This window comes from Netta rufina (assembly GCF_964035555.1).
Source record: "Netta rufina genome assembly, chromosome: 18".
NCBI lineage: Eukaryota > Metazoa > Chordata > Aves > Anseriformes > Anatidae > Netta > Netta rufina.
Genome location: NC_140142.1, coordinates 1,948,316 through 2,018,522, shown reverse-complemented (window position 1 = coordinate 2,018,522; position 70,207 = coordinate 1,948,316). Strand labels below are relative to the sequence as shown.

General features: G+C 50.7%; 6 protein-coding genes across 6 annotated transcripts; 3 read left to right on the top strand and 3 right to left on the bottom strand.

The window, feature by feature from the left end:
* Window positions 1–841: 841 nt before the first annotated feature.
* LOC311216126 (olfactory receptor 14J1-like) lies at window positions 842–1,777 on the top strand (the record flags this gene model as incomplete). The annotated part of the gene is made up of 1 exon (XM_084297671.1): window positions 842–1,777. The coding sequence occupies one exon, from the start codon at window positions 842–844 to the stop codon at window positions 1,775–1,777; it is 936 nt and encodes a 311-aa protein (XP_084153797.1).
* A 4,145-nt stretch (window positions 1,778–5,922) lies between these two features.
* LOC311216125 (olfactory receptor 14C36-like) lies at window positions 5,923–6,927 on the bottom strand (the record flags this gene model as incomplete). The annotated part of the gene is made up of 1 exon (XM_084297670.1): window positions 5,923–6,927. One exon carries the CDS (start codon window positions 6,925–6,927, stop codon window positions 5,923–5,925), a length of 1,005 nt encoding a protein of 334 aa, XP_084153796.1.
* A 9,439-nt stretch (window positions 6,928–16,366) lies between these two features.
* On the top strand, window positions 16,367–66,441 carry LOC311216124 (olfactory receptor 14C36-like; the record flags this gene model as incomplete). Its single annotated transcript, XM_084297669.1, has 2 exons — window positions 16,367–16,432; window positions 65,593–66,441. 2 exons carry the CDS (start codon window positions 16,367–16,369, stop codon window positions 66,439–66,441), a joined length of 915 nt encoding a protein of 304 aa, XP_084153795.1.
* Window positions 32,163–33,098, top strand: LOC311216591 (olfactory receptor 14C36-like; the record flags this gene model as incomplete). The annotated part of the gene is made up of 1 exon (XM_084298124.1): window positions 32,163–33,098. The coding sequence occupies one exon, from the start codon at window positions 32,163–32,165 to the stop codon at window positions 33,096–33,098; it is 936 nt and encodes a 311-aa protein (XP_084154250.1).
* On the bottom strand, window positions 46,608–47,567 carry LOC311216590 (olfactory receptor 14C36-like; the record flags this gene model as incomplete). Its single annotated transcript, XM_084298123.1, has 1 exon — window positions 46,608–47,567. The coding sequence occupies one exon, from the start codon at window positions 47,565–47,567 to the stop codon at window positions 46,608–46,610; it is 960 nt and encodes a 319-aa protein (XP_084154249.1).
* LOC311216589 (olfactory receptor 14C36-like) lies at window positions 57,174–58,109 on the bottom strand (the record flags this gene model as incomplete). Its single annotated transcript, XM_084298122.1, has 1 exon — window positions 57,174–58,109. The coding sequence occupies one exon, from the start codon at window positions 58,107–58,109 to the stop codon at window positions 57,174–57,176; it is 936 nt and encodes a 311-aa protein (XP_084154248.1).
* Window positions 66,442–70,207: the final 3,766 nt, after the last annotated feature.

Genomic DNA, 70,207 nt, shown 5'->3' with positions numbered 1-70,207 from the left:
TTTGAGAGTCCTGCTGGGCTGCAGTGCAAGGTGAGAAAGTCTGGCAGAAGCCCCTTGGAGTGTCATAACCCAGCTGCTCTTTTTAGCCAAGAGTTGGGTGTCCAAGTCTCCTCCAGACACTGCAGGGGATGCAGATTGGGTATTGGGACACCCCAGATTGCGAATATCCAGCTCTGTCCGTGGGGCATCATCCTGGGCTACACTCTTCTCTCCCGCAGGATGCAGCTCTCTCCTGGCATCCTTGTGTTATCCAGATACTTCAAAGAAAAGACACCTCCGTACTAACATGTCTGTGCTGCTGGATGGCTGTCTGTGGGCAGCTGGAGTGAGGCCTCTGCAGCCTTTGCGAAGAGGGAAAAGCTGAGATCCTGCTCATGCACTTGGGGAGAAGGTGAGGATTCTGTCCATCTGCACTGGGGTTGGAGCTTCTTTGCTTTAAGCTGTCTCCACTTCTTTGGAAACGCAAGAGTGTGATTGTTCTACTAAGCATAATAAAATCTGACTCGCTCTACAGTGTGGTTGGAGGTGTTTTTTGCAACAACCCTGCAAAGTTCATGGATCCCATAAGTGGACTGAACTTGAGTTTCCCCCTTGTTCCTGCTTTCTGACTGCTTCACAGAAGGAAGGACACCTCTAAAGGCCCCAGCAATCCATGCTTGCAGTGCCAGTCTCACCCAGCATCAGCTGGGACTCAAGCGATGGAGCTGCAGAAAGCTCCTTTTGCAAAGAGAGGCTTCAGATGAGAGTGCTCTAAGGCTTGTAGTAGGTTTTCCTCAGAGAATTGTCTTCTAAACTTTTTCTGCCTTCTCCTTCTCTACAGACAATTCTTCAATGTCAGAAAATGCCCAACATCAGCTCTATGAACGAGTTCCTCCTGCTGGCATTTGCAGACACGCGCGAGCTGCAGCTCCTGCACTTCACACTCTTCCTGGGCATCTACCTGGCTGCCCTCCTGGGCAACGGCCTCATCCTCACTGCCGTAGCCTGCGACCACCGCCTCCACACCCCCATGTACTTCTTCCTGCTCAACCTCGCCCTCCTCGACCTGGGCTGCATCTCCACCACTCTGCCCAAAGCCATGGCCAATGCCCTCTGGGACACCAGGGCCATCTCTTACCAAGGCTGTGCTGCCCAACTCTTTCTCTTTGCTTTCTTGGTTGTAGCAGAATATTACCTTCTCACCGTCATGGCCTACGACCGCTACGTTGCCATCTGCAAGCCCCTGCACTACGGGAGCCTCCTGGGCAGCAGAGCTTGTGCCCAGATGGCAGCAGCTGCCTGGGGCAGTGGCTTTCTCAATGCTGTCCTGCACACGGCCAACACATTTTCCCTGCCCCTCTGCCAAGGCAATGCTGTGGACCAGTTCTTCTGTGAAATCCCACAGATCCTCAAGCTCTCCTGTTCAGATGCCTCTCTCAGGGAAGTTTGGGCACTTGTGTTTAGTGTTTCTTTAGCCTTTCTTTGCTTTGTTTTCATCATGTTATCCTACGTGCAGATCTTCAGGGTAGTGCTGAGGATTCCCTCTGAGCAGGGCCGACACAAAGCCTTTTCCATGTGCCTCCCTCACCTGGCCGTGGTCTCCCTCTTTATCAGTACTGGCATGTTTGCCTACCTGAAACCCCCCTCCATCTCTTCCCCATCCATGGATCTTATTGTGTCAGTTCTCTACTCAGTTGTTCCTTCATCAGTGAACCCCCTCATCTACAGCATGAGGAACCAGGAGTTCAAGGATGCAGTAAGGAAACTCTTTGGATACATGCTTCTTTGCAATCAATAATGTTTGTGAGTTCCCTGATTATTTCAGGAACTGTGAGGAAAATTTTTGTTACTATATTTCTCTATAAATATTTTCTACAATTTTTTTCTTTTTATTTAAATTATGTTATCCTTAACCTGCTACCTGATTTTCTTATTTCTATTTTTTCATTTACAGTGACCCAGTCATCTAATTATTGAAAGAAGCAGGTTATGTAGAGAAACATAATAAATAAAAAAAACAAAAACAAAACAAAAACAAAACAAAAACAGAACTACATTGTTATCTGCTGCAATCTCTTCCCATCCCCTCTGGAGCTGGGGGATCAGCCCCAGCACACAGGAGGGTCTCTGGGCCAAGAGCCCAGCTGCTACATGGATTTTGGGTAGGGGCTGCTGCTTCTCTGGAGCCATGGCCATGGCCAGCAGCAGGACGTGGCCTTTTCACTGCTTCTCTCTTTTGGCTTTCAGTGTGTTCTCTTGTGCTCTTTTATTCGGATAAACCATCATATCTCATATGCCTTGGTGACAGTCCTGTTCTCTCTGCAGTGGCATCCCTGTGACTGCAGGCAGCAGCAGGCACTGTGCAACCCTGGGTCACAGCTGCCTCTCTGAAAACACAACAGTAACAGGAGGGTCTTGCTCTGGGCAAACCCAGAAGCCTGGACGCCTCTCCAAAGCTGCTGCCAGGAACATAGCCAAGAGGTTGCTCCCTGCTCTTCGGTTTTCTGGGGTTCTAGTGCCGGGTTCTTCACCTGGGGCTCAACAACCTCAAGCAGAGCTACAGGCTGGGAGATGAGTGGTTGGAGAGCTGCCTGGCAGAGAAGGACTTGGGAGTGATGGTTGATAGTTGACTGAATATGGGCCAGCAGTGTGCTCAGGTGGCCAAGAAGGCCAACAGCATCCTGGCTTGTATAAGAAGCAGTGTGACCAGCAGGGCTAAGAAAGTGATTGTCCCCCTGTACTCAGCTCAGGTACTGAGAGGAGAGTGATGTAACCACTTGAGAAGCTAAAGTCAGAAAGAAAACTTGAAGTGACTTGGAGTATTAATGGGCCCCACTGAGGGCTGTTACTAACAAAGCCTCCCCAGGGCCTTGTTAGGGCAGAAAATTGGAGGCCATGGTTACAGACAGGCAAAGCACTGTGCTGAGAAAAATCTTGGTTGGTTTTAATGAAGCTGAAGGGCCAAGGCCTGACCACAGCCACTGGGAGAGGAGACCCTGCACACCCATGTCTGGCTCAGGGCTAGTCATGGGGTCTGTGGGATGTGGTGGGTACTGTGATGCTACTAGAAGAACTTCATTTTGACACCTCCGCAGCCCTGCACAGTGTTGCAAGGAAGCAATGCCAACAGTCAGCATGCCAAGCAGGTGCCTTCTGCTGGCCTAGCAGGGCCACTGCCAGATGTCAGCCCAAAAGTGCAGCTCCCAGGGAGGAGTCAAGGCTGACCTGCCACCTCCAGACACAAGTGACCTCACAGTCCCTTTCTGTGACACGTTCCTGCTGCTGCCCTATCAAGTACAGAGACAGAAGTGACCTCCCAGTCACTGCCACAGTTATGATCCTCCTCCTGGGGCAGGAGATGCTGAGGCAGAGCTGAGCTCCTCAGAGCATTCCCACCCTTCTCCTTCTTTTGGCCCACAAGCTGATCAGATCAGGGTAAGCAAGAGAGTAAAGGTAAGGGAAAGGGGCTATGGGCTGAGTTTTGGCTTGAAGGGATAGTTTGAGGTCAGGCATAAGAACAGTGGATTCCTGTCAGGGTGTGGACTAGCATTTAGGTTTGGGGATTAATGTCAGTGATTAAAATAGTGCAAGGGCTTTACATGACTGTTTTAAGCCAGCATTACAGCAGAATCGACATTGCCTGAATGTTCTAAACTCACAGAAATCATTCATTTCTGCTGGCCAATATTCTCTTTCCTCCCTCAAATCTCATATCTCTCCTGGCCAGGCTTTTCCTGACTTCCCCATATCAGTCATCTTCGTATGGGCAGCTTTCTGGTGGCTTTCATGATCTCAGAGTATCTGTCTCATATCCATTGGCTACTCCTTTCTATAGACTGACGTGGCACCTAAGTCAGGATGGAAAAGAACACAAAGGCTGTAGGTGAACCCTGCACAATGTGCCCAGCAGTTCTTGTACCACCCCAAAATTTTGTTTCCTGCCTCCAACTTTTGGATATGGAATGGTTTCTGTGCACCCAGGCTATCTTTTTCCAAACCCTCATGCATGGTTCAGTTTGCCGCAAGCGTCTTGGAGGCAGTGGCCCCCTCTGTGTCGAAAAATGAAAGCAGTCCTAAAGGATGACTTCAGGCAAAAGCTGACACCTCTGACATGACAACCCCTATCCAAGACCTCTTCCTCTATGGGGCCTACCAAGTACTTAGAAAGAGCCGATCTCAGAAACTACATGCACAGCAAGTGCCTTCTGCTGCCCTACCATGGACACTGGCAGATGTGAGCCTAAAGGCACAGATCCCAGCCAGGAGTCAAGGGTGACCTGTCAGCTACTTGAGAATGCAGTCACCTCACAGGCCATTTAATAGCCAGTCGCTTCCCGCTGGACTTAGTGCTTCTGATGCACCACTGAGCTTATAATACCACACCTACAAAACACCCCCTTTTTGGGCCAGGACCTGCCCAGGTAGAAGTGAGCTGGTTGTGATCCTCCAAGCTCATGGCACACCTGCTGGGCTCCCAGCCTCTCTGACATTCAGGAGCCAGTTCCGTGCCAGTCGTGGGAGGTGCTAGGGCAGGAGGGACCTTGCAGGCAATGTTCCAGCCTCATGCCTGTTGGCAGTCTCTCAGCTCCTTGGGCACAGTGAAGATCATGTTTTTATCCAGAAGCCATGAGACTGAAGCTGACATTCAGGGGAAGCACCCTCCAAGCCCCAGCCCCAGTCCCAGCTGGCAGTGGTGCTCTGCTGAGCGAGGGGGCTGTGGTGCCTGGGGCATGGGGACACTCTGCAGGGCCGTGCTGGGCAGGCTGGGAGGCAGACCCAGCTCATGAGGTCACTGCCATTGCCCCAGGGCTGCAAGGAATCACTTGCCAGGCTTCTTTGCTGGGGCTTTTGTGTGCCCTGGGGCTGCAGAGCTCTCCTCTGCCTGTTCACACCAGATTGAGCACTTGAGCTCTGCTCAGTCCACCTCAGACAGGCTCACGCTCCGTGGGCTCCATTCACTGCTGTCTCCTGGGCTCACACGGCCCCAGAAAAGAAGTCTGGTGAGTGATTTTTTGCAGGCCTGGGGCAATGGCAGTGATATTTCCTTGTTTCTCATGGTCTTCTCACATGTCTTTCTCATAGCCTTTCCCACTGCCCAGCACTGCCTCCCAGGTGGGAATAAGCCAACCTTCAGATGGGCCTTGGTCTTCTTCAGTCTTCCTGCTGCTTCTTAGGACCTTCCAGACTCCCCACAGAGCTCAGAGGGAGCCTTCTTGTCCAGTGTGTGGCCCTGCACTGGCTCTGACTGTGACGAAGTAATTCTCTGCAGAGCAGCCCCTGTGGTGCTGTGTTTTCAATATGTGACCGTTATGGGTCTGGCTGGGATGGAGTTAACTTTTCCTGTAGAAGCTCACCCAGTGCTGTGCTCTGCTTGAGTAGCTAGAACAGCACTGGTATCACGGTTGTGTTTTGTCTACTGCTGAGCAGTACTGTCATAGCATCAGGAATCCCTCTAATCCTCCCTCCCCAAAGAGCCAGCAGGCTGCGGGTGCACAAGAGACAGGGAGGGGACATCACCAGGGCAGCTAACCTAAACCAACCACGGAGATATTCCATACCATATGATGTCACACTCAGCAATAGAAGGTGGAAAATGGAAGGAGAGGGGAGAGGTGGGCTCCCGTTGTGAAAACGTCTGTCCTCCTAAAAATCTGCTGCATCTATTGAGGCCCCGTTTCAAGGAAGTGGTCAAGCATCACTGTCACAAACAGTTTTGCTATGCTTTTGTTTTTAAATAGCTTCTTTGCTAGTTCACAGGAGATGGGAATGCACTGCAGCTGAGACCTATGAATTTCTGCTTGCTTCTTTATTGTCTATAGCTACACAGAAAGCCTGGCTTTAGATATACATGAGATAATTATGAAAAGTAAAGAGATAAATGAACAGGTAGGAGGCTAACATGACATTAATTAAATCGACACCACAACTTGGAGAACATATTTATCAAGAAAAATAAAACCAAATTGCTATCCTAACTGTTTCTGAGATAAACTCAGAACGTAAAGGCACATAATTTTTTTTTTTAACAAATATGTATTCAAACAATTTCCTCAGTGCATCCTTGAGTTCCTGGTTCCTCATGCTGTAGATGAGGGGGTTCAGTGCTGGAGGTAACATGGAGTACAGAAAAGATACTGCAAGGTCCAGGGATGGGGAGGAGAATGAGGGGGGCTTCAGGTAGGCAAACATGATAGTGCTGACAAACAGGGAGACCACGGCCAGGTGAGGGAGGCATGTGGAAAAGGCTTTGTGCCGGCCCTGCTCAGAGGGTATCCTCAGCACTGCCCTGAGGATCTGCACATAGGATAACATGATGAAAACAAAGCAACAAAAGGCTAAAGAAACACTAAAAACTAGTGCCTCAACTTCCCTGAGGTAGGCATCTGAGCAGGAGAGCTTGAGGATCTGGGGGATTTCACAGAAGAACTGGTCCACAGCATTGCCTTGGCAGAGGGGCAGGGAAAATGTGTTGGCCGTGTGCAGGACAGCATTGAGAAAGCCACTGCCCCAGGCAGCTGCTGCCATGGTGGCACAAGCTCTGCTGCCCACGAGGCTCCCGTAGTGCAGGGGCTTGCAGATGGCAACGTAGCGGTCATAGGCCATGACAGTGAGAAGGGAATACTCTGCTGTGATAAAGAAGACAAAGAGAAAGACCTGTGCAGCACATCCTTGATAGGAGATGACCCTGGTGTCCAACAGAGAATTGGCCATGGCTTTGGGCAGAGTGGTGGAGATGCAGCCCAGGTCGAGAAGGGCAAGGTTGAGGAGGAAGAAGTACATGGGGGTGTGGAGGCGGTGGTGGCAGGCTACGGCGCTGAGGATGAGGCTGTTGCCCAGGAGGGCAGCCAGGTAGATGCCCAGGAAGAGCGCGAAGTGCAGGAGCTGCAGCTCGCGTGTGTCTGCGAATGCCAGCAGGAGGAACTCAGTCACAGAGCTGATGTTGGGCATTTTCTGACATTGAACACTGTTGTCCGTAGAGAAGGAGAAGGCAGAAAAAGTTTAGAAGACAATTCTCTGAGGAAAGCCTACTGCAAGCCTTAGAGCACTCTCATCTGAAGCCTCTCTTTGCAAAAGGAGCTTTCTGCAGCTCTATCGCTTGAGTCCCAGCTGATGCTGGGTGAGACTGGCACTGCAAGCATGCAGTACTGGGGACTTTAGAGGTGTCCTTCCTTCTGTGAAGCAGTCAGAAAGCAGGAACAAGGGGGAAACTCAAGTTCAGTCCACTTATGGGATCCATGAACTTTGCAGGGTTGTTGCAAAAAACACCTCCAACCACACTGTAGAGCGAGTCAGATTTTATTATGCTTAGTAGAACAATCACACTCTTGCGTTTCCAAAGAAGTGGAGACAGCTTAAAGCAAAGAAGCTCCAACCCCAGTGCAGATGGACAGAATCCTCACCTTATCTCCAGGTACATGAGCAGGATCTCAGCTTTTCCCTCTTCTCCAAGAGTGCAGAAGCCTCATTCCAGCTGCCCACAGACAGCCATCCAGCAGCACAGACATGGGTTTAGTACAGAGGTGTCTTCTCCTTGAGGTACCTGGATAACACAAGGATGCCAGGAGAGAGCTGCATCCTGCGGGAGAGAAGAATGCAGCCTAGGACAATGCCCCACGGACAGAGCTGGATATTCGCAATCTGGGGTGTCCCAATATCCAATCTGCATCCCCTGCAGTGTCTGGAGGAGACTTGGACACCCAACTCTTGGCTAAAAAGAGCAGCTGGGTTATGACACTCCAAGGGGCTTCTGCCAGACTTTCTCACCTTGCACTGCAACCCAGCAGGACTCTCAAAGCCTACTGCATTACTCACTGCCCTCCCAGAAACAAGACCCAGCAGGAGGAGACCCTTCCAGGACCTGCAGCTGCATGGCCCTCCAGCCAGACCCTTACCTTGTCAAGGGCTGTGCAGGTTTCTCCTGCAGGCAGCTCTCAGCATCCTCCCACTGCCAAGTGCCTTCAGACCCTCTCTCCTTCTCTCCTCTGTGTGTGCCAGCTGCGGTCAGAGCCCCCAGCCCTGCTGCGCTGTGCAGTGGAGCTGCTCCTGGACACAGCTGTCTCTCTGCAACAGGATCACTTTTGAAATGAGTTTTCTCTGTCCCATGAGCCCGGCCCAGCTCAGCAGCACAGCACCAGCCCAAGGCACTGCAATCACCCCTCTGGGGGCTTTGCTGATGAGCCCACGAACCTCAGGCACTCAGAGACAATTGAAGACATCTCTCCAGAAGTCCAAGTCCCAGGCAAGTTTCCTGCAGTGTCCCATTGAGGGCCAGCACTGACACAGCCTCCCTTGGAGCTTGTTAGAGCAGAACCCTGGAGGCAGTGAGGACAAGGAGTCAAAGGCAATGTGAAGGTGACACTGATGTGTAGGAAACCTGGATGTGTGTCACCAAGCACAAGGCCCAGGACTTGACATCCAACCCATTTTAAGGGGGATCCTTTCCCTTCACACCTTGCTCAGGGCTCTTTGTGGGGCAGTAGGAGATGGGGATGTGCATGGCCAAGTGCAGGAGAATGGTATGATGCCTGTCTGGTTCATGGGTGGGGGTGAGGAGGCAATGAGGCCCTGGTGCTTTAACAATCAGCTGTCTCCTTATAGGCGTCAGTAGCAGAGACAACAGCCATAGCCATGGACACAAAGACCTGAGTCCTGTTGAGACTTTCAGCCTTGCCATAGCCCTTGATCCTCTCCACACCAGGCTGTCTGAGGGACTCCTAGACCTGTATGTCTTTTCCTGCTGGCTGCAGACCCTCTTCTGTGTAGTACCACACTAGATCTCTGAGGAGTCTCATAACTCAGATCTTCTTGTTGGCCATGCTCCTCGTAAGGGAGCTCTGTGGGAAGCTGGCCTAGCTGCTGCTGAGCAGGCACCACTGCTCATATGGCATCCCTTGTGGTGCCCAGGCCCTCCTCCTCCTGGCCACTGTTCACTCAGCAAGGTTCCATTCTGCCCTGATGTGTGGGTTTCTCTTCCTGTGGTGCAGTATGGGGTTCTTCTCCTTGTAAATGCCAAGAGGTTTCTGTAGGCAAAATCCTGCAGTTTCTCAAGGTTGCCCCACACTGATGCTCCATTCTGTCAGCTCTTCATATCTACAGGCAGACAGTTCAAACTTTGCGTGTGATTGTGCTATCTTTGAGAAGACAGCAGCATCAGGAAAGTTTGGATAATACAGGAGTAACCAGTTGAATGGCATTGCAGCACAGAGCCACAGAAGAGAATGGAAAGCTGCCAGGTTCCACCTCTTCTGTGCTTCCTTCTCATGCATGCTGTCAGTTTGTCTGGAGCTGTGTCCTGAATGTTATGGGAATGTGCAGGTGAAAATTAGAAGGGCCAAAGCCAAGCTGGAGCTCAATCTGTCTGTGACTCTTAAAGACAATGAAAAACTCTTTATAAAAATACCATAAATAAAGGAGGATTAAGGAGAACCATCATCCTTTATTGGATGTAGTGGAAATATGGTGAAGATCTTGAGATAACGTAAAGGATGAGGTACTTAATGCCTTCTTTGCCTCCGACTAGGTCAGCGAGACCAGTTGTTCCACTGGACATTTCTTCTTCCTCACGGCCAGTGCCATCCTTCCAATGCACACTTTGTGGCATTTTTTTTCTCTACTGCTCTTTCCTACAGCCAAAAAAAGCTCCATCAGGGTGGAAATCACTCCTGAAGTAGGCATCCCAACCCAGCAGGCTCCTTGTGGCCTCTCAGCCAACCAGACACAAGTCACCTCAGCAGCAGCTTCCAAGCCAGGGGTCTGCTGCTGGCCTTGCAGCTTCTTGGCTACACACAGCCAAGCCTTGTGCCTGCTGCTGCCCAGCCATGGACTCAAGCAGAAGGGACAGGACAACCCATGTTGGGGCCTTCTTTCTGCCTGGGTCCTGCTGGGTCTGGAGGCAGAGGGGATCCCCCAGTCAGCATGCCAAGCAGGTGCCTTCTGCTGGCCTAGCAGCACCACTGCCAGATGTCAGCCCAAAAGTGCAGCTCCCTGGGAGAAGTCAAGGCTGACCTGCCACCTCCAGACACAAGTGACCTCCCAGTCCCTTTCCGTGACACGTTCCTGCTGCTGCTCTATCAAGGGTAGAGACAGAAGTTACCTCACAATCACTGCCACAGTCATATTGCTCCTGCTGGGGCAGGAGATCCTGAGGTAGAGCTCACCTCTCTGTTGTCCCCTACAGACTGGGACTTACCTTTCTGGTTTAGAGAGTAAACAAAATTTTAGTTGGAAGGTTTACCGTTCTGTTTGTGGTGTCAGGTCTCTGGTTAGGGTATGGGAAAGCATTATGGATTAGGGTTTTGTTTAGGTCTGGCAAGAAGTCTTGGGATAAATAGAGCATTTAATGTTAGTGTTAAGGGCAGGGATTAGGGTGAGCAAGAGAGGAAATGTAAGAAACAGGCGCTACGGGCTGAGTTTACTTGAGGTGATATTTTGAGTTCTGCTTTACAATAGTGGATTCCTGTCAGCATGTTAGACTAACGTTTAGGTTGAGGGATTATTGTTATTGTTTAAAGGCGTTACAAGACTGAAGTCAGTGTTACAGCAGCATCAACATTACATGAACCCTCTTACCTCTACAAAGGTAAGCTTCCGAGCTCCTCTTCCCTTCTTCTTCCCTCCCCCAAATCTCACATTTCTCCTGGCCAGGCTACTCCTGACCTCCCCATATCAGTCATCTAACTCGGATCAGCTTTCTGATGGCTGTCATTATATCAGAGTACCTGTGTCACCTCTGTTGGCTACACTATTCTGTAGTATTAGAATACTCAATACTCTGTTGGCTATTTTATTCGGTTACTCACAAAGCCTCCCATGGGAATTGTTAGGGCAGATAACTGGAAGCCATGATTACAGGTTGGCAAAGGCACTGTGCTGAGAAAATCACTGTTTATTTTGGTGAATCAGAAGGGCCAAGGCCTGACCCCAGCCACTGGGAGGGGAGATCCTGCACCTCCAGCATCCGCATGTCTCACTCTTCCTGGGGTCTGTGGGGCAGGGGGTGATGCCCACAATATCATGTGAAGGGCAGTGATATGACACCTCCAGGTGTTTGCACAAGGTTGAAAGGAGAATACATGGTCCCAATGCCATGAGTATAACACATCTCCTCCTAAGCTAAGGCCAAGGGGAAAAAGTTGTCAGTACAGCTGCAGCCTTCCATTCTTGTCAGAGCCCTCTGCCTTCTCCTCTGCAGGCTTTCCTATGCTGTCCCACACTTTTCTGAAGGCTGCAGACAGACACTTCTCTTCCCCACCTTGCTCTCACTCTGGTGTTCCCATGATTTCACTGCTGCCTCTGCACTCTCACCAGCTGTTCCTTCAAACACAAGGGCATGGGCTGATCCAAACTCCTTCTGGGTGACCTCTCGACCCACTGCACAAGTGCCAGTGCCTCACCTTCAAGTCAAGAATTTCATCTGACTATCAAATCTAAATCTACCCTCTTGAAGTTTAAAACCATTCCCCTTGTCCTATGATAGAGTCATAGACATCATAAAAGCACAAATTTGGAAAGGACCTACAAGACCATTTGGTCCAACCTTCCTATCACTAATACTGCCTACTAAGCTACTGAGCCATAGCTCCTAGCATCTTGTCCTGCTGGTTCTTGAATACTGAGGGTCAGTGAGTCCACCACGTCCCTGAGCAGACCATTCTAGTTCCCGACTACTCTTTGAGAGAAAAAGTTTTTTGTGATATCTAATCTAAACATCCCCAGGCACAACTTGTGGCCATTTGCTAGAGTCCTATCATTAGTTATCTGAGAGAAGAGGCTGACCCCCACATCATCACAACCTCTCTTCAGGAAGTTGTAGAGTGCAATGAGGTCTCCCCTGAGCCTCCTCTTCGCCAAAGTAAATAGTCTCAGTTCCCTCAGCCACTCCTCGTAAGACCTGTGCTCCAGTCCCCTCAACAGTTTGGTTGCCCTTCTCTGGATATGTTCCAGGACCTCAGTGTCCTTCTTGTAATGAGTGGCCCAAAACTGAACACAGTGCTCAAGGTGTGGCTTCACCAGAGCCGAGTACAGGAGGACAATCACCTCCCTGCTCCTGCTGGCTGCACTATTTCTAATACAGGCCAGGATGCCCTTGGCCTATTTGGCCACCTGGGCACACAGCTGGCTCATGTTCAGCTGAGCATCCATCAACACTCCCAGGTCCTTTTCCTCTTCATAGTCTAGCCACTCTGCCCCAAGCCTATAGCGTTGCATGGAGTTATTGTGACCAAATTACAGGACCCTGCACTTGGCCTTGTTGAACCTCATCCCGTTCACCTCAACCCAGCAATCCAGCCTATCCTGATCCCTCTGAAAGGCCACCCTACCCTCATGTGGATCGTCACTACCTCCCAACTTGGTGTCATCTGCAGATTTAGTGAGGGTACACTCACTCCCCTCATCTAGGTCATCAATAAAGACATTAAAGAAGATAGGTCGCAGTACCAACCCCTGGGGGACACCACTTGTAACAGGATGCCAACTGGACTAACCAAAAATCTTGGTTAAAATCTCTGAGGAGAGACATTATGGGCTTCACAAGAACAATGGTAGCAGTGTCACAGATAATCATAGAAACATGGGATCATAGAGTCATAGAATGGTTTGGGTTGGAAGGGACCTTAAAGATCCTCTTATTCCAACCATCCTCCTACTAGACCTGGCTGCTCAAAACTCATTTCAATCTGTTCTTGAACACTTCCAGGGATGGGACATTCCCAGCTTTTCCAGGAAACCTGTTCCAATGCCTCACCATCCTAAGAGGAAATAATTTCTTCCATATATCTAATTTAAACCTGCCCTCTTCTAGTTTAAAGTCATTACTCCTTGTCCTATCACTATACCCCCAGACAAAGACTGTCTCTGCAGCTTTCCTGTAGGTCCTCTCTAAGCACTGGAAGGTTGCTCTAAGGTTTCTCCAGTGATGAGTAGTACCAGTTCTCTCAGCGTGCCTTCATAGCAGAAGTGCTCCAGCCCCTTGGTCATCTTTGTAGCCCTCCTCTGGACCTCTTCAAATAATTCCATGTACTCTAACTGCTGCGTTAAACCACAGAAGTCTTTTTGGCACACGGTGTGGGGCACAAAGTGTTGAGATAATGACAGATCTTACCACAGAGTGCTAAAGTTAAATTGTTATAAGCATTAGACCAGTTTAATAGTTGCTGATCACAATGTCAATCTTTTGGATCTCAGGTCTGTTGGGCTTGTTTTCAGAAATGTGTTGTATAGCACATTACTTACTGCCTGTGTGCTCATTGTGCTCTTTATCATTTCTGGAGCTGGTTTAAAGTTATTTTGCTATGTTGTGTAACACTGGCTTATGAGTCTAGAAAATTACTGGTCATGTGACAAATCTGTTCTTTGTACTGAGCATTGCCATCACCTCCATACCTCAGGAACCATCACTCAGAAACTATTAAGAACTATACTCTTGACCATTTTGCTTTAAGGAGCTAATCTAGGGGAGGAAAAGGGATGTACACTTCTCCACTTCTCCACCTCCCCCTTCTCCTCCAGGGTAATTACACTACCTCTACAAAGCTCAGAATATCCATGGGATGGTCCTATTGTGATGTCTCCTGAATGTGTTTCAACTTTTGTTTAAGGATAAACAGCTCTTGAAGAATGCCCTCCAGAGACCTTCCCCAAGGCAGGAGACTTAGGAGTGGCAGGGAGCATGGGAGGATCTGGGCAGGCACCTAGAGCAGTGGGCACCTCCAGTGCTTTGGAACTTCCCCCCTGAGCACATGCAGAATCCTTAAAAACTGCAGAAGTACTTGAAAAGGAGGGGTTATCACCTTGGCAATTCCAAAGGGAATTCCAAAGGGAGCCTCAGTCAGTGTCACTCCAACCCCTGGGACAGGCCCTGCAGCTACTCCAACACCTCTGACATGTCCCGCAGCCACTCCAGCCACTGTGACAGGCCCCAGACTAGACCAGACCCCTCAGGTCTGCTCTTGCTAGGCCAGAGCACCAACCTGTGCCAGGATCAATTGCCTCTACATGCAGGAGAAAACAGAGGGTGTGAAAATCAGGCTCCTGAGAATGGAAGAGAACTACTGCCCGGAAAAGAAAGGAGGGAGAGGAATGTTGATCTATGAAACCTTGACATAGACTTCCCCACGAGAGGGTACTTCCAAGATCCAAAAGGGTACAGGTGGAGTTTTGGGATACCTGCCTTCAAGAGAGAGGATGTTAAAGAGCTGTCTACCTTGCCCAGTCCCTGGGAGGACACTTCCATTTGTGGACTTGTTGAAGGTCAAAGAAGAGCAGGTGCAGATGGTTACCACACTGTTCTACCAGTTGGGGACAGGCTGGACATCAGTCAGCAATGAGCAATTGCACTGTGTATAGCTTGCTTTGTACATAACAATAATAGTACTAAAAATAATTGCTATTATAATTCTTTCTCTACCATTTCAGTCCTTTCAACTGCCCTGACCTCAACCGATAAGCATGTGGGGGGGTTGGTGTGAGCTAACAGCTGTGTGGTGCTGAGCTGCCTGGCAGGTTAAAGCACATCATGTTTGACAACCACAGTCCAACAGCGCAAATCACAATTCTAAAAATCTTGTGTTCAGAGAGGAGCAGTAGATGATCAGTTCAGTCTGCCTCAGTGAGCACACCCCAGCAGAGACCCTGCTGCCTTGGGGAGCTGTCAGCCCTGAGGCCTTGGGGACACCTCAAGGGAGCCCAAGGGCACAGAGCAAGCGATGCCATGGTCGGGTGCTGTGCTGCTGAGCTGGGCCGGGCTCCTGGGCCCAAGGGCAGCTCCTGGCAAGCGCTGCAGAGAGACAGCTGTGCCCAGGAGCAGCTCCTCTGCACAGCACAGCAGGGCTGGGGGCTCTGACCGCAGCTGGCACACAGAGAGGAGAGAAGGAGAGAGGGCTTGGAGGCACTGAGGAGTGCAACAACAGAGGGCAGCGTGTGGCAGGACACATCTGCAGGCTCTTGACACCTTGAGGCTCTGGCAGCAGGGCCATGCAGGTGGGGTTTCCAGAGGGGTCTTCTACAGCTGGCACATCCAATGGCTGATAGCATCTGTCAGGGTCGTTGTCTCTATTTCTACAAAAATGAGTAGAAAATGCTGTATAGAATAACATTTATGATTGCATATTTCAAGAGGAAGACCAAGAGAGGGGGTACCTGAAAGGGAAGAATTTTTCTGTAGCCTGTGCTTGCAGATTCCTGCAGTGGAGGGGAGACATGGTTTCATGGTAATGGATTGACATTATTGTAGTGGAGACTGAGACTCCAAGAGAATTTCAGTGAGAGTGCTGGTTGTCTGCAATGAAGTTTATAAAGTTCCTTTCCACACCTCAGCCCAGAAACTGCATCAACATCATTTTGTGTTCCTCTCAGGTTTTATCCTAGATGATCTTTAAGAGCTGCAAGCTCCCCGATTCCTAGTGCTGGGAGACATCCCTGTCTTTGGGAGGTCTCTGCCGGCTTGAAGTGAGCACAGATCATTTGCAATGAGCAGGAGCTGCATTGTCTGCAGGCAGAGCTGCAGCACAGGACGGTCTGCTGAGTTTCCGTCTGTCCCTCCCTGGCCTTGCCTCCCCTGGCAGGAGCACGCTGGCATTCCTCCTGGCTTCTCCAGCTGGCCGTGCTGCTGCTGGTCTTGTTCCCAGGCTGGCTGGGGATGGGGGTTTCACATGCCCAGGTAGTGAGCCCTCGGTGTGCTTGAGTGAAGGGGAGTACGGGGACAGGGTGAGGGGTGTGGAGATGTGCACTTTGAGCCTGGATTCCTCTGCTCTCAGCAGTGTCTTTGTTCTTTTCAATCAAACATGTGAGTAGAACTTTCCTGCAGCTCTCACAGGGCAGCTGAGACCATACTTGATGGACAGACTGGCTGTCCTCCCTGAAGAACACTGTGCACTAAAGTGACAGTCCCTTTTTCTCTGATAATGATCTACAAGGATTCCCTTTGAGTCCAGTAGAAATAACCAGGGTTTGTGACTTGGAAACACTCTTCAGGAGTGGTGGGACAGCTGAAACAAAAAACTCAAAAAACAAAAATTTAAAATAAAATTAAAAAAAAGCCTCCACAACTCTGCTTTGCAGTTTGGTGACATGGGAGCAACACCGGGGAAAACCTCTTTGAGATCAGGATGGAAGAGAAACTGACATTTCCCCATGTTCCTCTTCACCTCTTGCTGTAGGACAGGACTGATTCCTGCACTGCCCACAGTAGAGCCCCCTGTTCCAACAGACACCGTCAGGCAGAATGAATCAGGATGCATGAAAGGGATCTGCCAAATGTCTGCCAGAAAGTGCACAATAAAAGTGATGATTTTAAATGAGAAATGGAATTAATTTTCCTCTGATGCATTTCTTGTACTTTATTATTCTCATCCTCTTCATTGTTCAGGACCACATCCCGAAAAATAAGATGTCCAACAGAAGCACCATCACAGAGTTCCTCCTGCTGGCATTCGCAGACACGCACGAGCTGCAGCTCCTGCACTTCGCGCTCTTCCTGGGCATCTACCTGGCTGCCCTCCTGGGCAACGGCCTCATCCTCAGCGCCGTAGCCTGCCACCACCGCCTCCACACCCCCATGTACTTCTTCCTCCTCAACCTCGCCCTACTCGACGTGGGCTGCATCTCCACCACTCTACCCAAAACCATGTCCAATGCCCTCTGGGACACCAGAGCAATCTCCTATCAAGGATGTGCTGCACAGGTCTTTTTCTTTCTCTTCTTCATATCAGCAGAGTATTATAACCTTACTGTCATGGCCTACGACCGCTACGTTGCCATCTGCAAGCCCCTGCATTACGGGAGCCTCGTGGGCAGCAGAGCTTGTGCCCAGATGGCAGCAGCTGCCTGGGGCAGTGGCTTTCTCAATGCTGTCCTGCACACGGCCACTACATTTTCCCTGCCCCTCTGCCAAGGCAATGCTGTGGACCAGTTCTTTTGCAAAATCCCCCACATCCTCAAGCTCTCCTGCTCACATGCCTACCTCAGGGAAGTTGGGGCACTTGTGTTTAGTGTTTCTTTAGTCTTTGGTTGTTTTGCTTTCATAGTGCTGTCCTATGTGCAGATCTTCAGGGCAGTGCTGAGGATGCCCTCTGAGCAGGGCCGGCACAAAGCCTTTTCCACGTGCCTCCCTCATCTGGCTGTGGTCTCCCTCTTCATTAGCACTGGCATATTTTCCTACCTGAAGCCCCCCTCCATTTCCTCTCCATCCCTGGACCTGGTCGTTGCACTTCTGTACTCGGTGGTGCCTCCAGCAGTGAACCCCCTCATCTACAGCATGAGGAACCAGGAGCTCAAGAAAGCAGTGAGGAAACTGTTTCCATACATGCTTCTTAAGCATCCATGATGTGTTCAGAAGATGTATTCTTAATAATGTGCAAATATTTTGTTTCACATTATATCGTATCTTTTTTATCATTACTAGTGTTTTCATAACATTATCATTAATAAGAATCCCAAGAGAAATCAAAGAGTATTTGGGAAAATGACACAATTTTTTACATTATTTTTCTCTGTTAGTATTTGAACAATATTTCATTTTGTTTTTTATAATCTCATTCTTACCATTCAGAATGTTACATCTTTTGTAAGGTTGACCACATCATCTAACATACATACAGAACCAGGCTTCCTTGGCAGATAAAGACAAATAAAGATACCATCAGAAATTCATTGGTCTCAGTATCCCTCTCTTCCCAAATCCTCTGGAGCTGGGGGAGCAGCCCCAGCATACAGGATGGGCTCAGGACCAAGAGCCCAGCTTCCACATGTAGAAGCAGTGCATTTGGATTCGACCTTGTGGATCTAGGTGACAGTCCTGTCGTCTCTATAGCAGGGCCGGCACAAAGCCTTTTCCACGTGCCTCCCTCACCTGGCCATGGTGTCCGTCTCCCTCAGGCCTGTCATGGTTGCCTGCCTGAAGCCCTCCTCCATCCCCTCCCCATCCCTGGACCTGGTGGTGGCAGTTCTGTACTCAGTGGTCCCTCCAGCAGAGCATGTCCTCATCTGTAGCATGAGGACCCAGGAGCTCAAGCATGCCTTGTGGATATAGATGACTAGATGTGTCTTGGATACAAGAATTTTTTGATCTGCTTCTGCACATGTCTTATAATGCAAATAATTGGCTTAATACCAGTATACCTGTTTTGTTTTGTTTTGTTTGTGGTTGTGTTTGTGCATATTCTTATTACATTAATTCAGCTAATGAACACCCATTAAGATGATATGGATGTACCTGTTGAATATAGCTCATAGACTCTGTGCATGTGAAGCCATGCTCTCCATGAATTTAACCTTAAGGAAGTTAAGATTTAACTACCTTTTTTGTCTGACGTCCTTCCTCTGAGACCAGGCTCTGCAGGGGCAATGCCCGTGTGCAGGGGTGCAGAGGAAAAGAGTCCCATCCCAGCGGCATAGCCAGGGAGCACCAGCGCTTGGGGCATGCAGAGCTGCTCTCTTGCCACTACTGCCCTCTCCTGCTGAGCTCTGCTGGTGGGGTCAGGCCCGGCTGCTCCTGGAGCTTGGTGCCAACGCTGCTGTGGGGCTGTGCTGGGACTGCAGGCAGGGACAGGCAGTGGGCACGACAGTGGCACAGCTGGCCTCCACTGCAGCACTTCCCTCCTAAGGGGGGATCTCCTCCAAGGTGGACTGAGCAGAGCTCAAGTGCTCAATCTGGTGTGAGCAGGCAGAGGAGAGCTCTGCAGCCCCATGGCACACATAAACCCCAGCAAAGGAGACTGGTGAGTGATTCCTTGCAGCCCTGGGGCAATGGCAGTGACCCCATGAGCTGGATCTGCCTCCCAGCCTGCCCAGCACAGCCCTGCAGAGTGCCCCCGTGCCCCAGGCACTACAGCCCCCTCGCTCTGCAGAGCAGCACTGCCAGCTGGGGCTGGGGCTGCAAGGATGCTTCCCGTGAGGGTCTTGTAGGCTGGCTTCAGGCACATAACTTCTGGATGTGAGCGTGATCTTCACTGTGCACAAGGAGCTGAAAGACCACCAACAGGCACGGGGCTGGAACATTGCCTGAAAGGTCCCTCCTGCCGTAGCACCTCACAGGACTGGCACAGAACTGGCCCCTGTGTCTCAGAGAGGCTGGGAGCCCAGCAGGTGTGTCATGAGCTTGGTGGATCACAACCAGATCACTTCCACCTGGGCAGGTCCTGGCCCAAAAAGGGGGTGTTTTGTAGGTGTGGTATTCTTTGCTCACTGGTGCATCAGAAACACTAAGTCCAGCGAATGGCTGTTAAATGGCCTGTGATGTGACTGCATTCTCAAGTAGCTGACAGGTCACCCTTGACTCCTGGCTGGGATCTGTGCCTTTAGGCTCACATCTGCCAGCGTCCATGGTAGGGCAGCAGAAGGCACTTGCTGTGCATGTAGTTTCTGAGATCGGCTCCTTCTAAGTACCTGGTAGGCCCCATAGTGGAAGAGGTCTGGGGTAGGGGTTGTCATGTCAGAGGTGTCAGCTTTTGCCTGAAGTCATTCTTTAGGACTGCTTTCAGTTTTCTACACAGAGAGGGCCACTGCCTCCAAGATGCTTGGAGCAAACTGAACCATGCATGAGGGTTTGGAAAAGATAGCCTGGGTGCACAGAAACCATTCCATACCTAAAAGTTGGAGGCAGGAAAAAAAATTTTGGGGTGGTATAAGAGCTGCTGGACACATTCTGTAGGGTTCACCTACAGCTTTGGGTTATTTTCCATCCTGACTTGTGTGCCATGTCAGTCTCAAAAAAGGAGCAGCCAACAGATGTGAGGCAGATACTTTGAGATCATGAAAGCCATCAGAAAGCTGCCCCTAGGAAGATGACTGATATGGGGAAGTCAGGAAAAGCCTGGCCAGGAGAGATGTGAGATTTGAGGGAGGAAAGAGAATATTGGCCAGAAAAAATTAATGATTTTTGTGAGTTTAGAACATTCAGGCAATGTTGATTCTGCTGTAACACTGACTTAAAATAGTCATGTATAGCACTTGCACTATTTTAATCACTGACATTAATCGTCAAACCTAAATGCTACTCCACACCCTGACAGGAATCCACTACTCTTATGCCTGACCTCAAAGTATCCCTTCAAGCCAAAACACAGCCTATTGCTGCTTCCCTTTATCTTTAGTCTTTTGCTCACCCTGAACTGATCAGCCTGTGGGCCACAAGGAGGAGACGGGTGGGAATGCTGTGATGAGCTCAGCTCTGCCTGAGGATCTCTTGCCCCAGCAGGAGGAATGTGACTGTGGCAGTGACTGTGAGGTCACTTCTGTCTCTGCAGTTGGTAGGAGAGCAGCAGGAACGTGTCACGGAAAGGGACTGGGAGGTCACTTGTGTCTGTAGCTGGCAGGTCACCCTTGGCTTCTCCCTGGGAGCTGCACTTTTGTGGTGATATCTGGCAGTGGCCCTGCTAGGCCAACAGAAGGCACCTGTTTGACGTGCTGACTGGGGCATCCCCTCTTCCTCCGGATCCAGGAAGACCCAGGCAGAAAGAAGGCCCCCAGATGGGTTGTCCTGTCCCTTCTGCTTGAGTCCATGGCTGGGCAGCAGCAGGCACAAGGCTTGGCTGTGTGTAGCCAAGAAGCTGCAAGGCCAGCAGCAGGGCCCTGGCTTGGAAGCTGCTGCTGAGGTGACTTGTGTCTGCTTGGCTGAGAGGCCGCAGGGAACCTGCTGGGTTGGGATGCCTACTTCAGGAGGGGTTTCCACCCTCATGGAACTTTCCTTTGGCAGTAGGAAAGAGCAGGAGAGAAAAAAGTGCCACAAAGTGTTCCATGGAAGGCTGGCACTTATCACAAAGAGGGAGAAATGTCCCTCAAAGGGTCATGCTGTGGTGCCAGAGGTTACCCTCTGATAAGACCCTGGCTTTGTGTTTCAAGGAACAGCTGGTGAGGGCTGACCAGACATCAGTGAAAGCAAGGCATGAGAGCAAGATGGTGAACTGAGATGGGTGTCTGCAGACTTCAAGAAAATAGGGCAATGTGTGGGACAGCAATGGAAAGCCTGCAAAGGAGAAGGCAGAGGTTGCTGGTAAAAAGGGAAGGCTCTAACAGCCGTGAAGTTTTTGTCCCCTTGGCTAGAGTTTAGGAGGAGATATGTTATATTCATTGTGATGGGGATTTATGGATTCCTTACAACTGTGTGCAGCAGCTCAAAGGTTTCACACCACTGTTGTCCTCACCGCATCACACCGCCCACCACATCCCACGGATCCCTAGGAAAAGCCTTGAGCCAGATGTGGGGGTGCAGAATCTCCGCTTCCAGAGGCTGGGGCCAGACCTTGGCTCTTCTGCATCACCAAAACCAACCAAGACTTTTCTCAGCACAGTGCTTTGCCTGTCTGCAATCATGGCCTCCAATTATCTGCCCTAACAATTCCCTGGGGAGTCTTTGTTAGTAACAGCCCTCAGTGGGGCCCATTAATACTCCAAGTCACTTCAGCTTTTCCTTCTGACTTTACTTTCTCTAGCAGTTGCATCATTGTCTTCTCAGTACCTGAGCTTCATAGACTCAGCACCACAATACACCATGGAACTCATTCAAATGCAGAAATTCCTAACATCTCCTCCATAGTTTTCTTCAAGCTTTCACGCCTTGTGCAGCTAATTGCAGTTTGCATGACGTAGTTAAGGGAAAAGATTTCACAAAGCACATAATAAAAATATTTTTTTGTTTCAAAAGCTGAATTTTGTTGCATTTCAGTTTGGAGCATCATTCTCCTATTGCTATTCATCCAGGGTGACTTCTTTGGAGAACTCCATCGGGAGGAAAAGCAGAGTCTGGAGGTCTGACATCTCCACTGCCAACAGTGGTCTTTGTCCATGTAACTGCAGCCCAGCCCAGCACATGAAACCCTTTCTAAGACAAGTCAGGGGTTCCTTGGGAAACAATTAAAGTAATAAATAACATAAAATAAAATAAAATAAAATAAAATAAAATAAAATAAAATAAAATAAAATAAAATAAAATAAAATAAAATAAAATAAAATAAAATAAAATAAAATAAAATAAAATAAAATTTGAAATGACCATTGGGATCTGAGAAACTGTAAATAAATCTTAGTAGACAACTGGACATCCATAGTCTCTACTGGGTCTTCCATGGAAAGCTCAGGAAGAAAAGTAAAGGAAATATATGTTCATTGGCTGTAGCTGTACCCATGAGCTTGGCCGCTTTTGGGAAATTGTCCCCTTCCAGACATGGAAACCTAAATTGAGTAGAGTGAAAAGAGCTGCCTAGTCAATAGAGTAGGGCAGAGTCCTACTTCCTGTGCTATAGATGCAGAAGGCAAAAAGAATTGCATTGTGCCTGACACTACTCTGGGACGTGTCACCCAGGTAGGTAACTTTGCCTTAGTGCTGACAAGGCCATCACTACACCACACTCCCAAGCTCTACATCTACTCCTTTGCTCTCCAGTCGATGACCCAGCTCATGGATGGCAACTGGTTCATGTCCTTTGTCTCCAGGGCAGCTCTGCCAAAGCCCCACTGGTGGTGCCCTCTTGAAACTTTGAAGTTCCCTCTCCTGATGCAGTCTAAGCCGAGGATGCACATAGCCTCTGGGCCAGTCCCAATGGGGTGCTTGTGCCATTTCTTCCCAGTTAGACTCACTTCAACCTCCAGTACAGTTTTCTCTTGGGCTGCCCCTGTCACTCCAGAAATACAGGTGGGTTCTACCTCTTTCTAGCTTGATGGCATTAGGGTACACTGTGCACCGGTGTCCAGTAGAGCCCAATACATTTGTGGATCTGATGTGCCAGGCCATTAAATATACACAGTCCAGTAAACCTGATTGTCGCTTTTCTTCCTGCCCGCCCCTGTCTGGAAGTAGGACTCCTCTACACCTGCTTGTCGTATTTATAACTGTGTCTGGTAAACAGCCCACTGGAAACACATCCCATCATGGCAAGGGAGAGGGTGCTGACAGTGAGTGAAGGAATTTCGGTGAAGGAATTGGGGCCCAGCAGAGACAAGGAGTCAAGGCAGTGGGGTGGGGGAGGCCAGCAGAAGCAGCCCAAGGGGTGGTGTTGCTTGTGAGGACACGTTTGAGGCAGCAGCCTGAGTGGGCAGCAGCTGTGCTCAGGCAAGGGGAGGCCAGGAAGCGCATGCCAAGAGCGCTCCTGCCAGCAGAGCCAAGGCCGGGGCCGAGCCCAAGGGCAGAGGCAGGCCCAGGGCAGGGGGCTGCAAGGGCCATGCTGAGCTCCCTGCCCCTGCAGCAGCTGTCCTGGCCCTTGGCCTCCTCTCCCCTGCCCCTGCAGCTCTGGGCTCCCTTTGCACAGCCCTGGCTCTGCAGCACCAAGCCCTGCTGGGAGCCCTCCCCTGCATGCTGCCACCTCTCCCTGACGCTGCTGTTGCCCTCTGCCAGGTACTGCCCAGCCCAGCCCAGCCCCTGCCCACCTCTCCCCACCTCCCTGCCCTCTCCCCAGCCCAGTAGCCCAGGCTGTGCTGGTCCCAGGGCAGTGCCCAGTGCAGGCTACTGCAGGGCTCTGGGCACAGCCACCACAGCCCCAGCCCCTCGCAAGGCACCGCAGCTGCTGGCACAAAGGTGGCTCTGGGCCTCTCTAGTGTCTCCTGTTCTGGGGCCAACTATGGTGATGCTGGTGCATTATGCTACGGGTCCATTAAGCTTTTCCTGTGAGACCCATTGGCAGCAGCAATGGAAGAGGCTTCCAGTTTTCAGGGTTTGCCGTGAGCAGCCCCTTGTATTTTTGTGGTGCTAGGAGGGGAGCCAGCAGTGACCCAGGGCTGCACAGTGCCTGCTGCTGCCTGCAGGGACAGGGATGCCACTGCAGAGACAACAGGACTGTCACTAAGGTAGACGATCTCAGGGCTAACCCAAACATAAGAGCACAAGAGAACAAACTGGAAGCCAAGAGAGCAGCAGGGAAAAGGCCACGTCCTGCTGCTGCCCATGGCCATGGCTCCAGGGAAGCAGCAGCCCCAACCCAAAGGCAGCAGAGAGGCAGAGCCCAACAGGCAGTGAGGGGCAGCCCCAAGTGACACTGAGGCTGCTCCTGTATGTCGCAACTGGGCTCTTGGCCCTGAGCCCCTCCTGCATGCTGGGGCTGCTCCCATGAGGACACGGGACCTCTGACCAGTGACATTCTGAATGTATTTCGGATGCCTTCCTTATTGTCTTTATTCACGGAGGAAACCTAGGTCTACAGGTACATGAGATGACTGGGATAAGGTAAATAAATTAGCATGATGATGGTTAAAAAATCCATTATTCAAATAAAAATAATATTTTAAAAAATTAAAGATTTTAAATAAAAAAATTTAAACAATAAAAATTGTTCCCTCAGTTTCCCAAATAACTTCTCATTCCAATTAATATTTTTATTTTACATTATTGATTATGACAATAATAATAGTGAACACAGCACATCTCTGATGCTTAAAAAGCATGTATAGAAACAGTTTTAATCAAAGCATTCCTGAGCTCCTGGTTCCTCATGCTATAGATGAGAGGGTTCATTGCTGGTGGCACCACCGAGTACAGAACTGCCATCACCAGGTCCAGGGATGGAGAGGAGATGGAGGGGGGCTTCAGGTAGGCAAACATGGCAGTGCTGACCATCAGGGAGACCACGGCCAGGTGAGGGAGGCACGTGGAAAAGGCTTTGTGCCGGCCCTGCTCAGAGGGCATCCTCAGCACTGCCCTGAGGATCTGCACATAGGATAACATGATGAAAACAAAGCAACAAAAAGCTAAAGAAACACTAAACACAAGTGCCCCGACTTCCCTGAGGTAGGCATCTGAGCAGGAGAGCTTGAGGATGTGGGGGATTTCACAGAAGAACTGGTCCACAACAATGCCTTGGCAGAAGGGTAGGGAAAATGTGTTGGCTGTGTGCAGGACAGCATTGAGAAAGCCACTGCCCCAGGCAGCTGCTGCCATCTGGGCACAAGCTCTGCTGCCCACGAGGCTCCCGTAGTGCAGGGGCTTGCAGATGGCAATGTAGCGGTCGTAGGCCATGATAGTGAGAATAGAATATTCTGCTGCTATAAAGAAGAGAAAGAATAAGACCTGTGCAGCACATCCTTGATAGGAGATGGCCCTGGTGTCCCAGAGGGCATTGGCCATGGCTTTGGGCAGAGTGGTGGAGATGCAGCCCACGTCGAGGAGGGTGAGGTTGAGGAGGAAGAAGTACATGGGGGTGTGGAGGCGGTGGTGGCAGGCTACGGCGCTGAGGATGAGGCCGTTGCCCAGGAGGGCAGCCAGGTAGATGCCCAGGAAGAGCGCGAAGTGCAGGAGCTGCAGCTCGCGTGTGTCTGCGAATGCCAGCAGCAGGAACTCGCTCACAGAGCTGCTGTTGGGCATTTGCTGACTCTGGACAGTTGACTGTTGAAGAGGAGAAGGCAGACAAATTTCAGATGACACCTAAGAAAAACCTACTGCAAGCCTTAAAGCACACCTAGCCTGAGCCTCTCTCTCTTTGCAGGAGAACCTTTCTGCCGCTGTCTTGCTTGAACTGTGGCTTGTGCTGGCTGAGAGTGGCACTGGTAGAAGGGGCTGCTGTGGCTCCAGAGGAGTCCTTCCTGCTGTGCAGCAGGAGGGAAGCAGGAACACAATGAAAACCTAACTTCAGACCGTTTGTCAAATCCATGAGCTTTCTGTTGTTTTTGGAAACAACTCATCTGAGTGCAGAGTTCAACAGGCAGCTGCCCACTAGCCTTGTTTTCAACTGCCTTGTATCTCCCCTCTCTGAGGATCATCCCACTCAGGTCTTTCCATGAGAAGAATCTGGAGTCAGCTGAGAGCAGAGAAGCCCACTTCAAGTGCAGCTGGATGGAAACCTCACCTTGTCTCTGGAGGACTGAGAAGAACCTCAGCTCTTCCCTCTTTGCCTTACTCCAGCTGCCAACAGACAGCCATCCAGCTGTATGGACAGGGCCTTAGCGTGGAGGTGTCTTCTCCTTGGGTCACCTGGATAACACAAGGATGCCACGAGAGAGCTGCATCCTGCTGGAGAACAGCCTGCAGCCCAGGAGGATGCCCCACAGACAGAGCTGGATATCTGAAAGCTGGAGTGTCCCATATCCCAGCTGCACTCCTGCAGGGTCTGGAGGAGGCTTGGCCACTCTACTCATAGCTGTCTAGGGGTACCTGGCTTAGGGCACTGCAAGGGGCTTCTGCCAGATTTCCTCACCTCGCAGGGCAACCCAGCAGGGCTCTCAAAGCCTACTGCATTGCCCACTGCCCTCCCAGAAACAAGACCCAGCACAAGACCCTTCCAGGACCTGCAGCTGCATGGCACTGCAGCCAGACCCATACCTTGTCAAGGGCTGTGCAGGTTTCTCCTGCAGGCAGCTCTCAGCATCCTCCCACTGCCAAGTGCTTTCAGCCCCTCTCTCCTTCTCTCCTCTGTGTGCCAGCTGCAGTCAGAGCCCCCAGACCTGCTGTGCTGTGCAGAGGAGCTGCTCCTGGGCACAGCTGTCTCTCTGCACCACGGCCCTCTTGCCACGAGCTCTCTCTGTCCCACGAGCCCGGCCCAGCTCAGCAGCACAGCACCAGCCCAAGGCACTGGAATCACCCCTCTGGGGGCTTTGCTGATGAGCCCACGAACCTCAGGCACTCAGAGACAATTGAAGACATCTCTCCAGAAGTGCAAGTCAGAGGCAAGTTTCCTGCAGTGTCCCCCTGAGGGCCAGCACTGACACAGCCTCCCTTGGAGCTCGTTAGAGCAGAACACTGGAGGCAGTGAGGACAAGGAGACAAAGGCAGTGTGAAGGTGACACTGATGTGTAGGAAAACTGGATGTGTGTCACCAAGCACAAGGGACAGGCCTTGACCCCTGTCCCCTGGGAAGGGAGATCCTTTCCCTTCACACCTTGCTCAGGGCTCTTTGTGGGGCAGTAGGAGATGGGGATGTGCATGGCCAAGTGCAGGAGAATGGTACGACCCCTGCCTGGTTCATGGGTGGGGGTGAGCAGGCAATGAGGCCCTGGTGCTTTAACGATCAGCTGTCTCCTCATAGGCCTCAGTGGCAGAGACAACAGCCATAGCCATGGACACAAAGACCTGGGTTCTTTTTGGACTTTGAGCCTTGCCACAGCACTTGATCCTCTCCACACCTGGCTGCACTAGGGAATCCCAGACCTGTACCTCTTTCCCTGTACCTGTATACAATTTTGGGGGGGTTGTCTCACTGAATATGAACTGAGTCTGACAACTCAGATCTTCTTGGTGGCCATGCTTTTCATAAGGCAGCTCTCTAGGAAGCTGGCCTTGCTTCTGGTGAGCAGACACCACTGCTCGTATGGCATCCCTCGTGGTGCCCAGGCCCTCCTCCTCCTGGGCACTGCTCACTCAGCAGGGTCCCAGTCTGCCCTGATGTGTGGGGTTCCTCTTCTTCTGGTGCAGTACTGGGCTCTTCTCCTTGTAAATGTCAGGAGGTCTCTGTAGGCAAATTCCTGCAGATTCTCAAGGTTCCCCTGGACAGATGCTCCATTCTGTCAGCTGTTAATGTCTGCAGGCAGAAGGCTCATAGTGATTGTGCTGTCTCTCACAAAGCAATGGCAGCAGGAGTTTGCAGGGCAGTTTGGATAATACACGAGTAACTACTTGAATGGAATTACAGCACAGAACCACTGAAGGGTATGGGATAGAAGGCTGCTAGATTCCTCTTTTTCTGTTCTTCCTTCTCATGCATGCTGTTACTTACAAAACACTGCACTGTATCATCTAATAGGAAGGAAATTAAGTCTATCCCAGCCAACACATGGACAATATCCACCCCATATTCCATACCATCTGCATCATGCTCAGCTCCAGTACTTTCCAATTAATCACTAGCACCTTTTCTCTGTTGATATATGCAGAGCGATATCATGCCCTTAGTCTGTGGGTGTCCTGGAGCTGGCTAGGATCGAGGTAATTTTCCTCCTAGGAGCTGGTATGAAGCTGTGTTTTGGATTCAGCATGGGAAGAATGCTGATTATACACTGATGGCTTAGTTATTGGCCAGCATTGGAGGGCTGGGGGTGCCTGCAAAGCTGGTGGGGACAGAAGCAGGACAGCTGACCTCAAGAAGCCAAAGGGATATTCCAGACCACACGACGTCGTGCTGAACAATCAATATGGGGTGGCTGGCCAGGGTAGGGAGTACCACTACTGTGGGACACGCAATCACCATCATGATTGTCACCATCATTGCTCATATTATTTCTCTTCCCTTTCTGTCCTATTAAACTGTCTTTATCTCAATCCAAGATGTATTTATTTATTTATTTAAGTATTTTATCTTTTTTCACCTCCTCATTCTCTCCTGTATCTGCTCGGGGTGTAGCAGGGTGTGTGTGTGAGGGAATGGCTGTGTGGTGCTGTGCTGCCTCCCGGGTCAAACCACACTCTTTTGGTGCCGAACATGGAGCACAAATTTTGAGCAAATGGCAGATCTGACCACAGCATGTTAAAAGAAAGCTATTATAAGCATTAGTTGATTTTAACAGTTGGTGATCACAAAGTTGATTTCCTTCCTTCCTTCCTTCCTTCCTTCCTTCCTTCCTTCCTTCCTTCCTTCCTTCCTTCCTTCCTTCCTTCCTTCCTTCCTTCCTTCCTTCCTTCCTTCCTTCCTTCCTTCCTTCCTTCCTTCCTTTCTCTCTCTTTCTCTCTTTTTCTTTTAAGCTCAGATCTGTTGTGCTAAATTTCAGAATTGTGTTGCATAGCACATTACTTACTGTATGTCTCCCCTGTCATGCTGTTTACCTTTTCTGATGGCTGCGTCAAGTTTATTCTTTTGATGTGTTGTGTAACACTGGCTTATGATATGATAAAAATCCTGGTCATGAGACTAATCTGGTACTTGTACTCAGCATTGCCATTGCCAATATACCTTGGGAGCCATCTCTCAGAAACTGTTAAGAACTACACTCTGGACCTTTTCTCCTCAGGAAACCAAGCCATGGGGAGACAAGGGGAGGACACTTTTCCCCACTTGTTCACTCTCCCTTTCTCTTTCACCTCACCCTTCTCCTCCAGGCTACTTACACTGACTCTTCAAAGTTTGGAATATCCTTGGGATGGTCAAACCAGCACGCTCCTATTGTTATGTCTCCTGAATGTGTTTCAGGACTACTTAAGAATACCATTCAGATTTCTGTCTGGTGGCAGGAGAGTTTGGAGTGGCAGGGAGTGAGGGAGGATCTGGGCAGGCACCTACGACAGTCAACACCTCCAGAACTTTGGAACTTCACCCCGAGCAAATGCAGAATCCTAAAAAAAAATGGTTAAATGCTTGAAAAGGAGGTGTTATCACCCTGGCATTTCCAAAGAGACACATGCCACTGCAGTGTGCTGGGTCTTGGCCTGTGCTTACAGAGCCACCATCAATGCCACTCCAGCCTCTGTGAAAAGCCCTGCAGTCACTCCAACCCCTCTGACAGACCCTGCAGCTACTACAGCATCTGCAAAATGCCCTGCAGCAACTCCAGCTCTTTTTCTGGGCCCTGTGTCTGAGCCAGAAAACCAAGCTCTGTCTGTATCACTTGCTCCCATATGCAAGAAAAAACAATGGATGTGAAAGTCAGTTAGTCAGAAGATGAGGCAGGCTTCAGAAAAGCTGGGCCATCATATAAGTAGGAGGACGAAGAGAAAGAAGTCATAAGAGCATCAGTAATCATGCGATCCCTATCCCTATGCTGCTCTGGTGCTGGGAGAAACAGCACCCCTCCCTGGAATTAGAGGGCAGGAAAGGAGATATGGTGGGTACACACCATGTGCCACCCTGTGGTTTTACCTGTGTGACCATGGAGAGCACATGAGAAAGTGGGATGGAAAATCTAGAGGCACGGGTGTGTGAGTGGCAAGGAAAAACAATCACTAAAAGGGGTTCTTAGAGAACTGCTGCTCCAATTTCCAGCGGGCTGTCCTACAGACACAGTACTGAATACTATGAGCAGGACTAGAGGGGCTGTGCCTCCAGCCAGGGGGAGGAAGGGGATAGTTGGATTTATTGGACTGTGGGGATTCGATGGCCTTGCACATCAGACCCACAGAAGTATCAGGAGCTAGTGAGCACCACTGCACAGTGAACCCTAATGCCATCAAGCTACAGAGGGTCGAACCCATTTGTATGTCTGCAGTGACAGGGGGATCCCAACTCTGAACTGTACTGGAGGCTGAAGTGTGTCTAAGTTGGAAGGAATGGAAAAAGCACCCCACTGACACTGCCCCAGAGACTATGTGCATCCTTGGAAGAGACTGCTTCAGGAGAGGATAGATATTTCAGGGACCCAAAAGGGTATCGGTGGGCTTTTGGCATAGCTGCCTTGGAGACAGAGGACATTATACTGTTGTCTGCCTTGCCTTGGTCTCTCACAGGACCCTTCTGTTGTGGGGTTGATGAGGGCTGAAGGACAGCTGGTGCCAATCCCTCCCACAGCTGTGCACCTGAGTCAGTATAGCACCAACCGAGTGCACTAACAGAGGCCTATCGTGGCCTGAATGAAGTCCCGCAATGCTGAGTGCTGCCATGCCAGCAGCATGATTCAGACTGCCCTGGAAGAGGAGGAAGCTCCTGAGCACCTGCACTACATCGATGGCATCACTGGGTGGGGTGACACAGCAGAGGGAGTATTAGAGAAAGGGAAGAAAATACTCCAAATTCCTCCGAGAGCTGATTTTGCACAAAAAGAAATTAAGGTCAAGGGACATGCATAAGAGATCCCGATGCCGGCTGGCCAGGGTCAGTGGGACCAATGCTCAGGGATAGGTTGAGCATCGGTGAGGGGTTTCTCAACAATTGCATGGTGCATCACTTGCCTTGTACATATTATTATTAATATTATTATAGTTATTGTTATTATTAATATTTTATCTTCATTTTCTGTCTTTTAAAATATTAAATCATTCATTATTGTCTGCGCCCTTGTGCTTGGTGACACACATCCAGTTTTCCTACACATCAGTGTCACCTTCACATTGCCTTTGTCTCCTTGTCCTCACTGCCTCCAGGGTTCTGCTCTAACGAGCTCCAAGGGAGGCTGTGTCAGTGCTGGCCCTCAGGGGGACACTGCAGGAAACTTGCCTCTGACTTGGACTTCTGAAGAGATGTCTTCAATTGTCTCTGAGTGCCTGAGGTTTGTGGGCTCATCAGCAAAGCCCCCAGAGGGGTGATTGCAGTGCCTTGGGCTGGTGCTGTGCTGCTGAGCTGGGCCGGGCTTGTGGGACAGAGAGAGCTCGTGGCAAGAGGGTCCTGGTGCAGAGAGACAGCTGTGGCCAGGAGCAGCTCCTCTGCACAGCGCAGCAGGGCTGGGGGCACTGCCTGCAGAGACACAGTGCTTAAAGACAGGCAGAAGTGGCAGGATGCACAGAGCTCACTGGGGGAGAACATTTCCCAGCCCTGAACACAGTAAGTCTCTGGATGGAGGGCAATGCAGTGGCAGGTCCTGGAGGAAGGAGAAGCCGGGGGTGCAGGCAGGGGTGCCCAGGGCTGCGGTGCAGAGCAGGGTCCCTGCTGTGCCCCAGGGGCTGTGTGCCAGGGCAGGGCCTGTGCTGCTTGCCAGGCTCAGCACTCAGCCTGCCTGGGGAGCTGCCCAGGGGCTTGGGCAGAAGAAGGGCAGGGCAGGAGCTGCCTGCAAAGAGAAGGCACTTTCTGCACTCTCTGCCTGCCTCTTCCTGCTCTGATTGTGGGGTAGGCTCTATATTAACAGGGTAGTGGGGCAGCCTCTATGCTATCGGCGTAGTTGGATTTGCACTGGTGACTGAGCTTCCTATTCCATTGAATTGAGACACAAACAAGTTAGTGATGCACCTGAGAATATCCCTTCTCTTCTCTCTGCTTACAGACTGCACCAGGGCTTTTCTAAGCTGTTCTTTAGGACTTGCAGACAAGGGGATGTGGTTTTTCAGCACAACCTCTGTGTGCATCCATCCCGCAGGTGAGTGCTGCAAGCAGCCAGCAGCTGGGTACCAGGGAATGGACAGAGCAGCCCTCCTGGATGTGCCCTCTGGTTTAGGTGTGCCTCCACAGCAATGACATTAACCATTTCACTAGATTAGAGATGTCCCACTGGGGACTGATGGGCAGAAGTGGTTGCTGTGTACAGGACGCTCAGCAAGCAGAAAGCAGGACTCCAGACAAGGAGATAGACAAAGGTCCTCTTGGAAACGGGTAATGTAAGGCTTTTACTGGGAATTTTAGTCAGAGACTTTACTCATAAGAGTTTATACTTTATATTTTCTTTCATTTCACAGGCTCTATGTCCAAAGTCAGCAAATGCCCAACATCAGCTCTGTGAGCGAGTTCCTCCTGCTGGCATTCGCAGACACGCAAGAGCTGCAGCTCCTGCACTTCACGCTCTTCCTGGGCATCTACCTGGCTGCCCTCCTGGGCAACGGCCTCATCCTCAGTGCTGTAGCCTGTGACCACCGCCTCCACACCCCCATGTACTTCTTCCTCCTCAACCTCGCCCTCCTCGACCTGGGATCCATCTCCACCACTCTGCCCAAAGCCATGGCCAATGCCCTCTGGGACAACAGGGCCATCTCCTATCAAGGGTGTGCTGCCCAACTCTTTCTCTTTGCTTTCCTGGTTGGAGCAGAGTATTCCCTTCTCACTGTCATGGCCTATGACCGCTACGTTGCCATCTGCAAGCCCCTGCACTATGGGAGCCTTGTGGGCAGCAGAGCTTGTGCCCAGATGGCAGCAGCTGCCTGGGGCAGTGGCTTTCTCAATGCTGCCCTGCACACGGCCAACACATTTTCCCTGCCCCTCTGCCAAGGCAATGCTGTGGACCAGTTCTTCTGTGAAATCCCCCAGATCCTCAAGCTCTCCTGCTCAGATGCCTACCTCAGGGAAGCTGGGGCACTTGTTCTTACTGTTTCTTTATGCTTTGGTTGTTTTGTTTTCATTGTTTTCTCCTATGTGCAGATCTTCAGGGCTGTGCTGAGGATGCCCTCTTCTCAGGGCCGGCACAAAGCCTTTTCCATGTGCCTCCCTCACCTGGCTGTGGTCTCCCTCTTTGTCAGCACTGCCATGTTTGCCTATCTGAAGCCCCCCTCCCTCTCTTCCCCATCCATGGATCTTATTGTGTCAGTTCTCTACTCAGTTGTTCCTTCATCAGTGAACCCCCTCATCTACAGCATGAGGAACCAGGAGTTCAAGGATGCAGTAAGGAAACTGTTTGGATACATGCTTCTTTGCAATCAATAATGTTTGTGAGTTCCATGATTATTTCAGGAACTGTGAGGAAAATTTTTGTTACTATATTTCTCTATAAATATTTTCTACATTTTTTTTCTTTTGATTTATATTATGTTATCCTTAACCTGCTACCTGATTTTCTTATTTCTATTTTTTCATTTATAGTGACCCAGTCATCTAATTATTGAAAGAAGCAGGTTATGTAGAGAAACATAATAAATAAAAAACAAAAACAAAACAAAACAAAAAAAAACATCAGAACTACATTTTATCAGCTGCCATCTCTTTCCATCCCCTCTGGAGCTGAGGTAGCAGCCCCAGCACACAGGAGGGGCTCAGGGCCAAGAGCCCAGCTGCTACATGGAGTTTGGGTGGGGGCTGTTGCTTCTCTGGAGCCATGGCCATGGCCAGCAGCAGGACGTGGCCTTGTCACTGCTGCTCTCTTTTGTCTTTCAGTGTGTTCTCCTGTGCTCTTTTATTCGGATAAGCTGTCAGATCTCATAGGCCTTGGTGACAGTCCTGTTCTCTCTGCAGTGGCATCCCTGTGGCTGCAGACAGCAGCAGGCACTGTGCAGCCCTGGGTTACAGCTGGCCTCCCGGATAGCACCACAGTAACAGGAGGGTCTTGCTCTGGGCAAACCCAGAAGCCTGGACGCCTCTCCAAAGCTGCTGCCAGGAACATAGCCAAGAGGTTGCTCCCTGCTCTTCTGTTTTCTGGGGTTCTAGTGCCGGGTTTTTCACCTGGGGCTCAACAACCCCAAACAGAGCTACAGGCTGGGAGATGAGTGGTTGGAGAGCTGCCTGGCAGAGAAGGACCTGGGAGTACTGGTTGATAGTCGGATGAATATGGGCCAGTAGTGTGCTCAGGTGGCCAAGAAGACCAACAGCATCCTGGCTTGCATAAGAAGCAGTGTGGCCAGCAGGTCCAGGGAAGTGATTGTCCCCCTGTACTCAGTTGAGGTACTGAGAGGAGAGTGATGTAACCACTTGAGAAGCTAAAGTCAGAAGGAAAAGCTGAAGTGACTTGGAGTATTAATGGGCCCCACTGAGGGCTGTTACTAACAAAGCCTCCCCAGGGCCTTGTTAGGGCAGAAAATTGGAGGCCATGGTTACAGACAGGCAAAGCACTGTGCTGAGAAAAATCTTGGTTGGTTTTAATGAAGCTGAAGGGCCAAGGCCTGACCACGGCCACTGGGAGAGGAGACCCTGCACACCCATGTCTGGCTCAGGGCTAGTCTTGGGGTCTGTGGGATGTGGTGGGTACTGTGATGCTACTAGAAGAACTTCATTTTGACACCTCCGCAGCCCTGCACAGTGTTGCAAGGAAGCAATGCCAACTGTCAGCATGCCAAGCAGGTGCCTTCTGCTGGCCTAGCAGGGCCACTGCCAGACGTCAGCTCAAAAGTCCAGATCCCAGGGAGAAGGCAAGGCTGACCTGCCACCTCCAGACACAAGTGACCTCACAGTCCCTTTCTGTGACACGTTCCTGCTGCTGCCATATCAAGTGCAGAGACAGAAGTGACCTCACAGTCCCTGCCACAGTTATGATCCTCCTCCTAGGGCAGGAGATGCTGAGGCAGAGCTGAGCTCCTCAGAGCATTCCCACCAATCTCCTCCTTGTGGCCCACAAGCTGATCAGATCAGGATGAGCAAGAGAGTAAAGATAAGGAAAAGGGGCTATGGGCTGAGTTTTGGCTTGAAGGGATACTTTGAGGTCAGGCATAAGAGTAGTGGATTCCTGTCAGGGTGTGGAGTAGCATTTAGAATTGACAATTAATGTCAGTGATTAAAGTAGTGCAAGGGCTTTACATGACTATTTTAAGTCAGCGTTACAGCAAAATTAACATTGCCTGAATGTTCGAACCTCACAGAAATCATTAATTTCTGCTGGCCAAACTCCTTTTCCCTCCCTCAAATCTCACATCTCTCCTGGCCAGGCTTCTCCTGACTTCCCCATATCAGTCATTTTCTTAGGGGCAGCTTTCTGATGGCTTTCATGATCTCAGAGTATCTGTCTCATATCTTTTGGCTACTCCTTTCTTGAGATTGACGTGGCACCTAAGTCAGGATGGTGAAGAACACAAAGGCTGTAGGTAAACCATGCACAATGTGCCCAGCAGCTCTTGTACCACCCCAAAATTTTGTTTCCTGCCTCCAACTTTTAGATATGGAATGGCTTCTTTGCACCCAGGCTATCTTTTTCCAAACCCTCATGCATGGTTCAGTTTGCCGCAAGCGTCTTGGAGGCAGTGGCCCCCTCTGTGTCGAAAACTGAAAGCAGTCCTAAAGGATGACTTCAGGCAAAAGCTGACACCTCTGACATGACAACCCCTACCCAAGACTTATTCCACTATGGGGCCTACCAGGTACTTAGAAGGAGCCGATCTCAGAAACTACATGCACAGCAAGTGCCTTCTGCTGCCCAAACCATGGACACTGGCAGATGTGAGCCTAAAGGCACAGATCCCAGCCAGGAGTCAAGGGTGACCTGTCAGCTACTTCAGAATGCAGTCACCTCACATGCTATTTAACAGCCATTCACTTCCTGCTGGACTTAGTGTTTCTGAGGCACCACTGAGCTTATAATGCCACACCTACAAAACACCCCCTTTTTGGGCCAGGACCTGCCCAGGTAGAAGTGATCTGGTTGTGATCCTCCAAGCTCATGGCACACCTGCTGGGCTCCCAGCCTCTCTGACACACAGGAGCCAGTTCCGTGCCAGTCCTGGGAGGTGCTAGGGCAGGAGGGACCTTGCAGGCAATGTTCCAGCCCCGTGCCTGTTGGCGATCTCTCAGCTCCTAGTGCACAGTGAAGATCATGTTTTTATCCAGAAGCCATGAGACTGAAGCTGACATTCAGGGGAAGCACCCTCCAAGCCCCAGCCCCAGTCCCAGCTGGCAGTGGTGCTCTGCTGAGCGAGGGGGCTGTGGTGCCTGGGGCATGGGGACACTCTGCAGGGCCATGCTGGGCAGGCTGGGAGGCAGACCCAGCTCATGGGGTCACTGCCATTGCCCCAGGGCTGCAAGGAATCCCTCACCAGGCTTCTTTGCTGGGGCTTTTGTGTGCCCTGGGGCTGCAGAGCTCTCCTCTGCCTGTTCACACCAGATTGAGCACTTGAGCTCTGCTCAGTCCACCTCAGACAGGCTCACGCTCCGTGGGCTCCATTCACTGCTCTCTCCTGGGCTCACACAGCCCCAGAAAAGAAGTCTGGTGAGTGATTTTTTGCAGGCCTGGGGCAATGGCAGTGATATTTCCTTGTTTCTCATGGTCTTCTCACAAGTCTTTCTCATAGCCTTTCCCACTGCCCAGCACTGCCTCCCAGGTGGGAATAAGCCAACCTTCAGATGGGCCTTGGTCTTCTTCAGTCTTCCTGCTGCTTATTAGGACCTTCCAGACTCCTCACAGAGCTCAGAGGGAGCCTTCTTGTGCAGTGTGTGGCCCTGCACTGGCTCTGACTGTGACGAAGTAATTCTCTGCAGAGCAGCCCCTGTGGTGCTGTGTTTTCAATATGTGAGCGTACTGGGCCTGGCTGGGATGGAGTTAACTTTTCCTGTAGAAGCCCACACAGTGCTGTGCTCTGCTTGAGTAGCTAGAACAGCACTGGTATCACGGTTGTGTTTTGTCTACTGCTGAGCAGTACTGTCATAGCATCAGGAATCCCTCTAATCGTCCCTCCCCAAAGAGCCAGCAGGCTGCGGGTGCACAAGAGACAGAGAGGGGACATCACCAGGGCAGCTAACCTAAACCAGCCACAGAGATATTCCATACCATATGATGTCACACTCAGCAATAGAAGGTGGAAAATGGAAGGAGAGGGGAGAGGTGAGCTCCCGTTATGAAAACGACTGTCCTCCTGAAAATAAGCTCTATCTATTGAGGCCCTGTTTCAAGGAAGTGGTCAAGCATCACTGTCACAAATAGTTTTGCTATTTTTTTTTTAAATAACGTCTCTCAAAGGAGATGGGAATGCACTGCAGCTGAGACCTATGAATTTCTGCTTGCTTCTTTATTGTCTATAGCTACACGGAAAGCCTGGCTTTAGATATACATGAGATAATTATGAAAAGTAAAGAGATAAATGAACAGGTAGGAGGCTAACATGACATTAATTAAATCGACACCACAACTTGGAGAACATATTTATCAAGAAAAATAAAACCAAATTGCTTTCCTAACTGTTTCTGAGATAAACTCAGAACGTAAAGGCACATTATTTTTTTTTTAAAGAAATATGTATTCAAACAATTTCCTCAGTGCATCCTTGAGCTCCTGGTTCCTCATGCTGTAGATGAGGGGGTTCACTGCTGGAGGTAACATGGAGTACAGAAAAGATACTGCAAGGTCCAGGGATGGGGAGGAGAATGAGGGGGGCTTCAGGTAGGTAAACATGATAGTGCTGACAAACAGGGAGACCACGGCCAGGTGAGGAAGGCACGTGGAAAAGGCTTTGTGCCGGCCCTGCTCAGAGGGCATCCTCACCACTGTCCTGAGGATCTGCACATAGGATAACATGATGAAAACAAAGCAACAAAAGGCTAAAGAAACACTAAAAACTAGTGCCTCAACTTCCCTGAGGTAGGCATCTGAGCAGGAGAGCTTGAGGATGTGGGGGATTTCACAGAAGAACTGGTCCACAGCATTGCCTTGGCAGAAGGGCAGGGAAAATTTAGTGGCCGTGTGCAGGACAGCATTGAGAAAGCCACTGCCCCAGGCAGCTGCTGCCATCTGGGCACAAGCTCTGCTGCCCACGAGGCTCCCGTAGTGCAGGGGCTTGCAGATGGCAACGTAGCGGTCATAGGCCATGACAGTGAGAAGGGAATACTCTGCTGTGATAAAGAAGACAAAGAGAAAGACCTGTGCAGCACACCTTTGATAGGAGATGACCCTGGTGTCCCAGAGGGCATTGGCCATGGCTTTGGGCAGAGTGGTGGAGATGCAGCCCAGGTCGAGGAGGGCGAGGTTGAGGAGGAAGAAGTACATGGGGGTGTGGAGGCGGTGGTGGCAGGCTATGGCGCTGAGGATGAGGCTGTTGCCCAGGAGGGCAGCCAGGTAGATGCCCAGGAAGAGCGCGAAGTGCAGGAGCTGCAGCTCGCGCGTGTCTGCGAATGCCAGCAGGAGTAATTCACTCACAGAGCTGATGTTGGGCATTTTCTGACATTGAACACTGCTGTCTGTAGAGAATGAGAAGGTAGAAAAATTTTAGAAGACAATTCTCTGAGGAAAACCTACTACAAGCCTTAGAGCACTCTCATCTGAAGCCTCTCTTTGCAAAAGGATCTTTCTGCAGCTTTATCGCTTGAGTCCCAGCTGATGCTGGGTGAGACTGGCACTGCAAGCATGCAGTACTGGGGACTTTAGAGGTGTCCTTCCTTCTGTGAAGCAGTCAGAAAGCAGGAACAAGGGGGAAACTCAAGTTCAGTCCACTTATGGGATCCATGAACTTTGCAGGGTTGTTGCAAAAAACACCTCCAACCACACTGTAGAGCGAGTCAGATTTTATTATGCTTAGTAGAACAATCACACTCTTGTGTTTCCAAAGAAGTAGAGACAGCTTAAAGCAAAGAAGCCCCAACCCCAGTGCAGATGGACAGAATCCTCACCTTATCTCCAGGTACATGAGCAGGATCTCAGCTTTTCCCTCTTCTCCAAGAGTGCGGAAGCCTCATTCCAGCTGCCCACAGACAGCCATCCAGCAGCACAGACATGGGTTTAGTACAGAGGTGTCTTCTCCTTGAGGTACCTGGATAACACAAGGATGCCAGGAGAGAGCTGCATCCTGCGGGAGAGAAGAATGCAGCCCAGGACAATGCCCCACGGACAGAGCTGGATATTCGAAATCTGGGGCGTCCCAATACCCAATCTGCATCCCCTGCAGTGTCTGGAGGAGACTTGGATACCCAACTCTTGGCTAAAAAGGGCAGCTGGGTTATGACACTCCAAGGGGCTTCTGCCAGACTTCCTCACCTTGCACTGCAACCCAGCAGGACTCTCAAAGCCTACTGCATTACTCACTGCCCTCCCAGAAACAAGACCCAGCGGAAGACCCTTCCAGGACCTGCAGCTGCATGGCCCTCCAGCCAGACCCTTACCTTGTCAAGGGCTGTGCCGGTTTCTCCTGCAGGCAGCTCTCAGCATCCTCCCACTGCCAACTTCCTCCGAGCCCTCTCTCCTTCCCTCCTCTCTGTGTGCCAGCTGCGGTCAGAGCCCCCAGCCCTACTGCGCTGTGCAGTGGAGCTGCTCCTGGGCACAGCTGTCTCTCTGCAACAGGAACACTTTTGAAATGAGTTTTCTCTGTCCCACGAGCCCAGCCCAGCTCAGCAGCACAGAATCAGCCCAAGGCACTGCAATCACCCCTCTGGGGGCTTTGCTGATGAGCCCACGAACCTCAGGCACTCAGAGACAATTGAAGACATCTCTTCAGAAGTCCAAGTCAGAGGCAAGTTTCCTGCAGTGTCCCCCTGAGGGCCAGCACTGACACAGCCTCCCTTGGAGCTCGTTAGAGCAGGACGCTGGAGGCAGTGAGGACAAGGAGACAAAGGCAATGTGAAGGTGACACTGATGTGTAGGAAACCTGGAAGTGTGTCAGCAAGCACAAGGGCCAGGACTTGACATCCAACCCATTTTAAGGGGGATCCTTTCCCTTCACACCTTGCTCAGTGCTCTTTGTGGAGCAGTAGGAGATGGAGATGTGCATGGCCAAGTGCAGGAGAATGGTACAACCCCTGCCTGCTTCATGGGTAGGAGTGAGGAGGCAATGAGGCCCTGGTGTTTTAACAATCAGGTGTCTCCTCAAAGGCCTCAGTGGCAGAGACAACAGCCATAGCCATGGACACAAAGAACTGGGTCCTGTTGTGACTTTGAGCCCTCGTAGAGCCCTGGATCCTTTCCACACCAGGCTGTCCTAGGGACTCCCAGACCTGTACCTCCTGAGGGCTGCAGACCCTCTTCTGTGTGGTGCCACACTGGATCTGAGCTTGAGTATGATAACTCAGATTTTCTTGGAGGTCCTGCTCCTCATAAGGCAGCTCTGTAGGAAGCTGGCCTGGTTCCTGGTGAGCAGGCACCACAGCTCATAAGGCATCCCTCGTGGTGCCCAGGCCCTCCTCCTCCTGGGCACTGCTCACTCAGTAGAGTCTGCCCTGATGTGTAGTTCCTCTTCCTCTGGCACAGGACTAGGCACTTATTGTTCAAGATGTTCCTTTAGGCAAACTACTGCAGTTTCTCAAGATTCCACTGGACAGATGCTCCATTCTGTCAGGTGTTCATGTCTGCAGGCAGACAGTTCAACCTTCCCGTGTCTGTGCTGTCTCTGACAAGACAGCAGCATCAGGAGCTGCATGGAACGTTTGGATAATACAGGAGTAAGAAGCTGAATAAAAGTGCAGCACAGAATCACAGGAGAGTAGGGGATGGAAGGCTGCCAGGTTCCACCTCTTCTGTGCTTCCTTCTCATGCATGCTGTCAGTTTGTCTGGAGCTGCGTCCTGAATATTATGGGGCTGTGCAGGTGAAAATTAGAAGGGCCAAAGCCCAGCTGGAGCTCAATCCATCTACTACCGTCAAAGACAAAAAAAAAAAAAAAAAAAAAAAAAAAAAAACAACAAAAGAAACAAATAAACAAACAAAAAAGTGTATATAAATACTTTTATAAAAGAGGATTTAGAAGAATGATCATCTTTAATGGGTGTGTGGGAAAACCTGATGACAAAACCTGAGGAACATAATGCCTTCTTTTCCTCAGTCTCTACCAGCAAGACCAGTTGTTCCCCTGGATATTTCTTCCTCCTCATGGCCAGAGCTACACTTCAAGTTTCACTTTGTGGCTGTTTTATCTCTCCTGCTCTTTCCTATTACCACAGAAAGCTCCATGAGGGTGGAAACCCCTCCTGTAGTAGGCATCCCAACCCAGCAGGCTCCTTGCGGCCTCTCAGCCAACCACACACAAGTCACCTCAGCAGCAGCTTCCAAGCCAGGGACCTGCTGCTGGCCTTGCAGCTTCTTGGCTAGACACAGCCAAGCCTTGTGCCTGCTGCTGCCCACTCATGGACTCAAGCAGAAGGGACAGGACAATCCTTCTGGGGGCCTCCTTTCTGTCTTGGTCCTCCTGGGTGTGTAGGCAGAGGGGATCCCCCAGTCAGCATGCCAAGCAAGTGCCTTGACTTTTCAAAAGTAAAGGGTGACCTGGCACCTCCTGACACAGGTGACCTCACAGTCCCTTTCCGTGACACGTTCCTGCTGCTGGCCTATCAGCTGCAGAGACAGAAGTGACCTCACAGTCCCTGCCACAGTCACATTCCTCCTGCTGGGCCATCAGATCACGAGGTAGAACTGACCTCTCTCTTGCTCCCTAGGTACCTGTTTTTCTCTTTCTAGATTAGAGACTAAGCAAAGTTTTAGTGGGAGTGTGTGTTGTCCTGCTAGTGGTATCAGGTCTGTGGTTAAGGCCATGACCCAGGAGATGACCTTGCTCTCTTCTTCCCCACCACTCCCCACACAGGGCAGGCCCTCAGGAAACACCCCTGAGCCTGGAGATGCACCAACCTGCTGCGGTGAGGTGCCACTACTGCAGGGGAAGAAGGGAGGCTTGGAGAGACACGTGGGGCCTGCGAGCAAGGGTGGTGTGGCCTGGGGAAGTGAGTGGAAAAGTTACCCTTATCCTGGGTAACTTATCCTGGGAAAAGTTACCCTGAAGCCATAGGAGCCATTCTGGAAAGAAAACTTGTAGGCAGGAACCGCACTTTTGTGATGGTGCCGAGCTGCTGGGCACATGTTCAGGGTGCTCTGATGGACTTTTATGTCCTTTTCCATCATGTATTAAGTGCCACGTTTCTCAGGAATAGAGTACCCAACAGAGCAGTGACAGGTACTCTGAGATCTTGAAAGCCACCACAAAGATGTCCCTAAGAATATGACTGATATAGTGAGGTCAGGAGAAGCCCTGGTCAGGAGAAATGTGAGATTTGGAAGAGAGAATAGGACTATCCAGCAGAAACTAAAGATTTTGTAAAAGGGAAGTTGGTTCAGGCTATGCGGAAGCTGCTGTAACCGTGACTTAAAACACTTATATGAGGCTATTCCCCAGCTTCAAAGAGCAAACTTAATTCCTACATTTAAATGTTACTCCACACCAAAACAGGAATCAACTACTCCTATGCCTGACATCTAAGTGTGCACTGAAGCCAAAACTCAGTCCATCGCCTCTTTCCCTTACCCTTACTCTCTTGCTTACCTTGATCCCTACCCTTAACACTAGATTTAAATGCTCAATTTAAGCCTAGAATTATTGGAAAAACTAAACAAACCCTAAATCACTAAGCTTGTTAGCACTTTAACCACAGACCTGATACGCAAAGCAGAACACCAATCCCTCCCAAAAAATCTTTCTTTAAATTCAAACCCAGAAAGGTGAGCCCTAGTCCCCTGATGCATGAGCACCTAACAGCTGATTCCCCTGTTCCTGTGCATTGACTTCCTCACCTTCAGCCCCTCTCCTAACCCTTACCTTTAGGTACTATACTGGGTCTGGCCCTTAGTGCAGGCCAAGAACTGTGAGGTTACTCTGCAGTCACATGGCATGCAAAGATGGATGTGAGGGGTCATGGGTCTGATCAGCTTGTGGGCCACAAAGAAGAGATGGATTGGAGTGCTCTGAAGGGCTCAGCTCTGCCTCAGCATCTCCTGCCCCAGCAGGAGCAATGTGACTGTGGCTGGGACTGTGAGGTCACTTCTGTCTCTGCAGTTGATAAGGCAGCAGCAGGAACCTGTCACACAAAGGGACTGTGAGGTCACTTGTGTCTGGAGGTGGCAGGTCAGCCTTGACTTCTTCCTGGGAGCTGCACTTTTGGGCTGACAGCTGGCAGTGGCCCTGCTAGGCCAACAGAAGGCACCTGCTTGGCATGCTGACTGGGGGATCCCCTCTGCCTCCAGACCCAGGAGGACCCAGACAGAAAGAAGGCCCCCATATGGGTTGTCCTGTCCCTTCTGCTTGAGTCCATTGCTGCACAGCAGCAGGGGGCACAAGGCTTGGCTGTGTCTAGCCAAGAAGCTGCAAGGCCAGCAGCAGGCCCCTGGCTTGGAAGATGCTGCTGAGGTAGGTGGCTTGTGTCTGATCAGACCTGGGCTTTGTCTTTCAAGGAGTACCTGGTGAGAGTTGGCGAGACATGGGTGAAACAAAGGATGAGAGCAAGGTTGTAGAAAGAGATGGGTGTCTGTAGACTTGAAGGAAATAGGACAAAGTGTGGGACAGCATAGGAAAGCCTGCAGAGGAGAAGGCAGAGGGTGCTGGTAAAAAGGGAAGGCCCCAACAGCCCTGAGGTTTTTGTCCCCTTGGCTAGAGCTTGTTGGGAGATATGTTATATTAATTCTGATGAGGCTTCATTGATTTCTTTCAACTCTGAGCAGCAGCTCAGAGGTGTCATACTACTGTTCTTCTCATGGCATCCCACTGCCCACTCCATCCCACAGATCCCAGGAAGAGCCTTGAGCCAGACATGGGGATGCAGGATCTCCTCTCCCAGTGGCTGGGGTCAGGCCTTGGCTCTTCTGCTTCACTAAAATCAACCAAGAGTTTTCTCAGCACAAGACTTTGCCAGTCTGCAATCATGGTCTCTAATTATCTACCCTAACATATCCCTGAGGAGGCTTTCTTAGTAACAGCCCTCAGTCAGGCCCATTCATACTCCAAGTCGCTTCAACTTTTCCTCCTGACTACTTGCTCAAGCGGTTACATCACTCTCTTCTATAGTACCTGAGCTCCATAGCATCAGTGCCAAAATACTCCATGGACCTCATTAAAATGCAGAAACTCCTGACATCTCTTCCATAGTTTTAGAAAGTCTTCACGGCTTGTGCAGCTAACTGCAGAGCTTGCATGATGTAGTTAAGGAAGAAGATTTCAAAAAGCAACTAATGAAAATATTTTCTGTTTATAAATCCTGAATTTTGCTACATTTCAGTTTGGAGCATCTTTCTTCTTCTGCTATTTTTCTATGGTGTCTTCTTTGGAAACCTTCATCGGGAGGAAAAGTAGAGTCTAGAGGTCTGACACATCTGCTGCCAGCAGTAGTCTTTGTCCCTGTAACTGCAGCCCAGCCGAGCACATGAAACCCTTTCTAAGAGAAGTCAGGAGTTCCTAGAGAAAAAAATGAAATAAAATAATAAAATAAAATAAAATAAAATAAAATAAAATAAAATAAAATAAAATAAAATTGAAATGACCATTGGAACCTGAGAAATTCTGCTAGAATCTTTGCAGACAACTGGAAATCTGTGCTCTATTGGGTCTTCTGTGGGAAACTCAGGATGAAAATTAAAAAATATATATCTTCGAGTGGCTGTAGCTGCACCCATGAGCTTGGCCTCATTTGGGGAATTTAACCTTCTAGACACAGAAACCTAAACTGAGTAAAGTGAAAAGACCTGCCCAGTCAATAGAGTAGGGCAAAGTCCTTCTTCCTGTGCTATAGATGCAGAAGGTAAAAAGAATTGCATTGTGCCTGACACTGCTCTGGGACGTGTAACCCAGGTCATACATCTTTACCTTAGTGCTGACAAGTCCATCACTAAACCACGCTGCCAAGCTCTGCATCTACACCTTGGCTCTCCAGTTGATGACCCAGATCATGGATGGCAATCAGGGAGTCTCGGTTAGCGTGACGCTGCCTCAGGTGCGCCACCATGGTAGCCATTGGCACCTGCTGTTCTTCAACCCTCAGCAAACCCCCAACAGAAGGATTCTGTGGAAGGCCAAGCAAGGTAGACAACTGTTTCATGTCCTTTGTCTCCAAGACAGCTCTGCCAAAGCCCCACCGGTGGTGCCCTCTTGGAACTCTGAATTCCCTCTCCTGAAGCAGCCTATGCCGAGGATGCACATAGCCTCTGGGCCAGTCCCAGTGGGGTGCTTTTGCCATTCCTTCCCAGTTAGACTCACCTCAGCCTCCAGTACAGTTAACTTTTGGGATCCCCCTGTCACTCCAGAAATACAGGTGGGTTCTACCTCTTTCTAGCTTGATGGCATTAGGGTACTCTGTGCACCGGTGAGTACTGATGTGTCAGTAGAGCCTGATACATTTGTGGGTGTGATGTACCAGGCCATTAACTATACCCAGTCCAGTAAACGTGATTGTTCCTTTCTTCCCCGCCTCCCCATGGCTGGAAGCAGAACCCCTCTAGTCCTGCTTAAAGTATTCTTTACGGTGTCTGGTAGATGAACCACTGGAAACACGTCCCACCACAGCACAGTCATCCCACAGTACAGGGAACAGGGTGATGCCAGACAAGGGATGCATTACAGTGCAGGAGTTGTGGCAAAACTCAGGCTGAAATACTCAAGAACAGGACAGTTCAAATGGCTGAAGCAGAACCCATCTGCTTATCCTAGTTTGGGAATCATCCCCTTCCATCAGGGATATGAAAGTAAAAAATGTGAAATGCCCCATCAGGTCAATGTGGAAAAAATATTCAATGGTTTTGTGCTGGAGTGGCAGAAGGGAAAAAGTATTGCATTGTGCCTCAGACTAATCAAGGAGACCTAATGCAGTTCATCGCTGACATAAAGCAAACACTCTAAGAATTGTGAGGGATGTTCAGTTGTGGCCTAACATGAAGAAGAAAGTTGATCACTAGTGAAGGAACAGTCTTTTCCTGCCATCACCAATCTGGTTACACAAGCATCAGAAGAACGTCTCTGCAGTATTTCCAAACCAGCTGGACACCGGGTGCTCATGGTGCAGGGGATCTTTTGGGGATGAACTCATTCATGATGTAACCCTGAGGACAATGTGGAGCAAGGACTACATATGTCAGCAATACCTCAACCCACCACAGTATTTCCTCCCCCTATCTCCCTGTCCTGCCCTTCTTTCCTTCAGGATTAGAGTCAGAAGGGAGCTCTGGAGGTTTCCAGTGCTAAGATCTGCTCTGAGCAGGGAGAACTTTCACATCAGATCAGGCTGCTTCCTCAATGCTTCCTCCACCTCACTTTTGAAAGCCGTACTCCTAGGGGTGTTAGCTGGAAGGCCAGTTCTGATTCAGTGGTGCTACAAGACAGCAGTGTGGAAGAGAAGTGAGACCAGCACCAAAACGCCCATGTCCTGCTGCTGTCAGTGTTCGTGGGTCCAAGAAAGTGGCAACCCTGACTCAAAGGCTGCAGGCAAGGAGTGCCTGCCAGGGCAGAAAAGGGCAGCCCCAAACAACACCAGGGTTTTCCACCACGTTGCAGCACGGATCTTCATCCCACAACCACTGCTGTACCTGAGAAGAGTGTATGAGAAATGAGATCCACAGAAACTGCCTACCTGCTGGTTCCTTTATTTAGTTAGTTACAAAGAGCTTAGCAGCACCTCTACATGAAGTCTTTGGCTTAGAAGAAAAGGTAAAAGGACACAGAAGAAGAAAAATATATTAAATTTATAAAATAAAAGTATAAAGAAATATTTAGCATATTGGAATAATATTGACAAGGATGAACAATTTTTGAAATATAGGAACAAAGATATTTCTGCCTTCTCCAGGTATCCTTCAGGGAGTCAGATGCAGAAGACCAATTCCTTTTTGAAATACTGAATATTGCAATAACATCCTCAGTGCCTCCTTGAGCTCCTTATTCCTCATGCTGTAGATGAGGGGGTTCAGTGCTGGAGGTACCACTGAGTACAGAAATGACACCATCAGGTCCAGAGATGGGGAAGAGATGGAGGGGGGCTTCAGGTAGGCAAACATGACAGTGCTGACCATCAGGACGACCACGACCAGGTGAGGGAGGCACGTGGAAAAGGCTTTGTGCCGGCCCTGCTCAGAGGGCATCCTCAGCACAGCCCTGAAAATCTGAACATAGGACAACACAATGAAAACAAAACAACCACAGCCTAAAGAAAAACTAAACACAAGTGGCCCAACTTCCCTGAGGTAGGCGTCTGAGCAGGAGAGCTTGAGGATGTGGGGGATTTCACAGAAGAACTGGTCCACAACATTGCCTTGGCAGAAGGGCAGGGAAAATGTGTTGGCCGTGTGCAGGACAGCAATAAGAAAGCCACTGCCCCAGGCAGCTGCTGCCATCTGGGCACAAGCTCTGCTGCCCACGAGGCTCCCGTAGTGCAGGGGCTTGCAGATGGCAACGTAGCGGTCGTAGGCCATGACGGTGAGAAGAAAAAACTCTGCTCCAACCAAGGAGGGAAACAGGAGTACCTGTGCAGCACATCCTTGATAGGAGATGGCCCTGGTGTCCCAGAGGGCATTGGCCATGGCTTTGGGCAGAGTGGTGGAGATGCAGCCCAGGTCGAGGAGGGCGAGGTTGAGGAGGAAGAAGTACATGGGGGTGTGGAGGCGGTGGTGGCAGGCTACAGCGCTGAGGATGAGGCCGTTGCCCAGGAGGGCAGCCAGGTAGATGCCCAGGAAGAGCGCGAAGTGCAGGAGCTGCAGCTCACGCGTGTCTGCGAATGCCAGCAGGAGGAACTCACTCACAGAGCTGCTGTTGGGCATTTCCTGACTCTGGACACAGTTGTCTGCTGAAGACGAGAAGGGAGAACAAAGTTAGAAGAGGCTTCTCTGAGGAAAACCTATTGCAAATTTAGGAGCACCACCCAGTCCAACCCCTGTCTATGCAGCTGAACCTTTCTGCATCTGTCTTGCTTGAGCTGCAGCTGGTGCTGGCTGAGAGTGGCACTGGGAGCAGGGGCTGCTGTGGGCTGCACAGGACTCCTTCCTGTTGTGCAGCAGGGGGAAGCAGGAACATGGGGGAAACTCTAGTTCAGTTCACTGATCAGGTCAATGGAATTTGCAGTGTTGTTTCAAACAATGCATCTCAATGCAGAACAGAGCTTCAGATGCCACTGCTGAACACTGCCGTTCTCAGCTGCCCTGTGTAACCCATCTGTGACCTTCAGGACTATCCCACACAGGTGTTTCCCTGAGAAGAAACTGAATACAGTTGAGAGCAGAGAAGTCCCAGTCCCAGTGCAGATGGACAGAAGCCTCACCTTGTCAGTGGGTTGTAAGCAAGTTCTCAGCTCTTCCGTCCTAGCCAGAGGTGCCGAGGCTTCACTCCAGCCGCCCTGCATCCTTCTGGAGAGCAGCACGCAGCCCAGGAGGATGCCCCACAGACAGAGCTGGATATTCGCAATCTGGGGTGTCCCAATATCCAATCTGCATCCCCTGCAGTGTCTGACGGAGGCTTGGCCATCACATTCTTGGCTTACTAAGGGTAGCTAGGTTATTACACTCCAATGGCTTCTGCCAGACTTCCACACCTCGCACTGCAACCCAACAGGACTCTCAAAGCCTCCTGCATTGCCCACTGCCCTCCCAGAAACAAGACCCAGCACAAGACCCTTCCAGGAGCTGCAGCTGCACGGTCCTGCAGCCAGACCCTTACCTTGTCAAGGGCTGTGCAGGTTTCCCCTGCAGGCAGCTCTCAGCATCCTCCCCCTGCCAACTGCCTCCAAGCCCTCTCTCCTTCTCTGCTCTCCCCATGCCAGATGCAGTCAGAGCCCCCAGCCCTGCTGCGTTGTGCAGAGGAGCTGCTCCTGGACACAGCTGTCTCTCTGCTTCATGGCACTTTCTGAAATGTGTTTTCTTTGTCCCACGAGCCTGGCCCAGCTCAGCAGCACAGCACCAGCCCAAGGCACTGCAATCACCCCTCTGGGGGCTTTGCTGATGAGCCCAAGAAACTCAGGCACTCAGAGACAATTGAAGATATCTCTCCAGAAGTGCAAGTCAGAGGCAAGTTTCCTGCAGTGTCCCCCTGAGGGCCAGCACTGACACAGCCTCCCTTGGAGCTCATTAGAGCAGAACCCTGGAGGCAGTGAGGACAAGGAGACAAAGGCAATGGGAAGGTGACACTGATGTGTACGAAAACTGGATGTGTGTCACCAAGCACAAGGGCCTGGCCTTGAGTCCCAACTCAAGGAAGGGAGATCTTTCCATTGACAGGTTGCTCAGGGCTCTTCATGGAGCAGTAGGAGATGGGGATGTGCATGGCCAAGTGCAGGAGAATGGTACGACCCCTGCCTGCTTCATGGTGGGGGTGAGGAGGCAATGAGGCCCTGGTGCATTAAGAATAAGCTGTCTCCTCATAGGCCTCAGTGACAGTGACAACAGCTATCGCCATGGACACAAAGACCTCAATCCTGTTGGGACTTTGAGTCTTGCCATTCTCATTGCTTCTCGCCACATGAGGATGTTCCAGTGACTCCCAGATCTGCACCTCTTTACTGGCTAGTTGTTGGCACTTGTTCGTGCGGTGTCTCAGGGGATCTGAGCTGAGTCTGGGAACTCAGATCTTCTTGGTGGCCATGCTCCTCGTAAGGCAGCTCTGTAGGAAGCTGACCTGGTTCCTCGTGAACAGGCACCACTGCTCGTATGGCATCCCTCATGGTGCCCAAGCCCTCCTCCACCTCGCCACTGCACACTCAGCAGGGTCCCAGTCTGCCCTAATGCATGGGGTTACTCTTCCTCTGGTGCAGGACTGGGTCCTTCTCTTTGTAAACATCAAGAAGTTACTTTAGGCAAAATCCTGCAGTTTCTCAACATTCCCCCACACTGATGCTCCTTTCTGTCAGCCGTTCATGTCTGCAGGCAGATGCTTCAACCTTTGTGTGACTGTGCTATCTCTGACAAGATAGTTGCATTACGAGCTGTGGGAACGTTTGGATAATACAGGAGTAACCAGTTGAATGGAACTGTATCACAGAGTCACAGAAAAACAGTGGGTGGAAGGCTGCCAGATTCTACTTTTTCTGTTCTTCATTCTCATGCATGCTGTCAGTTTGTCTGGAGCTGTGTCCTGAATGTTCTGGGGCTGTGCAGGTCAAAGTTAGAAGGGCCAAAACCCAGCTGGAGCTCAATCCAGCTATGACTGTCAAAGACAACAAACACTGCTTATATAAATACTTTAAATAAAGGAGGATTAAGGAGAATCATCATCCTTTATTAGATGTGGTGGAAATCTGGTGATGATCTGGTGACTGCATGAAGTTCAACAAGGCCAAGTGCCGGGTCCTGCACCTGGGGCGCAATAACCCCAAGCAGAGCTACAGGCTGGGAGATGAGTGGTTGGAAAGCTGCCTGGCAGAGAAGGACCTGGGAGTGATGGTGGATAGTCGGCTGAATATGAGCCAGCAGTGTGCTCAGGTGGCCAAGAAGGCCAACGGCATCCTGGCTTGTATCAGGAACAGTGTGAGCAGCAGGGCTAGGGAGGTGATCGTCCCCCTGTACTCAGCTCTGGTGAGGCCGCACCTCGAGTACTGTGTTCAGTTTTGGGCCCCTCGCTATAAGAAGGACATGGAGGTGCTTGAGCGGGTGCAGAGAAGGGCGACGAAGCTGGTGAGGGGCCTGGAGAACAAGTCCTACGAGGAGCGGCTGAGGGAGCTGGGCTTGTTCAGCCTGGAGAAAAGGAGGCTCAGGGGCGACCTTATCGCTCTCTACAGATACTTTAAAGGAGGCTGTAGCGAGGTGGGGGTTGGTCTGTTCTCCCACGTGCCTGGTGACAGGACGAGGGGGAATGGGCTAAAGTTGCGCCAGGGGAGTTTTAGGTTAGATGTTAGGAAGAACTTCTTTACCGAAAGGGTTGTTAGACACCGGAACAGGCTGCCCAGGGAAGTGGTGGAGTCACCATCCCTGGAAGTCTTCAAAAGACGTTTAGATGTAGAGCTTAGGGATATGGTTTAGTGGGGATTTTTAGCGTTAGGTAGAGGTTGGACTTGATGATCTTGAGGTCTCTTCCAACCTAGAAATTCTGTGATTCTGTGAACTGGAGTCAAAGGCAGTCAAGTGCTATGCCACAATTAATATTCCTAATGCATTTTTGTCCATCCCTTTCACAGCAGTACACAAGCCACACTTTGCTTTCACATGGAGCGGTGTCCTGCCCACCTGGAATCAACTGCACCAGGGCTGGGAACACAGCCCTACCATTTGCCATGGGCTGACCCAGAGTGCTCAAGAACACAGGGAAGCTCCTGAACAACTCCATCATGCTGGTGTCATAATCACATGGGACACCACAGCAGAAGAAGTATTTGAGTAAGGGAATCAAATGTTCCAAATCCTTCTGAAAGCTTGTATTGCATTTCAACCCATTGTCTTTTTAGGGGTGGTTGTGAGATAACAGCCATGTGGTGCCGAGCTGCCTGCCAGGTTAAAGCACATCATATTTGACAACCACAGTTTAAAAGCACTAATCACCCTTTCAGAAGTCATTTCCCCTGTGTTCAGAGAAGGGCAGTTGGTGATGTGTTCAGTGTGCTTCAAACACCACACCTCAGCAGAGACCCTGCTGCCTTCGGGAGCTGTCAGCCCTGAGGCCTTGGGGACACCTTGAGGGAGCCCAAGGGCACAGAGCAAGCGATGCCATGGTCGGGTGCTGTGCTGCTGAGCTGGGCCGGGCTCCTGGGCACAAGGGGAGCTCCTGGCAAGCGCTGCAGAGAGACAGCTGTGCCCAGGAGCAGCTCCTCTGCACAGCGCAGCAGGGCTGGGGGCTCTGACCACAGCTGGCACACAGAGAGGAGAGAAGGAGAGAGGGCTTGGAGGCACTGAGGAGCGCAACAACAGAGGGCAGCGTGTGGCAGGACACATCTGCAGGCTCTTGACACCGTGAGGCTCTGGCAGCAGGGCACTGCAGGTGGGGTTGCCAGAGGGGTCTTCTACAGCTGGCACATCCAATGGCTGATAGTATCTGTCAGGGTGGGCCTCACTCTACTTGTAATTTGGACTAGGAGATACTTTAGAGAATGGCATTTATGAATGGGCATTTCAGGAGGAAGACTGAGGCTTGGTTAGTCTGAAGAGGAAGGCTTTTTTGGATTCTCTGCTTTAAGATTCTTGCAGTGGAGGGGAATCTGAGTGAGTCTGAGCACACAGCTTGTGAGATGGGGTCTGTTAGCATGGACAGGAAAGAGATATGGGGACAGAGAACCAGTTCCCAGCAAGGACATGGGCAGGTGGTGAGAGGCAGCTCCTGCCAGAAATTCTGTGTGAAGAAGGGCTCAGGCACTTCCCTGGGACAATCGCTGCTCTTCTCTCCCACCAGCACAGGGCAGCTGAGACCAGATGTGATGGACAGACTGGCTGTGCTCTCTGAAGTACACTCTGCACTAGAGGAATAGTATCTGTGACTCTGAGGATCCACAAGGCGTTGCTTGTAGTGCAGCAGGAACGACAGTATAGAAAAAAGAAATTGCCACAGCCCTTCTCTGCCATTCGGTGATTTGGGAGTAAATATTTCTTCATATGATGAGTTAAATTGATCTGAGAATACCCCATGTTCCTCTTAATTTATTTTTTTTTTTTTAATAGGTAGGGACTGTTAACTACACTGCCTGCAGAAGAGTCCCCTGTTCCCACGGACTACCTTAGGCAGCATCCGTCAGGGCTCATGAAATGAACATGCCGAATGTCTGCTTAAAAGGCCAATATTGAATCAGATATCAACAGATAATTGTGTTGTATTTTCTTATTGCCTTTTCCCTCCTTGGGAGAACCGCACGGCCAGAACCAGCAAATGCCCAACATCAGCTCAGTGAGTGAATTCCTGCTGCTGCCATTCGCAGACACGCGCGAGCTGCAGCTCCTGCACTTCGCACTCTTCCTGGGCATCTACCTGGCTGCCCTCCTGGGCAACGGCCTCATCCTCAGCGCCGTAGCCTGCGACCACCGTCTCCACACCCCCATGTACTTCTTCCTCCTCAACCTTGCCCTCCTCGATGTGGGCTGCATCTCCACCACTCTGCCCAAAGCCATGGCCATATCCCTCTGGGACACCAGGGCCATCTCCTATCAAGGATGTGCTGCTCAGGTCTTTCTGTTTGTCGTCTTGATTGCATCAGAATTTTGTCTTCTCACTGTCATGGCCTACGACCGCTACGTTGCCATCTGCATGCCCCTGCACTAAGGGAGCCTCCTGGGCAGAAGAGCTTGTGCCCAGATGGCAGCAGCTGCCTGGGGCAGTGGATTTCTCAATGCTGTCCTGCACACGGCCAACACATTTTCCCTGCCCCTCTGCCACGGCAATGTTTTGGACCAGTTCTTCTGTGAAGTTCCCCACATCCTCAAGCTCTCCTGCTCAGATGCCTACCTCAGGGAAGTTTGGCCACTTGTGTTTAGTGTTTCTTTAACATTGGTTTGTTTTGTTTTCATTGTGCTGTCCTATGTGCTGATCTTCAGGGCAGTGCTGAGGATGCCCTCTGAGCAGGGCAGGCACAAAGCCTTTTCCACGTGCCTCCCTCACCTGGCAGTTGTCTTTCTGACTATCAGCACTTCCATATTTGCCTACCTGAAGCCTAAATCAATCTCTTCCCCATACCTGGACTTGGTGGTGACATTTTTATACTCGGTGGTGCCTCCAGTATTGAATCCTCTCATCTACAGTATGAGGAACCAGGAGCTCAAGAAAGCCCTGTGGAGATTGATGATTTAATGTGTTTCAGGAGAATAAGTGCTCTGTCTGCTTCTGCAGATGAGTCTCAATGTCACTCATTATAGGAACAGCCTATATTCTGTTTCTTTTCGTTTCTGTGTGTGCATTTTATTAACCGATTTCCTTAGTTTTAGTTCAGTTAATGTTACCCACTAAAATGATATTGGTCATCCCAATTCCACTTTGGTATATATTTTTCAAGTCTAGCTCAGCAACTGTACACAAAGATCATGTCTGTCTGTGTACTTCAGGAAGGAGCTTGCACTGCCTGGTCTGTGTGCAGGGCTGCAGAGGAAAAGAGTCCCATCCCAGCAGCACGGCCAGGGAGCACCAGCGCCTGGGGCATGCAGAGCTGCTCTCTTGCCACTGCCGCCCTGTCCTGCTGAGCCCTGCTGGTGGGGTCAGGCCTGGCTGCTCCTCTCACTTGGTGCCAGTGCTGCTGTGGGGCTGTGCTGGGACTGCAGGCAGGGACAGGCAGTGGGCACGGCAGTGGCACAGCTGGCCTCCACTGCAGCACTTCCCTCCTAAGGGGGGATCTCCTCCAAGGTGGACTGAGCAGAGCTCAAGTGCTAAGTCTGGTGTGAGCAGGCAGAGGAGAGCTGTGCAGCCCCACGGCACGAAGCAGCCCCAGCAAGGGAGCCTGGTGAATGATTCCTTGCAGCCCTGGGGCAATGGCAGTGACCCCCTGAGCTGGGTCTGCCTCCCAGCCTGCCCAGCACAGCCCTGCAGAGTGCCCCCATGCTCTGGGCACCACAGCCCCCTCCCTCTGCAGAGCAGCACCACCGGCTGGGGCTGGGGATGCAAGGATGCTTCCCCTGAGTGTCTTCTAGGCTGGCTTCAGGCACACAACTTCTGGATGTAAGTGTGATCTTCACTGTGCACTAGGAGCTGAGAGACCGCCAACAGGCACGGGGCTGGAACATTGCCTGCAAGGTCCCTCCTGCCCTAGCACCTCACAGGACTGGCACAGAACTGGCTCCTGAGTGTCAGAGAGGCTGGGAGCCCAGCAGGTGTGCCATGAGCTTGGAGGATCACAACCAGATCATTTCTACCTGGGCAGGTCCTGGCCCAAAAAGGGGGTGTTTTGTAGGTGTGGTATTATAAGCTCAGTGGTGCCTCAGAAGCACTAAGTCCAGCAGGAAGTGAATGGCTGTTAAATGGCCTGTGAGGTGACTGCATTCTGAAGTAGCTGACAGGTCACCCTTGACTCCTGGCTGGGATCTGTGCCTTTAGGCTCACATCTGCCAGTGTCCATGGTAGGGCAGCAGAAGGCACTTGCTGTGCATGTAGTTTCTGAGATCGGCTCTTTCTAAGTACCTGGTAGGCCCCATAGTGGAAGAGGTCTTGGATAGGGGTTGTCATGTCAGAGGTGTCAGCTTTTGCCTGAAGTCATCCTTTAGGACTGCTTTCAGTTTTCTACACAGAGAGGGCCACTGCCTCCAAGACGCTTGGGGCAAACTGAGCCGTGCATGAGGGTTTGGAAAAGATAGCCTGGGTGCACAGAAACCATTCCATATCTAAAAGTTGGAGGCAGGAAACCAAATTTTGGGGTGGTACAAGAGCTGCTGGGCACATTGTGCAGGGTTTACCTACAGCCTTTGTGTTCTTTTCCATCCTGACTTAGGTGCCATGTCAGTCTCAAGAAAGGAGTAGCCAACAGATGTGAGGCAGATACTTTGAGATCATGAAAGCCATCAGAAAGCTGCCCCTAGGAAGATGACTGATATGGGGAAGTCAGGAGAAACCTGGCCAGGAGAGATGTGAGACTTGAGAGAGGGAAAAGGGGTTTGGCCAGCAGAAATTAATGATTTCTGTGAGGTTCGAACATTCAGGCAATGTTAATTTTGCTGTAACACTGACTTAAAATAGTCATGTAAAGCCCTTGCACTACTTTAATCACTGACATTAATTGTCAGTTCTAAATGCTACTCCACACCCTGACAGGAATCCACTACTCTTATGCCTGACCTCAAAGTATCCCTTCAAGCCAAAACTCAGCCCATAGCCCCTTTTCCTTATCTTTACTCTCTTGCTCATCCTGATCTGATCAGCTTGTGGGCCACAAGGAGGAGATTGGTGGGAATGCTCTGAGGAGCTCAGCTCTGCCTCAGCATCTCCTGCCCCAGGAGGAGGATCATAACTCTGGCAGGGACTGTGAGGTCACTTCTGTCTCTGTACTTGATAGGGCAGCAGCAGGAACGTGTCACAGAAAGGGACTGTGAGGTCACTTGTGTCTGGAGGTGGCAGGTCAGCCTTGACTTCTCCCTGGGAGCTGCACTTTTGGGCTGACGTCTGGCAGTGGCCCTGCTAGGCCAGCAGAAGGCACCTGCTTGGCATGCTGACTGTTGGCATTGCTTCCTTGCAACACTGTGCAGGGCTGCGGAGGTGTCAAAATGAAGTTCTTCTAGTAGCATCACACTACCCACCACATCCCACAGACCCCAAGACTAGCCCTGAGCCAGACATGGGTGTGCAGGGTCTCCTCTCCCAGTGGCCGTTGTCAGGCCTTGGCCCTTCAGCTTCATTAAAACCAACCAAGATTTTTCTCAGCACAGTGCTTTGCCTGTCTGTAACCATGGCCTCCAATTTTCTGCCCTAACAAGTCCCTGGGGAGGCTTTGTTAGTAACAGCTCTCAATGGGACCCATTAATACTCCAAGTCACTTCAGCTTTTCCTTCTGACTTTAGCTTCTCAAGTGGTTACATCACTCTCCTCTCAGTACCTCAACTGAGTACAGGGGGACAATCACTTCCCTGGACCTGCTGGCCACACTGCTTCTTATGCAAGCCAGGATGCTGTTGGTCTTCTTGGCCACCTGAGCACACTACTGGCCCATATTCATCCGACTATCAACCAGTACTCCCAGGTCCTTCTCTGCCAGGCAGCTCTCCAACCACTCATCTCCCAGCCTGTAGCTCTGTTTGGGGTTGTTGAGCCCCAGGTGAAAAACCCGGCACTAGAACCCCAGAAAACAGAAGAGCAGGGAGCAACCTCTTGGCTATGTTCCTGGCAGCAGCTTTGGAGAGGCGTCCAGGCTTCTGGGTTTGCCCAGAGCAAGACCCTCCTGTTACTGTGGTGCTATCCGGGAGGCCAGCTGTAACCCAGGGCTGCACAGTGCCTGCTGCTGCCTGCAGTCACAGGGGTGCCACTGCAGAGAGAACAGGACTGACACCAAGGCCTATGAGATCTGACAGCTTATCCGAATAAAAGAGCACAGGAGAACACACTGAAAGCCAAAAGACAGCAGCAGTGACAAGGCCACGTCCTGCTGCTGGCCATGGCCATGGCTCCAGAGAAGCAACAGCCCCCACCCAAACTCCATGTAGCAGCTGGGCTCTTGGCCCTGAGCCCCTCCTGTGTGCTGGGGCTGCTACCTCAGCTCCAGAGGGGATGGAAAGAGATGGCAGCTGATAAAATGTAGTTCTGATGTTTTTTTTTTGTTTTGTTTTGTTTTTGGTTTTAATTTATTATGTTTCTCTACATAACCTGCTTCTTTCAATAATTAGATGACTGGGTCACTATAAATGAAAAAATAGAAATAAGAAAATCAGGTAGCAGGTTAAGGATAACATAATTTAAATCGAAAGAAAAAAAATGTAGAAAATATTTATAGAGAAATATAGTAACAAAAATTTTCCTCACAGTTCCTGAAATAATCATGGAACTCACAAACATTATTGATTGCAAAGAAGCATGTATCCAAACAGTTTCCTTACTGCATCCTTGAACTCCTGGTTCCTCATGCTGTAGATGAGGGGGTTCACTGATGAAGGAACAACTGAGTAGAGAACTGACACAATAAGATCCATGGATGGGGAAGAGAGGGAGGGGGGCTTCAGATAGGCAAACATGGCAGTGCTAATAAAGAGGGAGACCACAGCCAGGTGAGGGAGGCACATGGAAAAGGCTTTGTGCCGGCCCTGAGAAGAGGGCATCCTCAGCACAGCCCTGAAGATCTGCACATAGGAGAAAACAATGAAAACAAAACAACCAAAGCATAAAGAAACAGTAAGAACAAGTGCCCCAGCTTCCCTGAGGTAGGCATCTGAGCAGGAGAGCTTGAGGATCTGGGGGATTTCACAGAAGAACTGGTCCACAGCATTGCCTTGGCAGAGGGGCAGGGAAAATGTGTTGGCCGTGTGCAGGGCAGCATTGAGAAAGCCACTGCCCCAGGCAGCTGCTGCCATCTGGGCACAAGCTCTGCTGCCCACAAGGCTCCCATAGTGCAGGGGCTTGCAGATGGCAACGTAGCGGTCATAGGCCATGACAGTGAGAAGGGAATACTCTGCTCCAACCAGGAAAGCAAAGAGAAAGAGTTGGGCAGCACACCCTTGATAGGAGATGGCCCTGTTGTCCCAGAGGGCATTGGCCATGGCTTTGGGCAGAGTGGTGGAGATGCAGCCCAGGTCGAGGAGGGCGAGGTTGAGGAGGAAGAAGTACATGGGGGTGTGGAGGCGGTGGTCACAGGCTACGGCACTGAGGATGAGGCCGTTGCCCAGGAGGGCAGCCAGGTAGATGCCCAGGAAGAGCACGAAGTGCAGGAGCTGCAGCTCGCGCGTGTCTGCGAATGCCAGCAGGAGGAACTCATTCACAGAGCTGATGTTGGGCATTTGCTGACTTTGGACATAGAGCCTGCGAAATGAAAGAAAATATAAAGTATAAACTCTTATGAGTAAAGTCTCTGACTAAAATTCCCAGTAAAAGCCTTACATTACCCGTTTCCAAGAGGACCTTTGTCTATCTCCTTGTCTGGAGTCCTGCTTTCTGCTTGCTGAGCGTCCTGTACACAGCAACCACTTCTGCTCATCAGTCCCCAGTGGGACATCTCTAATCTAGTGAAATGGTTAATGTCATTGCTGTGGAGGCACACCTAAACCAGAGGGCACATCCAGGAGGGCTGCTCTGTCCATTCCCTGGTGCCCAGCTGCTGGCTGCTTGCAGCACTCACCTGCGGGATGGATGCACACAGAGGTTGTGCTGAAAAACCACATCCCCTTGTCTGCAAGTCCTAAAGAACAGCTCAGAAAAGCCCTAGTGCAGTCTGTAAGCAGAGAGAAGAGAAGGGATATTCTCAGGTGCATCACTAACTTGTTTGTGTCTCAATTCAATGGAATAGGAAGCTCAGTCACCAGTTCAAATCCAACTACGCCAATAACATAGAGGCTGCCCCACTACCCTGTTAATATAGAGCCTACCCCACAATCAGAGCAGGAAGAGGCAGGCAGAGAGTGCAGAAAGTGCCTTCTCTTTGCAGGCAGCTTCTGCCCTGCCCTTCTTCTGCCCAAGCCCCTGGGCAGCTCGCCAGGCAGGCTGAGTGCTGAGCCTGGCAAGCAGCACAGGCCCTGCCCTGGCACACAGCCCCTGGGGCACAGCAGGGACCCTGCTCTGCACCGCAGCCCTGCACACCCCTGCCTGCACCCCCGGCTTCTCCTTCCTCCAGGACCTGCAGCTGCACTGCCCTCCAGCCAGAGACTTACTGTGTTCAGGGCTGGGAAATGTTCTCCCCCAGTGAGCTCTGTGCATCCTGCCACTTCTGCCTGTCTTTAAGCACTCTGTCTCTGCAGGCAGTGCCCCCAGCCCTGCTGCGCTGTGCAGAGGAGCTGCTCCTGGGCACAGCTGTCTCTCTGCACCAGGGCCCTCTTGCCATGAGCTCTCTCTGTCCCACGAGCCCGGCCCAGCTCAGCAGCACAGCACCAGCCCAAGGCACTGCAATCACCCCTCTGGGGGCTTTGCTGATGAGCCCACGAACCTCAGGCACTCAGAGACAACTGAAGACATCTCTCCAGAAGTCCAAGTCAGAGGCAAGTTTCCTGCAGTGTGCCCCTGAGGGTCAGCACTGACACAGCCTCCCTTGGAGCTTGTTAGAGCAGAACCCTGGCGGCAGTGAGGACAAGGAGACAAAGGCAATGTGAAGGTGACACTGAAGTGTACATAAACGGGATTTGTTTCACTAATACCAGGGTACAGACAATAATGAATGATTTAAAATTTGAAAATACAGAAAAGGAAGATAAAATAGTAATTAACGTTAACAATAACAATGGCAATAGCAATAACAATAACAATAATAATACGTACAAGGCAAGTGTTGCACCATGCAATTGCTGAGAAGCCCCTCACCGATGCTCAACCTATCCCTGAGCATTGGTCCCACTGACCCTGGCCAGCCGGCATCAGGATCTCTTGTGCATGTCCCTTGACCTTAATTTCTTTTCGTGCAAAATCAGCTCTCAGAGGAATTTGGAGTATTTTCTTCCCTTTCTCAAATACTCCCTCTGCTGTGTCACCCCACCAAGTAATGCCATCGATGTAGTGCAGGTGCTCAGGAGCTTCCTCCTCTTCCAGGGCAGTCTGAATCATGCTGCTGGCATGGCAGCACTCAGCATTGCGGGACTTCATTCAGGCCACGATAGGCCTCTGTTAGTGCACTCGGTTGCTGCTATACTGACTCAGGTGCACAGCTGTGGTAGGGATTGGCACCAGCTGTCCTTCAGCCCTCATCAACCCCACAACAGAAGGGTCCTGTGAGAGACCAAGGCAAGGCAGACAACAGTATAATGTCCTCTGTCTCCAAGGCAGCTATGCCTAAAGCCCACTGATACCCTTTTGGGTCCCTGAGATACCTATCCTCTCCTGAAGCAGTCTTTTCCAAGGATGCACAGTGTCTCTTGGCCAGTGCTAATGGGGTGCTTTTGCCACTCCTTCCCACTTAGACACACTTCAGCCTCCAGTACAGTTCAGAGTTGGGATCCCCCTGTCACTGCAGACATACAAATGGGTTCGACCCTCTGTAGCTTGATGGCATTAGGGTTCACTGTGCAGTGGTGCCCACTAGCTCCTGATACTTCTGTGGGTCTGATGTGCAAGGCCATGGAATCCCCACAGTCCAATAAACCCGACTGTCCCCTTCCTCCCCCTGGCTGGAGGCACAGCCCCTCTAGTCCTGCTCATAGTATTCAGTACTGTGTCTGCAGGACAGCCCGCTGGAAATAGGAGCAGCAGTTCTCTAAGAACCCCTTTTAGTGATTGTTTTTCCTTGCCACTCACACACCCGTGCCTCTAGGCTGGAGGTAGATTTTCCATCCCACTTTCTCATGTGCTCTCCATGGTCACACAGGTAAAACCACAGGGTGGCACATAGTGTGTGCCTACCATATCTCCTTTCCTGCCCTCTAATTCCAGGGAGGGCCCCATTTCTCCCAGCACCACAGCAGCATGGGGATAGGGATCGCGTGATTACTGATGCTCTTATGACTTCTTTCTCTTCGTCCTCCTACTCATATGATGGCCCAGCTTTTCTGAAGCCTGCATCTTCTGACTAACTGACTTTCACATCCATTGTTTTTTCTTGCATAGATGATCAACTGATTCAGACTGAGCTTGGTTTTCTGGCTCAGACACAGGGCCCAGAAAAAGAGCTGGAGTTGCTGCAGGGCATTTTGCAGATGCTGTAGTAGCTGCGGGGTCTGTCAGAGGGGTTGGAGTGACTGCAGGGCTTTTCACAGAGGCTGGAGTGGCATTGATTGTGGCTCTGTAAGCACAGGCCAAGACCCAGCAGACTGCAGTGGCATGTGTCTCTTTGGAAATGCCAGGGTGATAACACCTCCTTTTCAAGCATTTAACAGTGATATATGTTCATCTGATTCATGTCGATATGAACGATGCTAGGGGCCTCATGGTATGATGAATGTGACCTTCTGTCTTACATACCCTGTTATAACCACACGTCTAAGTGAAACAGCGTGATTAATGTATATAGTTCTTGTATCTTGCAAAAGAATCATCTAGCAGTTCGTGTCAATAGAGGGTTTGAAGGGTAAACTTTGAGACTCGGGTCTAGGGGATAAGAGAGCAAAGGAGTTTCCAAAAACTGCTGACTTTTGCATGGGGCAAGTATCTGATATCTGGGATAAGAGAACAAAGAGGTTTCAAAATAACTCCTAACTATTTCATGTGGCACTGCACGGGTCTCTGATATCTGGCAAAGATATGACCAAATAAAAAGAAAGGGGGAAGATCACAGAATCACAGAATCACAGAATTTCTAGGTTGGAAGAGACCTCAAGATCATCGAGTCCAACCTCCAACCTAACGCTAACAGCCCTCCACTAAACCATATCCCTAAGCTCTACATCTAAACGTCTTTTGAAGACTTCCAGGGATGGTGACTCCACCACTTCCCTGGGCAGCCTGTTCCAGTGCCTCACAACCCTTTCAGTAAAGAAGTTCTTCCTAACATCTAACCTAAAACTCCCCTGGCGCAACTTTAGCCCATTCCCCCTCGTCCTGTCACCAGGCACGTGGGAGAACAGGCCAACCCCCACCTCGCTACAGCCTCCTTTAAAGTATCTGTAGAGAGCGATAAGGTCGCCCCTGAGCCTCCTTTTCTCCAGGCTGAACAAGCCCAGCTCCCTCAGCCGCTCCTCGTAGGACTTGTTCTCCAGGCCCCTCACCAGCTTCGTCGCCCTTCTCTGCACCCGCTCAAGCACCTCCATGTCCTTCTTGTAGCGAGGGGCCCAAAACTGAACACAGTACTCGAGGTGCGGCCTCACCAGAGCTGAGTACAGGGGGACGATCACCTCCCTAGCCCTGCTGGTCACACTGTTTCTGATACAAGCCAGGATGCCGTTGGCCTTCTTGGCCACCTGAGCACACTGCTGGCTCATATTCAGCTGACTATCCACCATCACTCCCAGGACCTTCTCTGCCTGGCAGCTCTCCAACCACTCATCTCCCAGCCTGTAGCTCTGCTTGGGGTTATTGCGCCCCAGGTGCAGGACCCGGCACTTGGCCTTGTTGAACTTCATGCAGTTGACCTCAGCCCATCAGTGCAGCCTATCCAGATCCTCCTGCAGAGCGTTCCTACCCTCAAGCGGATCGACACACGCGCACCTAAGTTGGTGTCATCTGCAAACTTACTGAGGGTGCACTCAATGCCCTCGTCCAGATCATCAATGAAGATATTAAAGAGGACCGGCCCCAGCACCGAGCCCTGGGGGACGCCACTAGTGACTGGCCTCCAACTGGACTTGGCTCCATTTACCACGACTCTTTGGGCCCGGCTATCCAGCCAGTTTCTAACCCAACGATGCGTACACCAGTCCAAGCCATAAGCAGCCAGTTTCTCAAGGAGAATGCTGTGGGAGATGGTGTCAAAAGCCTTGCTGAAGTCAAGATAGACCACATCCACAGCCTTCCCTGGCTTGGAAGATGCTGCTGAGGTGACTTGTGACTGGTTGTCTGACTGGTTGCAAGAAGGCTGCTGGGTTGGGATGCCTACTTCAGGAGTAGTTTCCACCCTGATGGAGTTTCCTTTGGTAGTAGGAAAGAACAGGAGAGAAAAAAAAAAATGCTACAAAATGTGCATTGGAAGGATGGCACTGGCCATGAGAAGGAAGAAATGTCCAGGAGAACAACTGGTTTTGTTGCTAGTAAAAGAGGCAAAGAAGACATTAAGTGTCTCAGCCTTTACCTCATTCCTTGTCAGGTTTCCCCCCAAAAATCCAATAAAGCATTATGATTCTCCCTAACCTTCCATCATTTAAAGTATTTTTATTTATTTATTTTTTTTATTGTCTTTGAGAGTAATAGATGGATTGAGCTCCAGCTGGGCTTTGGCCTGTCCAATTTTGACCTGCACAGCCCCATAACATTCACGACACAGCTCCAGACAAACTGACAGCATGCATGAGAAGAAAGCACAGCAAATGTGGAACCTGACAGCCTTCCATCCCCTACCTTCTCTGACTGTGTTGCAATTCCATTCAGATGGTTACTCCTGAATTATCCAAATATCCCTGCAACTCTTGCTGCTGCTGCTGTCTGGTCAGAGATAGCACAATTACACGAAGGTTGAACTGTCTGCCTGCTGACATTAACAGCTGATAGAATGGAACATGACTGTGGGTGAACCTTGAGAATCTGCAGGATTTTGACTTCAGAAAATTTTGACTTTAACATGGATAAGAGTCCAGTCCTGTACCAGAGGAAGAGAAACCCCACACATCAGGGCAGACTGGGACCCTGTTGAGTGAGCAGTGCCCAGGAGGAGGAGGGCCTGGACACCACGAGGGATGCCATAGAGCAGTGGTGCCTGCTCACCAGGAACCAGGCCAGCTTCCTAGAGAGCTGCCTTCTGAGGAGCATGGCCACCAAGAAGATCTGAGTTATCACGCTCAGCTCAGATCTGCTGTGACACCTCAGAGATAAGGGTCTGCAGCCAAAAAGGAAAGATGTGGAGGTCTCGGAGTCACTAGGAAAGCCATGTATAGACAGGGTAGAGGGCTGTGACAAGTCTGAAAGTCCCAACAGGACCAGATCTTTGTGTTCATATCTATGACTGTTGTCTCTGCCACTGACGCCCATGAGGAGACAGCTGATCGTTAAAGCACCAGGGCCTCATTGCCTCCTTGTCGCCACCCATGAACCAGGCAGGGCTCGTACCATTCTCCTGCACTTGGCAATGAACATCCCCATCTCCTACTGCCCCACAAAGAGCCCTGACCAACCTGTCAAGGGAAAGATCTCCCTTCCTTGAGTTGGGAGTCAAGGCCTGGCCCTTATGCGTGGTGACACACATCCAATTTTCCTCCACATCAGTGTCACCTTCACATTGCCTTTGTCTCCTTGTCCTCACTGCCTCCAGTGTTCTGCTCTAACGAGCTCCAAGGGAGGCTGTGTCAGTGCTGGCCCTCAGGGGGACACTGCAGGAAACTTGCCTCTGACTTGGACTTCTGTCAAAATGTCTTCAATTGTCTCTGAGTGCCTGAGGTTCGTGGGCTCATCAGCAAAGCCCCCAGAGGGGTGATTGCAGTGCCTTGAGCTGGTGCTGTGCTGCTGAGCTGGGCCGGGCTCATGGGACAGAGAGAGGTCGTGGCAAGAGGGCCCTGGTGCAGAGAGACAGCTGTGCCCAGGAGCAGCTCCTCTGCACAGCGCAGCAGGAAAGAGACACAGAGGCACAGACACAGAGAGAAGAAAAGGAGAGAAGGGCTGAAGGCAGTTGGCAGTTGGAGGATGCTGAGAGCTGCCTGCAGGAGAAACCTGCACAGCCCTTGACAAGGTAAGTCCCTGGCTGCAGGGCCATGCAGCTGCAGGTCCTGGAAGGGTCTCCTCCTGCTGGGTCTTGTTTCTGGGAGTGCAGTGGGCAATGCAGTAGGCTTTGGGAGCCCTGCTGGGTTGCCCTGTGAGTTGAGGAAGTCTGGCAGAAGCCCCTTGGAGTGTCATAACCTAGCTACCCCTGGTCAGATAAGACAGGGGTGGCCAAACTTCCAAAGATACTGTAAGGGATGCAGATTGAATATTGGCACACCCCAGCTTGCGAATATCCAGCTCTGTCTGAGGGGTGTCCTCATGGGCTGCAGGCTGCTCTCCAGCAGGATGCAGCTCTCCTGTGGCATCCTTGTGTTATCCAGGTGCCACAAGGAGAAGACACCTCCTTGCTAAGGCCATGTCCATACTGCTGGATGTCTTTCTGTGGGCAGCTGGAGTGACGCCTCTGCACCCTTGGTTAGGAGGAAAGAGCTGAGATCTTGCTCATGCACCTGCAGACAAGGATTCTGTCCATCTGCACTGGGCTGGGGCTTCTCTGCTCTCAGCTTTCTGTAGTTTCTTCTTAGGGAAAGCACCGAGTGGATTGTTCCTCCTAAACAGTACAGGTGTAGCTACCAGAAAATAAAGCAAATAAATGCCCCTTGCTCTACACTGTAGTTGGATGCTTTCTTTGAAACACCACTGCAAAGCTCATGGCCTGACCAGTGCATTGAAGTTGAGTTTCCCTTGCTCGCCCTTCCCTCCTACGCACAGCAGGAAGGACTCCTCTGGAGCCCACAGCAACCCTGCTCCCAGTGCCACTCTCAGCCAGCACCAGCTGCAGCTCAAGCAAGAGAGATGCAGAAAGGTTCAGCTGCAAAGAGAGAGAGTCTCAGGTTAGGTGTGTTTTAAGGCTTGCAGTAGGTTTTTCTTAGGTAAGTGTCATCTAAAATTTGTCTGCCTTCTCCTCTTCAACAGACAACTGTCCAGAGTCAGCAAATGCCCAACAGCCGCTCTGTGAGCGAGTTCCTCCTGCTGCCATTCGCAGACACGCGTGAGCTGCAGCTCCTGCACTTCGCGCTCTTCCTGGGCATCTACCTGGCTGCCCTCCTGGGCAACGGCCTCATCCTCAGCGCCGTAGCCTGCCACCACCGCCTCCACACCCCCATGTACTTCTTCCTCCTCAACCTCGCCCTCCTCGACCTGGGCTGCATCTCCACCACTCTGCCCAAAGCCATGGCCAATGCCCTCTGGGACACCAGGGCCATCTTCTATCAAGGCTGTGCTGCTCAGGTCTTTTTCTTTCTCTTCTTTATAGCAGCAGAATATTTCCTTCTCACCATCATGGCCTATGACCGCTACGTTGCCATCTGCAAGCCCCTGCACTATGGGAGCCTCCTGGGCACCAGAGCTTGTGCCCAGATGGCAGCAGCTGCCTGGGGCAGTGGCTTTCTGTATAGTATCCTGCACACGGCCACTACATTTTCCCTGCCCCTCTGCCACGGCAATGCTGTGGACCAGTTCTTCTGTGAGATCCCCCAGATCCTCAAGCTCTCCTGCTCAGCTGTCCACTTCAGGGAAGGTCAGCTTCTCAGGTTTAGTGCCTCTTTAACCACTGGATGTTTTGTTTTCATTGTGGTGTCCTATGTTCAGATCTTCAGGGCAGTGCTGAGAATTCCCTCTGAGCAGGGCCGGCACAAAGCCTTTTCTATGTGCCTCCCTCACCTGGCCGTGGTCTCCCTGTTTGTCAGCACCATCATGTTTGCCCACCTGAAACCCCCCTCAATCTCTTCCCCATCCCTTGACCTGGTGATTTCATTTCTCTACTCGGTGGTGCCTCCAGCAGTGAACCCCCTCATCTACAGCATGAGGAACCAGGAGCTCAAGGATGTCTTGAGGAAACTGATGCCTTGATTTGTTTCACAATCATGACATTGCCCTTCTTCTTCTGCTTCATTTGGTTGTTTTGCTCAGGTGAGCAGCTGAGCTCCACCACAACTGCTATCTGACTCCCCAATCCCCCTCCTCAATGGTAAACAGGAAGAAAATATGAATAAAAGGGCTCAAGGGTTGAGGTAAGCACCAGGAGATTAGTTTACAGTTATCATCAAGGGAAAAACAGACTCAGCGTAGGGAAATTAGTTAATTTTACTGCCTATTACTAGCAAGCTATAGGATTGAGAATCAAAGCAAACAAAATAAAAACAACTTCCCCCTATCCACCGTCTTCCACCTCCTTCCCTCGAGCATTGCAGGGGAATGGCCAATAGTGGTTGCAGTCAGTCTGTAGCACTTCGTCTCCGATGTTCCTTCACAATCACTCTCTGCCTCTGCTCCATGTGGGGTCCCTCCAACAGGATGCCGTCCTTCCCAAACTGAGCCCATGGGGGCTGCCCACAGGCAGCAGCTCTTCAGGAACTGCTCCCACACGTCTCCGTACCACAGGGTCCATCCCCCAGAAGCAAACTGCTCCAGCATGGGTACCCCACAGGCGGCAGATCCCCTCAGACCCCCTGCTCCATGTGGGCTCCTTTCCACGGGCTGCAGCTTGGGTCCAGGGCTTGCTCCTGCGGGGGTTCTCCATGGGCCGCAGCCTCCTCCAGGCCACGTCCACCTGCTCCATGAAGGGCCTCTCCACAGGCCACAGCAGAACTGCTGCTGAGTGCCTGGAGCACCTCCTGTCCTCCTGCTGCACTGACCTTGGTGTCTGAAAGGCTGTTTCTTACTCCTCGCTCTCCTAGCTGCTGTTGAGCAGCATTTTTTGTTTGTTTGTTTGTTTTCCCCTTTCCTAAATCTGCCCTCACAAAGGCTCAAACATCGTTTATTGGCTTGGCTCTCAGGAGCAGGTCCCCTTGGAGCTGGCTGAAACCAGCCCTTATCTCACATGGGGCATCTGGATTCTTCTCAAAGAAGCCACCCCTGCAGCCACCCAGGTAACATTGCCACGTAAACCCACTATACCCATCCCCGGAGGTGTTTGAGACCAGGTTAGAAGAGGCTCAGGGCAACCTGATCTAGTGGGTGGCATCCCTGCCCATGGCAGGGAGTCAGAACTAGAGGATTTTTAAGGTCACTTCCAACCCCAGCCACTCAATGTTTCCATGACATCCCTGCCTGTTCTTTCTAACTCAAAGCTGTGGTTGCCTGGGTTTTTGCCAAAGCCTGGGAGATCCCTGCAAACTCTTCTAGCTTCTTTTAAGTCCTGTTAATAATCCTCAGTCACCTAGGATGTCCTGGACCCAAACCTGCTTCTGTCTTTGCCAGAAGACAGAATTCCTCTGTCCCTCTATCCCAGAACTGAACTCCACATCCTCTTTCCCCTGCTACCCTCACATCAAACCTCAAGGTCCTCACCTTCAGCAAGGCCATGCTATGCTCTTTCAGGCCTTCTTAATGCCCAGAACGCACTTACTGCTCTGCACTCACCACTCTGTCTGGAGGTCCCACATGTCTTACACTCCTTCCCCTCTCCCCCTGCAGTAGTGGCACCTCACCACAGGAGATTCTATCATCTTCAAGCTCACAGGTGTTTCCAGATGGATGTAGCCCAGCCTTTGAAACACAATGCCACTGCCAGCAGTGGTCTTTATCCCCGTAACTGCATCTGTGCCCAGCACGTCAAACCCCTTCAAAGACAAAACGGGGCTTTCCTAGGACTGACACAAAGTTGAAATTGTCATTTGAAAAGTGAGAAATCCTGCCTGATTCCTAGCAGACACATGACCATCCATGAAACATCTGTGGCAAGTTCAGGCTGAAAGAATCAAAAGCATGTCACTTCAAGTGGCTGTGGTGGTACCCATGAGCTTGGCTTGTTTGGGAAATTGCCTCCTTCCAGCCGGGGTAACTAAAGTGGCTGTGGCTTGTTAAGCATAGGGCAAGGCCCAGCACATTGCAGTGATATGTGTCTCTTTCAAATTTCTGGACTCATGACACAACTTTTTCCAGCATTTAACTTTTTTTTTTTTTTTTTTTTTTTTTTTTTTAGCATTCTGCATTTGCTCAGAGGTTAAGTTCCAAAGCACTGGAGGTGCCCACTGTTCTAGGTGCCTGCCCAGATCCTCCCACACTCCCTGCCACTCCTCACTCTCCTGTCACCAGACAGATCTCTGGATGGCATGCTTAAGTGGTCATTTGACATTAAACAAAAGTTGAAACACATGCAGGAGACATAACAATATGAACATGTCAGTTTGATCATCCCGAGGATATTCAAAAATCTGAAGAGCTGGTGTAACTAGCCTGGAGGAGAAGGGGGAGGTGAAGGAGAAAGGGAGAGTGACAAGTGGCTCTATACCTTGGGAGCTGTCTCTCAGAAACTGTTAAGAATTACACTCTGGACCTTTTCTCCTCAGGAAACCAAGCCATGGGGAAACAAGGGGAGGACACTTTTCCCCACATGTTCACTCTCCCTTTCTCTTTCACCTCACCCTTCTCCTCAAGAATATTTACACTGGCTCTTCAAAGTTTTGAATATCCTTGGGATGGTCAAACCAGCACGCTCCTATTGTTATGTCTCCTGAATGTGTTTCAGGACTACTTAAGAATACCATTCAGATTTCTGTCTGGTGGCAGGAGAGTTTGGAGTGGCAGGGAGTGAGGGAAGATCTGGGCAGGCACCTACAGCAGTCAGCACCTCCAGAACTTTGGAACTTCACTCCAAACAAATGCAGAATCCTAAAAAAATGGTTAAATGCTTGAAAAGGAGGTGTTATCACCCTGGCATTTCCAAAGAGACACATGCCACTGCAGTGTGCTGGGAATTGGCCTGTGTTTACAGAGCCACAATCAATGCCACTCCAGCCTCTGTGAAAAGCCCTGCAGTCACTCCAACCCCTCTGACAGACCCTGCAGCTACTACAGCATCTGCAAAATGCCCTGCAGCAACTCCAGCTCTTTTTCTGGGGCCTATGTCTGAGCCAGAAAACCAAGCTCTGTCTGTATCAGTTGCTCCCATATGCAAGAAAAAACAATGGATGTGAAAGTCAGTTAGTCAGAAGATAAGGCAGGCTTCAGAAAAGCTGGGCCATCATGTGAGTAGGAGGACGAAGAGGAAGAAGTCATAAGAGCATCAGTAATCACACGATCCCTATCCCTATGCTGCTCTGGTGCTGGAAGAAACGGCGCCCCTCCCTGGAATTAGAGGGCGGGAAAGTGGATATGGTGGGCACACACTATGTGCCACCCTGTGCTTTTACGGGTGTGACCATGGAGAGCACATGAGAAAGTGGGATGGAAAATCTAGAGGCACGGGTGTGTGAGTGGCAAGGAAAAACAATCACTAAAAGGGGTTCTGTCGTGGTTTAACCCGGCTGGCAGCTAAATACCACACAGCCGTTCGCTCACCCTCCCCCCTCCCTCTCTGGGACGGGGGAGAGAAATGGAAAGTGAAGCCCGTGAGTTGAGATAAAGACAGTTTAATAAGACAGGAAAATAATAATAACAAAATAATAATAACAATAATAACAATAATGTTACAATGGTGATAATAGGAAAGTAATAATAATATGTACAAACAAGTGATGCACAATGCAATTGCTCACCACCCGCTGACCGATGCCCAGCTTAACCCCAAGCAGTCCGGCCCCCTCCCCCCGGCTAGCCACCCCTATCTATTGTTTAGCATGACGTCAGATGGTATGGAATACCCCTTTGGCTAGTTTGGGTCACCTGTCCTGGG